Source organism: Puma concolor, chromosome E3, assembly GCF_028749965.1.
Source record: "Puma concolor isolate L17-30 chromosome E3, mPumCon1.1.hap2, whole genome shotgun sequence".
Classification (NCBI taxonomy): Eukaryota; Metazoa; Chordata; class Mammalia; order Carnivora; family Felidae; genus Puma; species Puma concolor.
In genome coordinates this window covers 23,208,545-23,280,633 of record NC_141682.1, presented here as the reverse complement: position 1 = coordinate 23,280,633, position 72,089 = coordinate 23,208,545, and the positions used below count along the sequence as shown (strand labels likewise).

The following is a 72,089-nucleotide window of genomic DNA, read 5'->3' as shown; positions in this document are numbered from 1 at the left end:
ACAGTTTGATCCATAACGGGAAGTAAGACCAGGGAGAAGGAAAGAAGCAAATGAGGCATGGTTAATGTTGTAGGCAGATGGGGCCCTGACCCCACTGAGGACACGAGGGAGATCGTGTCAAACACTCTCAGGATTATCCCATCCCGAGAGCAAGCCAACGGCTGCCCCGGAGCATTAACTCCCCAACACTCCCGGTCCAGGAGGAAGCCCTCAGGCTGAGATGCAGCTGCCCGCTGGAGGGGGAAGTCGCAAATGGGACGGTGAGTGCCAAGGGCACACGGGTGTCTGCTGCGTCAGCTGTGCCGCCACCACCACCCCGTCTACTCCTGAGTCCACTGGATTCTCACGTGACAGCACCTGGCTCCAACCCAACCCTGGTTGGTTGCAACAGGCCCATCTTAAAACGATTTTTCTACAAGTCCATTTGTTAACAAGTAACAAAGTCAAGTCAGAGGGCTTCCATCAGAGTCTGCTCGGTTTGCAGTTTTTGCTGCCCTTCCCATCGTACAGCAGGAGCAAAGTCACCGCCACGCCTTCTGGTGCAACTTTGTAAGAGGCAGGGCTCTGACTGCAAATGGCAGAACCGCACTTCAAATTGGCTTAAAAATACAGGGCAAGGGTGGGGGGGGAGGGGCAGTTCACAGGCTCACGCCACTGAATATGCCAGCGCTGCTGGAGCAGGAGTTCAAACATAACTTTGGGGACTGGTCTTTCTAAACCTCAGGGCTCAGTTTTTCTATGTTGACTTTTTTTTTTTTTTTTTTTTTTATGTTTATTTGTGTGTGTGAGAGAGAGAGAGCAAAAGGGGCAGAGATAGAGGGAGACAGGGAATCCCAAGCAGGCTTTGTATCATCAGCACAGAGCCCGATGCGGGGCTCAGATCCACAAACCGTGAGCTTGTGACTCAAGCCGAAACTAAGACTTAGACGCTTAACCGACTGAGCCACCCTGTGTTGGCTTCTTCTGAAAGCGGGCTGTCTCTATATAATGATACAGGTGAGCTCCAGATCTATGTCCTACCAGTAGCTCCAGCAGTTAGGATGCTTTTTTTTTGGGCTGCTAATAACAGAGAAACAGGCTCAACAATAAGGACAGAGCCTAGGCTCTAGAGGTGGGCTGGACGCCCTCTGTTTCACTCAGCCATTCGGTGAATATAGCCAAGCCTACTGGGCAACAAGTTCAAGTTTGAAGGACACAACAGATGAGCTTCTATGGAATCTCTTCTTGACCTCTCCTCCAATCTGTCCCCCACACAGAATGCCAAGTGACACTTTACAATGCAAATGTAAGTATATGACTCCCCTGACCAAAAGCCCTCAGGGACCGCCCCCTGCTTCACCAGCACAAACACACCCTCTGGCAGATGAGTTGTCTTCAATCCCCATCAGAAAGGAGGATCCGCTAGTCCAGAGCTATACCAACTCCCCTGCTCTTTGTCACACTGTGGTCTCAAGGGACCTTGATCTTCTGCACATCCCACAAAATATCACTCTGATCCACCATACCAGTGACACCATGCTGATCAGCCCTGGTGGGCAGGAAGTGCAAAATCTCTGCACATTCTGGGGTGCCACAGGATAGGAGACGCGGTCGACAAAGATTCGGGAGGCTGCTGCATTGGTGAGGTTTTCCTTCCAGCCTGGTGGTCCAGGGTATCCCCCCCAAGACAAAGGAAAGCACACTGCACTTGGCAGTTCATATCACTAAGAAGGATAGCACAAGGTAGGCCTCTTGAGGCTTTAGGGATAACTCACACACACGGAGATGCCCTTATTGTTAACTCAGAAAGCAACGCGTTTGGTTTTTGTTTTTCCTTTTGTTTTTTAAATGTTTTCTTTTGAGAGAAAGAGACAATGGGCGAGAGGGGGAGGGACAGAGAAAGAGAGAGGGAGAGATTGAGAGGGAGACAGAATCCGAAGCAGGCTCCAAGCTCTGAGCTGTCAGCACAGGGCCCGACGCGGGGCTCCAACCCACGAGCCGTGAGGTCATGACCTGAGCCAAAGTCGGCTGCTTAACCGACTGAGCCACCCAGGCGCCCCCTCAGCGCGTCTTGAATTATGCCCAGAGAAGAACAGAGCTTTGCAGGAGGGTTTGCACCATACAAGTGGATCTGCACTTGGAGCCACAGAACATGGCAGATCCCATGGCATAGAGGTGTCCATGAGAGAAAGTGATTCTGTGCAGAATCTCCAGAATCTCCAAAAGGAGAATTGCAGCATAGACCCCCCAGGGTTCTGGTGCAACGCCATGCCACGTGCAGCGGAGAACTCTTTAATATTTGAGAAAGCGGCTCCTCGCATGCTACTGGACTCTAGGAGACGGAAACCTCACCATGGAACACCGTCATGAGCTGACTGCTGTCAGACCCCTGAGTCATGAGAGTGGGCAAGTGAGGCAGAAATTCATAGTACAGTGGAAATGGCACCTTTGGGATCAGTCCTGAGCAGGTCCAGAGAGCGCAATTAAGCTACGCTACACAAACATGTGGCCCACACCTCCCTGTATCTACCTCTCTTGCTCCAACACCCTTCCTCGGCTCCTGCCTATGTCCTGATGAAGGGTTTTCTACAGACCCCCTGGAAAAAGAGAAAATCCAAGCCAAGCTCATGGATGGATTGGCTCAATATATTGGTGTGAGCTAAAAATGTACTACTCCTGCACTGTATCCCCACTCAGAGGCAGCTTTGAAAGAACGTTAGGCAGAGGACCTGGTCACCAACTTTGTGAGAAGAGAGAAGTAGCCCGAGTTAAGAACATACGCTAACTTCTTGGCAGCGGTGAATGGCTCAAATGATTGGTCAGGAGCCTTGAAGGAGCAAGATCAGAAGGTCAGAGATCTTGAGGCCGAATTATGTCACTGGATCTGTGGGAGAGACACGGTGTGTGTGGGCCCTGGTGCCTCCGGTCAATAACCATCACAGGGTATCCATTGAAAGGAAGCAATTGGGCCACGGGGTGGGCAGCGTGACTTTTCCGGTGGAGACCAGCCAGGCTCTTCATTCAGCTACAACTGTGCCATAACTCTAAGCCTTTGGATGGAGCAACTATGTGGCAGATTTGGAGGCTCAGCAGGGTCTCAACGACACGTGCTCCCTCCCACCAAGGCTGATCTAGCCACTGCCGGCATCATCTATCGACACTAAACCCTCAGTATGGTGCGGTCCCTGGCAGACCCAGCCAGCCAATGGGTGGCAAGTTGATTGCATTGGATTATTTCCACCCCGGAGCGGGCAGTGATGTCTCCCTACAAGGATTCACTTGGATTCCAAGTATGGGTTAATATGCCTTTCCTGCCCACGGCGGCCACCACTATCTGAAGCCTCACAGAGTGTCTGCTTTTCCATCATGGGATGTTGGGTAACAAAGTCTTGCACCAAGGGCCTCCTGTTTTATGATGAAGGAGAGGCCACCGTGGATATGATATTCCATGTCGCTCAGAAGCTGCCTAACGGCACCCAGAAATGGCTTCTTAAATGCAAAACTAGGGCGCTGAGGTGGCTCAGTCAGTTGAGTGTCCGACTCTTGGTTTTGGCTCAGGTCATGATCTCGCGGTTCTTGAGTTTAAGCCCCGCGTCAGACTCTATGCTGACAGTGTGGAGCCTGCTTGGAAGTCTCTCTCTCTCTCCCTTTCTCTGCCCCTCCCCTGCATTCTCTCTCTCTCTTTCTCTCAAAATAAATAAATAAATCTAAAAATAAAATAAAATAAAAAATAAAAGCACAGTTAAGACACCAGCTTGGGGATGACACCTTGCAGGGGGAGGTCAGGTGCTGTCCTTCAAGACATAGTATGTACTTTGCCCCAGTAGCCATTATATGGCAGCGTGTTCCTACCAACAAAGTTATAATGCATAGATCTGAGAACCAAGAGTAGCATCACTACCCCTCCACCCTCACACCCAGTGACCCACTTAGGGAACCTGTGTTTCCTCTCCCTGCAACTTTAAGCTCTGCTGAACTGGAGGTCCTGATTCCTAGGGGAAGGACACTCCTGGCAGGTGACATAATAACCATTCCACCGACCTAAAGCAAAGCTGCTACCTGGTCATTTTGGGCTCCTTAGCCAGTAGCCCAGCAGGCAGAAAAAGCAGTTACTGTATTAGCTGAGCTAATTGACTCTCATTATCACTAGGATATAGGATCACTGCTACGTAATGAGGACAGAGGAGAGGATTCTGAAGCTCTGAGGGTTTGCCGGGGTGCCCTTTGGTGCTCCCGTGCCCGATTTTAACTGTGAAAAGGCAACTACAACAACCCCAGCCTCCTCCAGGCCTGGAAACCAGGGGCTCAGAGCCCTTAGGGATGGAGATCTAGGCTAACCGTCCAGACAAGCAAAATCAGTGGCCAAAATAAGCACATGAAAAGATGCTCAGCATCATCAGTCTTCAGGGAAATGCAAATCAAAACCAAAATGAGATAGCACTTCCCACCCACCAGGATGGCCATAATCAAAAAAGAAGAACAGTGTTGGTGAGAAAGTGAAAAAATCGGAACCCTCGTACATCGCTGGTGGGAATGCAAAATAGCACAGCTGCTTTGGAAAACAGTTTGGCAGTTTCTCAAAAAGTTAAACTATGAGCTACCATTATGACTAAGCAATTCCACGCCTAGGTAGAGACCCAAGAGAGATGGAAACACCTGTCCGCACAAAAATCTGTGCATGAATATTCCCAGCAGCGTCGTCCGACATAGCCAAAAAGTGGAAACAACCCAAATGTCCATCTTACACGGGTGAACAAAATAGTATATTCATGCAATAGAATCATCCAGCCATGAAGGAACACAGTACTGATATCTGCTACCACTTGGATGAGCCTTCGAAATACGCTGATTGAAAGAAGCCGGACACAAACTGTAAAAAAAAAAAAAAAAAAAGCAGCGGGGTGGGGAGCGCCTAGGTGGCTCAGTTGGTTAAGCAGCCGACTTCAGCTCAGGTCATGATGTGGCGGTTTGTGGGTTCGAGCCCCGTGTCAGGCTCTGTGCTGACAGCTTGGACCCTGGAGCCTGCTTTGGATTCTGTGCGTCTCTCTCTGCCCTTCCCCTGCTTGCGCTCTGTCTCTTTCCCTCTCTCTCAAAAATAAATAAACATTAGGGGAAAAAAATTTTAAGTGGGGGGGCACCTGGGTGGCTCAGTCAGTTAAGCAGCAGACTCTTGGTTTTGGCTTAGGTCTTGATCTCCCAGTTTCGTGAGCTCAGGCCCCACATCAGGCTCTGTACTGGCAGCACAGAGCTTGTTTGGGATTCTCTCTATCTCTCTCTCTGCCCCTTCCCCACTCATGCCGTCTCTCTCTCAAAATAGAAAAAGAAAGAAGCCAGACACAAAAAACCATCTAGTGGCTCATTCCATGTACATGAAATTTCCAGAAAGGCAAGTCCACAGAGACAAGACAGAGGGCGGATAAGGGGCTGCCAGGGATTGGGTGGGGAGCAGAGGAATGAGGGGGGAGCGACCCCTAGTGGTGGTGTCTTCTGGGGGTGATGCAAGCATTCTGAAATTAGACAGCGGGAATGGTTGCACAACTTTGTGAGTACCCTAAAAACCATGATGCTGCACAAACTGTTCAAAGAGCGAATTTTATACTTTGTGAGTTATAACTCATACGAAGAAATCGATGAGACAAAAAAAAAAAATTGCTGGCCAAGAAGTGGAGGAGACTTGAGAATGGATAGTAAAGATAGTGTGGCCTCAGGACCAACTGAAATAGTGGACGTGGGGCTTATCCCACCAATGCTCCTGTTGGCGATCTTTTTTTTAAGAAATTGTGATAATGGGCTCCCACCCAGAGGGACAGAGGGACAAGACAGAGTGAGGAACCTAACAGGAAGTAGGAGGGAGTTAGCAGCCCCTGCGAGCAGCTGTGATTCTTCACCTGGGGCTCTGTCTGGCCACTGAGGCCACTTGGCCCACCTGCAAGAGAGTCTCGGCATGCCCTCAAATGCTGATGAAAATGGGGGGACCAACACCCCATCTCTGTGGTCAGGATAACTCTATGATGCGTGTTCTAAATTTTTTTTTAATGTTAATTTAGTTTTGAGAGACAGAGGGGAGGGGAGGTACAGAGATAGAGAGGGGGACAGAGGATCCTAGGCGGGCTCTGCACTGCCAGCAGAGAGCCTGATGCGGAACTTGAACTCACAAACCACGAGATCGTGACCTGAGCCGAAATTGGTCGCTCAACCAACTGAGCCACATAGACACTCCTATGTTGCGTGTTCTACACAATCTCCCAGAGTCCCCAGCGGGGTTCACACTCCAGTTGGCCACAGCAATAACCTGTTCCATTAAACACTTCTAACTGACTGTCTTCCTTCCCTGTCTCATGACTCTAATTCCCTACTGGTGCTTCCTGGGATCAATTACCAAATTAGCTAGTTGCACTCACAACCTTGTTTTGAGATCTGCTTCTAGAGGAACTCTCTTGGAGATAACTCCACTCCAGGCAGGGTCTCCCCAATGGCCATCAGTAAATTCAAGTTTATGACTTATCTTTTCAGCAACTGTGGGGAAGAGATAGATTATTTATGGTCCTGGGGGGGGTGGGTAAAATAAAGATCTCTGAGGCATTTACCAGTAGAAAGGGCAACTCTTTGAGATTTCCAAAATTTCCTTGGCCCCAGCACATTTCCAGCAGCTGTCAAAGTAAGAAGCCACTAGTGTCTTGAAAGAATCTTGGTGTCCCATTGGGGTGGAATCACGGCCTGTGAAATATTCCCCAAACTCTTCTTTTAAGGGGAACATTCCAAGATGTCTCTAGCATGCTGACAGATGTTTCTAGATACACCATATCTACCGTAAGCAGGACAACAGACATGATATAAAGCAGAGTATTTTAAGTGAAGGGGCAAACAAAGTAAGTTATTGCAAGCCACCCCAGAAGCCTAGGCTTTTTTTTTTTTTTAATTTCTTAACGTTTATTTGTTTACTTATTTTTGAGAGAGAGAGACAGAGAGAGACAGAGCATGAGCAGGGAAGGGGCAGAGAGAGAGGGAGACACGAAATCCGCAACAGGCTCCAAGGGGACTGGAACCCACAAACTGTGAGATCGTGACCTGGGCCAAAGTCGGATGCTGGAGCCACCCAGGTGCCCCTGAAGCCTAGATATTTTGATGGCCCCACAAAGTTCATCTGAAATGTGGGGATGGGGTGGGCGCTGAATGTGGGCTCGGAGGCTGCTCTGAGGCTGTGCAGGTCCTGGCTGACACAAAGGCCCTGTTCTCTTTCTGGTGGGGTTGGGGCTGGGGCGGGGCATGAACAGCATTTCTGCAGGGAGGAAAGTACTTAATAAACCAACTCTAATTGGCTGGGTATGGCTTTGTAGATAAGTAAAGTGTTAGTTAGCTTCAGGCCCCGCTAAGGGAGGCCGGCCAGGGGATGCCCTCAGGTCTGAGTTCTCCTGGGGCAGTTTCTTTTGGAAAACAAAGATTCAAGATACGCATGGAATGCTGTGACCATTTCTTCTGCTATGTGGGAGGGTACCTGCGGGAGGCTCTCTGAATCGCACACAAGACCTAGGCCAGCGTGACTAATATGTCATAAATATGGCCTCTCTGTATAAAGGTGATTCATGCACAGCTTGGCTGTTGTGGTTGCGGCCGTGTGGACGAGGAACAACAGAATCTACGTGCATGGGTACCGCTGGCCATCCTGATGAGATAAAGCTGTGCAATCTGAATCTCATCCTTCTCAACTGGGGGCTGTTTTGTCCCCCACGAGGTATTTGGCAACGTCTGGGGACGTTATTAGCTGTCACGGCTAGGGAAAGAATGCTACTGAAATCTAATGAGTAGAGGTCAAGCATGCTGTTAAATATCCTAGAATGTGCAGGGCAGCCCCCCACAACAAAAGATTATCCAGCCCAAAATGTCACTAGTGCTGAGGTTGGAGAAGCTGTATTGCGTTAAAGGCTGTTGTGCCTTTTCAATCTGATAGCCAACCCAAGCTTGTAACCAAAGCTATCATGCTGCACAGGCTGACCTTGATCAGTCCCCACGAGTGTACTTATACTGCCGAGGTAAGCATGTCGTGGCGCTACTGAGGATTATCAACTTGTTTATTCTCTGCTGGAAGCAGATGCTAATGCTGAGGCCTCGCCCTCCAGCAGGGGAAAGCTCAGCGCGGCTGAGGGGGTTTCTTACAATCCAGCGGGAGCAGTCTTGCAGGAGTCCACTAGGGGGCAGCCATCAGCAGCATCCTCTTGCGAAGGTGGCTTAAAATGAAATCAAAAAATAAAATAAACCAAGAAAAGCTCTGCTGCCTGTCACCGTGCTGTCCTTAAGAGAAGCGAAAGAGCCTGGAGAAAGAGAGACACATGGGCGAAAATTCCAGTTCTGCCACGCGCCCGTATTTGCCAAGAAAATAATACACGCAGACAGACGGCACAACGTATATTTCCGAGGAAATTTTTGTCAGTGAAAATATATGTAAGCACTGTCAACATATCGGTATGGAAAGTTATTTTAAAGTGGCTTTATAAAGACACATTTTTCTTTTTAAAAACATATAGTGTAAGTTTCATAAGTGCACATGCACATGAAACAAAATTCCAAACACACAAAACAATACACAGGGATCTATATAGTAGATCTCTATCATACAGCTGCAAAGTCGGCAAGAAAAAAAAATTAAAAGTGTTGTCGTTCTACATGTTGGTATAAATGTAGAGCTGGAAGGGCACAAGTGGGTCCAAGCACTTTGGAAAACAGTAGGACATTCTTCAAGTTCAAGATGTGCAATTCCTCTCCTCATGCAGATGGGCACAAGGAGACATGTTCAAGGTTATTCATAGGAACATTGTTCCTTTTTTATTCTTTTTTAAGTTTATTTATTTTGAGAGAGAGAGAGAGAGAGAGACAGAGTACACAAGAGGGGGAGGGGCAGAGAGGGGGAGGGAGAGAGAGAATCCCAAGTAGACTCCACGTTGGCACACAGCCCAATGTGGGGCTCGAACCCACGAACTGTGGAACCATGACCCAAGCCGAAGTCAAGAGCCAGACGCTTAACCGACTGAGCCACCAGGCACCCCAGGAGCATTGTTCTTAATGCAGTCGGAAACATCCCATATGTCCATCTGCAGTAGAGTGCGTAGATAAATTGTGGCATATTCATATAATGAATATGATTCTACAGTGATTGTCAATCTTTTTCGTCCCAGGACTTCTTTACTTCTTAAAATCTACCAACTGCCCTCAGAGAGCTTTTTTTTACATGGTTACAGCTCTATGTACTTGCCAGATAAGACATTTGAACTGAGAAACTTTTGATATATGTATTAATTCATCCTTAAAATAATAAACATACAACATAACAATTATATTGTTATGAACAATAACTTGGTTTAAAAAAAACTAGCAAGAATGGCAGAATTACTTTACATTTTTGCAAATCTCTTTAATGTCTTCCTTTATAGAAGATAAATGAGTGGGGTGCCTGGGTGGCCCAGTCCATTAAGCATCTTACTTCGGCTTGGGTCATGATCTCATGGTTTGTGAGTTTGAGCCCCGTGTCAGGCTCTGTGCTGACAGCTCGGAGCCTGGAGCCTGCTTCGGACTCTGTCTCCCTCTCTCTCTCTGCCCCTCCCCTGCTGGTATTCTGTTTCTCTCTCTCAAAAATAAATAAACGTTAAAAAAAAAAAGAAGAAGAAGATAAATGAGTTCTTGAATCTGCTTCTGCATCCAGTCTGTTGCAATACTGAACACCGTGTAGCTTCTGGAAAGCTCCACAGTACCCTCGTGAGAGAATGGAGATTAAAAAAGGCAAATAACTTCTCAGGCAAACTTATATACTATGGATGTGTAGTTGGTAGTATGAAAACAGTTTTGACTTCTTGGATGGCCTGATTTTGAGAAGCACCACAATGTAGCGATGAAAGTGTGCTACATCAGTATGTGGGATGTCATAGACAGCTCTCACAAATACCATATTGAACAAAAGAATACATTTGGGGGGAGGGGGGTAGAGAGGGAATGGGGAGTTATTACTTCCTGGGTACAGAGTTTTAGTTTTGCAAGATGAAAAGAGTTCTGGAGATGGATGGCGGTGAAGTTTGCACGACCCTGGGAAGCACTCAATACCAGTGAAATGTATACTCACAAGTTGTTAATATGGTGAATTGTATGTCATGTGTATTTTACTACAATTTAAGTTTTTAAAAGAGTATGCTTGGTTAGATTCCATTCATATAATAACGTTTCAAAACAGCCCAAACTAAACGAAATTATTTAAGTACACATACATGCATAGTAAATCTTTAAGAGCAAGGGGAATTATTATTGCAAAATCAAGATGGTCAGTACTCTTGGGAGAGAAGAATGGGGCTGTAATTGGAGATTGATGTGAATAGTACTGTACATACTCTTTTAAAGATTTTACTTATTTTATTTATTTAAAAAAATTTTTTTATGTTTATTTAATTTTGAGAGTGAGAGAGACAGAGCACGAGAGGGGAAGAGGCAGAGAGAGAAGGAGACACAGAATCTGAAGCAGGCTCCAGGCTCCAAGCTGCCAGCACAGAGCCTGACATGGGGCTGGAACCCACGGACCATGAGATCATGACCTGAGCCAAAGTCAGACACTTAACCGACTTAGCCACCCAGGCGCCCCTTAATTTTTTTTTTAATGTTTACTTATTCTTGAGAGAGACAGAGACAGAGCATGAGCAGGGGAGGGGCAGAGAGAGAGGGAGACACGGAATCTGAAGCAGGCTCCAGGCTCTGAGCTGTCAGTACAAGAGTCTCACATGGGGATCGAATTCACAAACCGCTAGATCATGATCTGAGCTGAAGTCAGACGCTTAACCGACTAAGCCACCCAGGTGCCCCAGATTTTTTTTTTTAAGTAATCTTTAAACCCAGTGTGGGGCTCAATCCCAAAACCCCGAGATCAAGAGTCACATGCTCCACCAACTGAGAGCCAGCCAGGCACCTGTATGTAATTACTCTTTAAGCTGAACATATTTTACGCATTTTCTACATGTATATGTATATATAATGGATTACTCTCATTAAAAGTCAAAAGGCATTCAGAGAAGAAAGGACAGACTATTGAGCAAACAGTACCATAACAATTGCAAACCTATATGCAAACAAAAATAATCCTTGACCCATAGTCAAAAATTAACCCAAAATGGAGGATAGGCCTAAATGTAAAACCTTAAACTATAAAACGTCCAGAAGAGGGGTGCCTGGGTGGCTCCACTGGTTAAGCATCCAACTTCGGCTCAGGTCATGATCTCACAGTTCTGTGTGAGTTTGAGCCCTTCATCAGGCTCTGTGGTGACAGCTCAGACCCTGGAGCCTGCTTCAGATTCTGTGTCTCCCTCTCTCTCTGCCCCTCCCCCATTCATGTTCTTGTCTCTCTGTCTCAAAAATACATAAAACATTAAAAAAAAATTTTTTTAAACGTCCAGAAGGAAACATAAGGGATTTGTTATCTCGAGTTATGCAAAAAATTCTTAGATAAGACAGAAAAAGCACAATCCACAAAAGAAAATTTTGATGTGTTGAACTTCATCAAAATTTTAAAACTTCTGCTCTTTAAAAGACATGAAGGAAATGAAAAGACAAACCTAAGAGAAAATATTTGCAAAACACATTCTGTATATACAAGAAAAATACAAAGAACACATGAAACTCCATAATAAGAAAATGAACAACACAGTTTTTAAAAAAGTTAACATATTTGAATGGATTATTCACCAAAGAAGATACATAGACTGTCAGTGAACAATCTGAAAATGAAATTAAGGAAATGAAAAGACAAGCCACAGACTAGGAGAGAATACTTGCAAAACACATTCTATATATATACGAAAAATACAGTGAAACTCCATAATAAGAAAATGAACAACCCAGTTTAAAAATGGGCAAAATATTTGAAAAGACAATTCACTAAAGGAGATACAGACTATCAATGAACAATGTGAGAATGAAATTAAGAAAACGATTGCATTTACAATAGCATGAAAAAGAATAAAACACTTAGGAATAATTCAACAACAGAAGAGGAAGATTTGTACAATGACTATTACAAAACATTGTTGGAAATAAAGAAGACCTAAGTAAATAAAAAGCCACTCTGTCTTCACAGATCAGAAATCGTAATAACGTTAAGATGGCAATACTTCTGGTTGACAAATTCAGTGCAATTTGTATCAAAATTCCAGCAGGAATTTTTTTTGCAGAAATTGATAAGCTAATCATAAAATTCATATCCTTGAATATCCAAAACAATCTTGAAAAAGAACAAAGTTGAAGGACTCTCATTTACTTCCTTCAAAATTTGCCATAAAGCTGCAGTAATAAGAAAGTGTAGTACTGGGTTTAAGGATACACTTATAGGGGCGCCTGGGTGGCGCAGTCGGTTAAGCGTCCGACTTCAGCCAGGTCACGATCTCGCGGTCCGTGAGTTCGAGCCCCGCGTCGGGCTCTGGGCTGATGGCTCAGAGCCTGGAGCCTGTTTCCGATTCTGTGTCTCCCTCTCTCTCTGCCCCTCCCCTGTTCATGCTCTGTCTCTCTCTGTCCCAAAAATAAATAAACGTTGAAAAAAAAATTAAAAAAAAAAAAAAAAAAAAAAAGGATACACTTATATAGATCAATAGAATAGATTTGAAGAGTTCAGAAATAAACTCTTATATTTATGGCTAATTGATTTTCAACGTTGGGTGCCAAGACTACCCAGTGAAGAAAGAATAGTCTTTTCAACAAAGAGTCCTGGGACAGTCGCTCTCACACATAAAAAGGAGTGGAGTTGGACCCCTACCTCACACCATGTGCAATACTTAACTGAAGGTGAATCATAGAACTAAATATAAAAGCCAAAACTATAAAACTCATAGAAGAAAACATAGGAATAATTCTTTGTGACTATAGATTGGGCAATGATTTCTTAGATATGACACCAAAATATATATATACATAGAAAATTTTTTATCAAAATTAAAGCTTTTGTGCTTCAAAGGACATCATCAAGAAAATGAAAAGATAAATCACATAATGGGAGAGAAAATATTTGCAAATTATATGTCTGATAAGTAACCTGTATCCAGACTATATAAAGAACTCTTATAATTCAATAACAAAAAGACAACCCAATTTAAAAATATTCAAAGGATTTGAATACATATGTGTCTAAAGAAAATATACCAATGGCCAATAAGCACATAAGATGCTCAACATCATTGTGTCATCAAGAAAATGAAAATCAAAACCACAATAAGATAGAATTTTATATCAACCCACCAGATGGCTGTAATCAAAAAGGAGGACCATCATGAGTGTTGGTGAGGATGCGGAGAAACAGGAACCCCCATACATTGCTGATGAAAATGTAAAACAGCATAGTTGCTGTGGAAAATAGCCTGGTGGTTCCTCAAGAAGCTAAGCATAGAGAGACACCTGGGTGGCTCAGTCGGTCATGACTGACCAACTTTGGCTCAGGTCATGATCTCATGATTCACGGGTTCGAGCCCTGCATCAGGCTCTGTGCTGACAGCTCAGAGCCTGGAACCTGCTTCAGATTCTGTGTCTCCCTCTTTCTCTGCCCTTCCCTGTCTTTCGTTCACTCACTCTCAAAATAAATAAACATTTAAAAAACTTTTTTTTAAGAAGTTAAGCATAGGGGCGCCTGGGTGGCTCAGTTGGTTAAACATTTGTCTTCACCTCAGGTCATGATCTCATAGTTCATGAGTTCGAGCCCTGCATCGGGCTCTGTGCTGACAGCTCAGAGCCTGGAGCCTACTTCAGTTTCTGTGTCTCCTTCTGTCTCTCTGCCCTTCCCCTGTTTGTACTTTGTCTCTCTCTCAAAAATAAATAAACATTAAAAAATAAAAAAAAAAAAAAGTTAAGCATAGAATTACCACATGACCATGCAATTCCACTCCTGTACCCAAGAGAATTAAAAGATATGTCCCTGCAAACATTTGTTTGTTTTTTTTTTTAATTTTTTTTTTCAACGTTTATTTATTTTTGGGACAGAGAGAGACAGAGCATGAACGGGGGAGGGGCAGAGAGAGGGAGACACAGAATCGGAAACAGGCTCCAGGTTCTGAGCCATCAGCCCAGAGCCTGACGCGGGGCTCGAACTCACGGACCGCGAGATCGTGACCTGGCTGAAGTCGGACGCTTAACCGACTGCGCCACCCAGGCACCCCTGTCCCTGCAAACATTTGTACATGAACGGTCATACAGCGTTATTCATAATAGCCCCAGAGTAGAAACAATCCAAATATTCATTACTTGATGGATGGAAAAACAAAAACTCTATACAACGGTTTATTACACTGCCATTAAAAAGCTGGATAATTTTTTGGGGTAAGGTACCAATACATTTGAAAACATAAATGAACTTTGAAAACATTATGCTCAGTGAGGCACCAAAGACCACATATTGTCTGATATCATCTGTATGAAAGGTCTAGAACAGAAAAATCAACAGAGTAAATTACTGGTTGGGGTGGGGCTGGGCAGAAAGGGTAAAGGTCAGGCGAGTATGAATGGGAAAAGACAGCTAATGGCTTCAGGGTTTCTTTTGGGGATAATAAAAAATGTTCTGGGGGCGCCTGGGTGGCGCAGTCGGTTAAGCGTCCGACTTCAACCAGGTCACCATCTCGCAGTCCGTGAGTTCGAGCCCCGCGTCAGGCTCTGGGCTGATGGCTCAGAGCCTGGAGCCTGTTTCCGATTCTGTGTCTCCCTCTTTCTCTGCCCCTCCCCCGTTCATGCTCTGTCTCTCTCTGTCCCAAAAATAAACAAACGTTGAAAAAAAAATTTTAAAAAATGTTCTGGAATTGATAATGGTGATAACTGCATAACTGTGGATATATTTAAGACACCACATTGCATATGTTTAGAAGGTAACTTTATGGTATAGGAATTACATCTCAATAATGCTGTAAAGAAAAAAAGATATATGGGTGGCAAATAAGCAAGTGAAAAGTCGCTCCACACTTTTAACTATTAGGGAAGATGTATATTATATTAAAGTCACAGTGAGCGAGGCTCCTGGGTGGCTCCGTCGGTTAAGCATCCCACTTCAGCTCAGGTCATGATCTCACGGTTCATGAGTTCGAGCCCCACGTTGGTCTCCGTGCTGACAGCTCAGAGTCTGGAGCCTGCTTCGGATTCTGTGTCCTCCTCTCTCTCTGCCCCTCCCCTGCTGTGCTCTGTCTGTCTGTCTCTCTCTCTCAAAAATAAGTAAACATTAAAAAATTAAAACAAAGAAAAGAAAAAAGACTGACGATGCCATGTGCTAACAAAACTGCGGACTCACTGGACATCTCCTCCATTGCTGGTGGGAATGCAAAACGAAGCTTTGGAAAACAGTTCGGCATGTTTTCTTTTTTGTAAAGTCAAACATCCTCTTACCAGATGGCCTGATAACCCATTCTTAGGTATTAACCAAAGAGAAATGAAAACTCATGTTCATGGGAAAACCTACACGTTAATTGTATAGCAGTGTTATTCATAAACGCCAGAACAAGAGGTAACCCAGAGTCAACTGATGAGCATGCCAACAGCGGGGCATGCACCCAGCAGAAGATTAGTCAGCAACAGGAGGGAATGGACTGCTGCTATTACAGCAAGAAGGATGCATTTCAAGAAGCCGGCCTCAAAAGGCAACAATCTGTATAGCTCCATTTACATGATAAGCTGGAAAAGGCCCATTTATAGGAACAGAAAACAGGTCAGTGGGTGCTAGGGGCTGGGAGTAGAGAGGGGCTGACTGCAAAGGAGCACACAGCAATTTTGGAAGTGGATGGAAATACTCTGTATCTTGGCTGCAGTGCCTGCTACGTGATTGTATGTCTTTGCCAAAAATCAGACAAGTGCAGGGGCGCCTGGGTGTCTCTGTCGGTTGAGCATCTGACTTCAGCTCAGGTCATGGTCTCACAGTTTGTGAGTTCGAGCCCCACATCGGGCTCTGTGCTGACCGCCTAGAGCCTGCTTCAGATTCTGTGTCCCCTCTCTCTGCCTGCCCCTCCCCTGCTCATGCCCTGTCTCTCTCTCTCTCTCTCTCTCTCTCGAAAATAAATAAACATTAAAATTTTTTAAGAAGTCAGACAAGTGTAAACTAAAAAGGAGTGAGTTTTTCTGTATGTTAATTATACTTCAATGAATCTTCCTTAAAAACAACAACAACAAAACGAGAGGCACAAGGGTGGCCTGATCCATTGAGCATCCAACTCGGTTTTGGTTCAGGTCACAATCTCCCAGTTTGGGGGTTCGAGCCCCACATCGGGTTCTATGTGGAGCCTGCTTGGGATTCTCTCTCCCTCTCTCTCTGCCCCTCCTCCACTCACTCTCTCTCTCTTTCTCTCTCTCTCTCTCAAATAAATAAATAAATAGGAAGGGGAAAAAGAAGTGGTCCTTCCTCTACATCGCTGGACCAACCATTCAATTCTATTTTCCCTTCCCAGAAGATAGTCACTGTTACCAGTTTGTAGATCCTTTCAGGCTTCTCAGAAATAGTCTAGATATATACAAGTGCACATGAATACTGGTATGTGTATATACATTTACATGTGTATACATTTACATATGTACTATGTGTATATATATGTATATGTATAAATAACTTTGGGAACATATTATACACTGGTCTTTGCACCTAACTATATGTTTTAAACATCCTTCCACATCATTTTATAGCAGCTGGTCTCATCCTTTTTTCTTTTCTTTTTTTTCTTTAATTTTTAAAAAATGTCTATTTATTTATTTTTGAGAGAGAGATGGTGAGCAGGGGAGGGGCAGAGAAGGAGGGAGACAGAATCCCAAGCAGGCTAGTGCTGCCAGCACAGAGCCTGAACTTGAACCCACCAACCGTGAGATCATAACCTGAGCCAAAACCAAGAGTTGCACGCCCAACTGACTGAGCCACCCAGCCGCCCCCTTTTCTTCTTCTTTTTTAAAGCAGGCGGGCAGTTTGGCTAACCTCGAATTGCAGACTGCCTCCACGAGGGTGAGGGACAACTGGAACATCGGCTCACTCTGCTTAGCTTTAGCCCCGAATACAAGCGTTCTGCTCGAGATGCGAGCAGAGCTCATACAGAGAATTTGGGGCTCCCCTCCTCTGGATGTTCCTCTTCCAGGATTCCCGACTCAACACCCCGGGGCTGTGTTTGCACACCCCCCTGTTCTCTGGCTCTTCCGGCAGGTAAAATCAGGTGTTCTGGCAGAGTTTGGGCCACCGTCTCTCGGCACAGATTTGCCACACCTTTGAAAACGGGACACTCACCCTGGACGACGTGTCCCTTTCTTCCAAGTGACGACATCCCTCTGGCACCTCCCTGTGTTGGGTTGTTCCCCTGTGTCTTCAGACAGTTTGAGTTTGTATGGGGGGTGGGGTTTGCGTTTTGTCCAGTTGAATGTTATTGTCTGCACAGGATCCGCCTGGGAGGAGATCCTCAGCCATGACTGGGAGCGGAATTTTGCCTCACTCTTTAACTGCCACATTTCACCTTCCAGACACCCCTGCAAGAAAGGTGTCATTCTGCCTCCTGTCTGCAGAGCAGTAGGTGATACGGGCCCATCGGACCCCAGATCATTTGAGCATTTGGGAATGGCCTCTGTTTTGGCTTTGTTTGTTTGTTTTCCTGTTTGTTTTGAAATAAAACACTTTCACTATGACCTTGGAAACGTCATTTAACCTCAGTTCTCATTTGTAAATCTGAATTATCATGAGACTTTCCTCACAAGGCAGTCCCGAAGGGCAATGAAATGGGCAACCGTGGCCGATGTTTTTGCGGTACTTAGTCCGTGCAGGGACCGCCCTCAGGGGCTTTATTCCTTGCAACGGCCTATGAATGAGGTATTATTATCATCAGCTCCATTTGACGGTGAGGAGACTGGGGCAGGGTGAGCTTACGCGACTCGCTCCGTGCCCTCCTGCAGGCAGTGGCGGAGCCCGGCTTCGGCCAGAGGCTGTGGCGTCTGCATCCGGGAGCTCAGCCACGTGCACCTGGAAGGGGGTCTTAATCCTGCGTGCGTCAGACTCACGTGCCAGTCCTGCAAATACCTGCTGAGTCAGACTCCCCAGCCTCCGCGTTTGCAATCAACCTCCGTGCCTCGGCACGGTCGGTGCTGGAACACAGGCATTCCCCACTCTGGCTTCCTTCTCCTGACTCACTGGCTCTTCACCAAGTTCTAGGACTGGACTATTAGGGTTGCCTCTGACCCATTCCTGACACATCTGTGTCACCAGCCCGCATGTCAGGAGGAACAGGTTCTAGTTGCCTCAGGGGGAAACAGCCGTCCTGGGATCATCCTTCTCCACCTGTCTGAAGCTATACCCGGTCATGTGACCAGTGCGAGAGATACTGTGAGCCACGGTGGATGTGTCACCCAACGTCTCGGTCTTTTAAGTAAACTACACCTGACAACACCGTGTTATCCCGAGCTCCTTCAGTTTCCTGGAAACTCCCAGGATGTTTCAGAAGGCAGAGTTCAGCTGTAACTTGGATGGTAGGAACCCATTGGAACCAGCCATAGTCAGATGGCCCTGAATGTTAAAATAGGCTGGCCCTGAGTTCTCATACCCCTTTAGGACATTCCTCTCTCAAATCAAAATTTGTTACTATGGGTGGGGGTGGAGGGGGTGGGGGGGGGCGCTGGGCACCTGGGTGGCTCAGTAGGTGAAGCGTCTGACTCTTGATTTCAGTTCAGGTCATGATCTCACAGTTTATGGGTTTGAGCCCCGGAGCCTGCTTGGGATTCTTTCTCTCCCGCTCTCTGCCCCACCCCCACTCATTTTCTCTCTCTGGCGCTCTCTCTCTCTCTCTCTCTGTCTCTCTGTCTCAATATAAATAAATAAACACTTTAAACAATTATTTGTTTAAAGAGCTTTTATGGTCCACCATGGCCCCTGCTTATCTCTCTGACCTGAGCCCAGTCACTCCCCATCACGAACCACGCTTGAGCCACACCAGCCTTTTGACTGTCATGAATGTCACCTCAAGACTCTTACACTTGCCATTCATCCTACTAGAGACTTCTTCCCCTGGCACCTCACATGGCTAGTTCTTTCTTGTCATTCAAATGCCAGCTTCAAGGTCACCTCCTCACAGAGGCCATCCGTCTGGTGTAAAGTCTCCCTTCTTCTCCCTGCCCCCTCACTCTCCATCTGGCTAACCCTGTCTTACTTTCTTCATGATACTTACGGCTTTCCATAACTGTCTCCCCTTTGCTCCTCTAGGTGTTTACTTTATCTCTCTAACACTAGGAGAGCGAACGCTCTGCCGGTCACTGTCCCTGCTGTGTCCTGAGTGCTAGAAGCCAGCCAGGAACCACACCTAGAACACTCCGTAAGTATCTATGAGATGAATGAGAGCCTCTGCCATCAGCGCTTTCTCTCTCCCCACCCTCACCCCCCCATCCCCGTCCTCCAGACCAGTGTCCTCCAGCAGTAAAGCCAGCAAACTGAAGGCACATTGTGTCCCTAAGACAGGCACAAGTGTAACACACGCCACCAGGACCACCTGGCCGGGAGAGTAAGCTCACCAACTGGATTTGAATCCTGGCTCTGTCACTCCTAGCTGTGACCCTGGCCTCACCTCTGCAGTGTGTGACCTTGGGCTCCTCTCTGAGGGGCCTGTTGTCTTCCTGCGTGAAGTCAGGAAAAGAATCAGACCTACCTCACAGGGGCACGGAAGGTGAAATGGGGTAGGACACGTGAAGCACGTAGCACAGTGCCAGGCCCATCAGATCGGGCGTCCCGAAAGCAGGGTCGGGGAGGGGCACGCACAAAGCCTGACAAGCGTCCCCATTTGCACTTCCTCAAGGGAGGTTCAGGAGTCTGAGGGGACTTTCGAGGCCACTGCCCTGCTTTAATCTGCCAAGCTTGTTACTGCCGGAGAAGCCACGCAGAACCACTTATCAAGAGTCCTTTTGGGGCTTCCCAAATAATTACCCAGCACCTGCCAGGTGCCTTACAAAAGACACAGATGAGGCAGATGAGGAGGTCTGGGAACTTCATCTAGGAGCAGAGACAAGATAAAAGCGCACGACCAAAGAGGATAAGTGGAAGACAGACAGAGGGGGGCCAACAGCAGTCCACCGTCTTTGCTCCTCGTACCTGAAGACAGGGCACCCTTCCATGGGCCCCTCTCTAGGATGTCTTGGCAATAAAACAGAGTCAGTGGTTTAGAGAATGCCCTTCCCATGCAGGCACACCCCTTTTTAAATCGCGGCTCCTGTGTGACCTCAAGCACATGACCTCACCTCTCTGAACCTCACTGCTGCATTTATAAAATAGAGATACCAACTGGGACCCATTCACAGGGTTCTTGAGAAGATGTAAGGAAGTCTGTATTAAAAGTACTTGGCACAGGGTGGTGAATAGGAAACGCGAGTGGCAAATGCTAGCTGTTTTGTTTTTATGTTTATCCCAGTTGGAAGCGTTTCAACTTCAAAGAAACCTCTCTAGCATTTGCCACTTGTGTTTATTATCCCAACAACACGTCCACGGCGCTTCTGTGCCAGGCTCTGTCATGGAATTGTCTTAACAACCTCATAAGGAAGGTGCTATTTTTTTTTTTGTCTTTTTTTTTTTTAACACATAACATAAAATTTACCATCTTAACCATTTTTAAGTGTACAGTTCAGCGGTGTTAAGCATATTCACGCGGTTATGCGATAGATCTCTAGAATTTTTTGTGTTCCTTTTTGTTTTTGCAAAAATGAAACTTTATAACCATTGAACATCATCCCCTCACTTCCCCGTCCTGTAACCCCTGGTTTCTGTTTCTAGAAAGGTACTATTTTAACGCTGTTTCACAAGTCAAGAAACCAAGATCAGCTACAGAGCTTGAGGGACTCAGAGCAAAATGAAGACGACAAATGGAAATTATGAGGAATATCAAGATGATGACGGCAGATCATTGCACCAGGCGCAATCACATAGGACCCATGAAACGGGCCCTGGAGGAAACCAAGGGCCAGAGAAGTTAAGTTACTTTCCCAAGGTCACACAGCAAGTTTTGGAGCCTCTAAAAATCCTTTATTTATTGTAAACTCCCTGCAGGCAGGGGCTTTGAGGTCACTGGTGGCATGTTCTGGTCCCGGGTCCTCAGGTCTCCATGAGTTTGATGGCCAAGTCCCCTCTCTGATTGTTTCTGAACGCAAGAAAACGAGAACCAAATTATAAATGGATAAGCTAAACACGAGTTTTATTTACAGCTATGGCATTCAGTGCTGCAAAAGAGTTTAAGGAGCTAACCTACTTTTTGTTTCTATGAAAGAGACTTCATTTTTTCTGTGAGATTCTTTGCTGGTGATGGGAAGAAAGGAGAGATAAAATCTCAGGGGCACATCAATGCATTAATCATGGTCCTAATCTCATGACCTGTTATTATTATTATTATGCCCTTTTAGTTTAACTATTCTTTGTTTATTTTCAGTGCAGTAACGATTACCTCTGAACTCACCCAAGAACTAGCTTATTGCTGATAATTCATATCTCCTCTGGGCTCCTTACCCGTATCATTTTCCCATCTCAGATGTGATCAGTGTCCCGAATGTCACATGTCCTGGTTGCTAGTTTTCAGATGTGTTACATTTGCATGCCTGGCTAAATAATGTATTGTTTGCTTAAAAGCAAATTCATAGAAAGGGTATTTTGAAATTCATAGAAAGGGTATTTTATGCCGTCTTCTGAGACTTGCTTTTTTGACTCAAGAATAGCTGAAAAGAGTCCATTGCCGTGTCGTTACATAGACTGGTATTTTATTTATTTTCACTAGTATAGAACATTCCATTATCTGGACAGACTATAATGTAGTTATCCATTGCCCTCTCATGGGCATTCAGGTTGTTTCAGATTTTTGCTATTAAAAAGAGAGCTTCCGGGGCGCCTGGGTGGCTCAGTCGGTTGAGTGTCTGACTTTGGCTCAGGTCATGATCTCACAGCTTGTGAGTTCAGGTCCTGCGTCGGGCTCTGTGCTGACAGCTTGGAGCATTCTGTCTCTGTCTCTCTCAAAAATAAATAAACATTAAAAAAAAAAAAAAAGAGAGAGAGAGAGCTTCCATGAAATTCTCATGTAAGTACATGAGTCAAATTTTGCCTTGGGTATATACCCAGGAGTGCAATTGCTGATTCATAGGGTATAGTAATGTATAGTAATGCTAAAATTTGCAAGAGAATGCCAAATCACTTCCCAAAATTACTGCTCGGAAGTATACCCCCCGGTGATCATAGGGGATCCCACTGATCTCCATCTCCCACATATGGTATTGTCAACTTTTATAATTTTTCCAGTTGAATGAGTGTTGAATGAATAAATGATCGACTAATGGGGATACTATAGATTGTTCAGAAAAAATAAGTTCCTATAGTCAATCAATAACCTTTAACTTTAGGTCAATCAATAAACTAAGCAAATTAAGTGTGCTTTAAAATGTTGCCAAGAAGACAAAATGAAAAATTTCAAGTAAACTGTTGCAAAAATCTTACAAAAACTACAATCATTCCATCTGTTAGGAAATGCCATAAAATATAAATAGTTAAAAAAACAAAAGATAGGGGCGCCTGGGTGGCCCAGTCAGTTAAGCCTCTGACTTCGGCTCAGGTCATGGTCTCTCAGTTAGTGGGTTCCAGCCCTGCATTGGGGCTCTGTGCTGACAGCTCAGAGCCTGGGGCCTGCTTCGGATTCTGTGTCTCCCACTTGCTCGCTGCCCCTGGCCTGCTTGCGCTCTGTCTCCGAATCTCTCTCTCAAAATAAATAAACATTTTTTTTAATGTTTATTTATTTTTGAGACAGAGAGAGACAGAGCATGAACAGGGGAGGGTCAGAGAGAGAGGGAGACACAGAATCTGAAACAGGCTCCAGGCTCTGAGCAGTCAGCACAGAGCCCGACGTGGGGCTCGAACTCACATACCGCAAGATCGTGACCTGAGCCGAAGTCGGACGCTCAACCGACTGAGCCACCCAGGCGCCCCTAAATAAACATTTTTAAAAAATTATAAAAAACAAAAGATAAAAACTCCCTTTATAAAACACATGTATAATTTGCATCAAACCATAATACATGTTTTGTGCTTTTCTCCCTTTAACAACAATATATTTCACAATTTTAAAAGGGATAAAATGGTCTTTGCTTTATGTTATACCCTATACACAAATAATTCAAGGAGATTACGGAGTTTAATTTAAAATCATGATGTCCAGGGGTGCCTCGGTGGCTCACTCGGTTAAACGTCTGACTCCGTGATCTCACACTTTGCGGGTTTAAGCCCTACATTGTGCTCTGTGTTGACAGCTCAGAGCCTGGAGCCTGCTTCAGATTCTGTGTGTGTGTCTCTCTCTCTCTCTCTGCCCCTCCCCTGGTTGCACTCTCTCTCTCTCTCTCTTTCAAAAATAAACATTAAAAAAAAGATTCCCTCTCTCTCTCTTCCTCTCTCTCTCTCAAATGCAAAGCTTTTTGTAGGCTTCAATATTAAAGAAAAGATAAAGGTAATCAACCATCTGGGGAAGATGCATTGGTGATATAAAGGATCTATCTTTTGTGAATTTGGGCTGACAACCTGGAGGCCAGACTCAGAATCTGGTAACATGACCACTGTTGGGGCACTTAGTGGGATTAGATTATAAACATATACAGCAGCCTGGGCAGGACAGATCCCATTCTAACTTCCAGAGCCTGGATCGTAGCACAAGTGTCCTGCAGGTGACTGCCAGAGTTTCTTGGGTCTCCCAGTTCTGTTCACTGAAACTGAAATTTTGGCATACTAAAATAAGGTAGGAGATCTACTAAGTGTATATGTTCGGTGGAGATGTGACAGTACAGTGGGTTTGGGGATGACAAAAGTTTAAAACCCTAGGAGGTGGGAGGTCCGGAGCTGCTACATACAAGAAGCTTGGAAAGGTAGGTACAGTACAAAAGGCTTTTCCGGGGCTTATAAGAATATTGCGGGGGGGGGGGGGGGTAAGAAGTGGCAGGGAAATCAGCTCCATATTACCAATGGAAATTTACAAAGTTGTGATTCGTTGAGGGATTTAATGAAATGAACCAAATGTAACATTTTGTCAGTTAGGCCACCAACTGAGTGAAATCCCATCACAAGCGCCATTTAATGTGGCTGTGGGTGAATTTTGACCTGTTTGATGTGATACAGAATGAGGGCTCCAAAATCTTTGTGAAGGGCTGTTGGCTGAAGAGAACCATTGGAACAAATCATAACCCGGACTATGGTTTTTCCAAGGACACATACTCATCTTCTGGCAGGATGCTAATACACTCTACCCTAAGGATGTGGTTCCCTTTGAGTTCTATCAGGCCGATTTAAATTAGCATTGAATTAAGTGTGAAGGGTTAGCCAAGGAGCAGTGAAAGAACATAGATTACCACTTTAGAGTGGTGAATACAGATAACAATACATCATTTCCTGTGCACCTTTTCTTTCATCAGATGTAATGTTCCCCCTTTCATTCAACAGATTTTTCCAGAAAAGCAGCCATTCTGAAATGGACCCTAGAGCATGAAAATTTTGGTTACCAAAGAAGATAAAGGTGGGAGCAATTTGTTATTTGCGAAAAGCACTGATGCTAATGATGTGGTTGAATTAAATTGTATTTGTCTCCAGGGCTGCCCTTGACTGGCCAAAATCTTACTGCCATGATCTTTCTATGGATCACATAAAAATGTATTTATTTAACACATGTATTGAGTGCTCACTATATCCAGGCTGGGGTTCTTTTTCTATTTATTTATTTTAGAAAGAGAGACAGAGAGATTTGGAGCCTGAGCAGGGGAGGGGCAGAGAGAGAGAGGGAGAGAGAGAGAATCCCAAGCAAGCTCTGCTCAAAGCCTAACTCCAGGCTCAATCTCACGACTCTGGGATCATGACCTGAGCCAAAATCTAGAGTCAGATGCTCAACTAACTGAGCCACCGGGCCCCCCAAGGCTGGGGTTCTAAGAATTGGGTATATCGCACAACCAAAAGAGATAAAATCCCTATTCTCTGCTGTGGTGGGGAACAGAAAATTAAAAAATAAATATATACCATATCAAGTAGTAATGAATGCTTGGGAAAAAATTAAAACAGTAAAGAGATAGAGAATTGTGGCCATCCTATTTGGATAAAGTGGTCTCAGGAAGATTTTCCTGACAAGACGATGACTGATTTAAACCAAGTTCAGGAATGGGCTCCTGGGTGGCTCAGTCAGTTAAGCTTCTGACCGGCTCCGGTAATGATCTCACCAATCATGACTCGTAGCCCCTTGTGGGGGTCTGTGCTAACAGCTCAGGGCCTGGAGCCTGCTTTGGATTCTGTGTCTTTCTCTCTCTGCCCCTCCCCTGCTTGGCTCTGTCTCTCAAAAATAAATAAATGTAAAAAAATAATAAATAGGGGCGCCTGGGTGGCTCAGTCAGTTAAGCATCCGACTTCGGCTCAGGTCATGAGCTCACACTTCGTGGGTTCGAGCCCCCGCATCGGGCTCTGTGCTGACAGCTGAGAGCCTGGAGTCTGCTTCAGATTCTGTGTCTCCCTTTCTCTCTGCCCCTCCCCTGTTTACACTGTCTCTATCTCTCAAAATAAATAAACATTAAAATAAATAAATAAACCAAGTTCAGTAAGGACCATGTGTATGTATTTAGGAAATCCCTGGCAAACTTTGTCCCATCATGGCTGTGTGATGTTGTTCTCAGTGACTTAACTTCTCTGACCCCAACCCTGTAAAAATCCAGAGAGGATAAGAAAAATGCATTGTAAATTGCAGTGGTTACTGCAGTTTATGAATGCAATTTTGTTACAGTATGAGTTTTATGGGTGTAATAATAACTTCCCCATGCCCCCAAGGAAAAATATAATCCAATCCACTGAGGGGGTCCCCGGCATAGCTCCCTTCATTTACAATTAGGAATGGGATTTCGGACCTTGCTACAGAGCAGGCATTATTCCCCCGATTCTGCGAAATCAGAAAGTTTTTGATTGCCAGCTTCAGTTCCCTCATCTATAAATCGGAGATAATGGTAGTGCTGAGCACTTAGGGGTTTTTATGATGTTGCTAAAATGACATTTATTGAGCTACATGTGAGACACAATGAACCATATGCCAGGCGTCCTAAACAATGGAAACATATTCATTCATTTAATTCATAACAAGCCGGTAGACCGAGTACCATTTACACTGCACTACAACCAAGGAAACTGAGGGACGGAGGAGTTAAATCTAGAGTCCCACAGCTAGGATTCCAACCAAGACAACTGGGTTCCGGGGCCGGCAGTTACACAGCGCTAACCACCACCCACTCCCCCCCCCCCCCCCCCCGGCCCCTCGTGCCTAATACATAGCAAGAGCTCAATAAATCTTTCTAGTGGTGGTCAGTTCCAGTTAGGGGGCTGCTCCAGAATTTCCACTTAGGAAAAGCGTAAGGTGGCTGGTTTGTTGGAAGGGGAGGCTAGGGGGCGCTTGCATAGCAACCATAGTTCATTGCATAGCAACCATAATGTTTACTTGAACTGGTGGACTTGGGGGAGTTGGTGGGGACTGCGGAGAAAGGGAGTTAACCCGCCACCCCAAGGCACTCCACTTTGCGGTGGAGACTAACCAGCACGGTAGCAGGAGAAATCCGCGCCCCACCCCCCACCCCCCCCCGGAGCCGCCCCGTGAGCCGGCCCTCCACGCATCGCCCCCTCCCTCTCGGGGCGGATGGTTTCTTCCGTTCTCTCGGCTGTTTCAGGTTCCGCGCTCCAGAGTCACAAAGCGCGGGGTCACGTGGGCGGGCCGGTGCGCTTTGTGACGCCACGGGCCCCGCCTCCCGGCCCGCCTATCCGCGCACGCCAGCCCCGCCTCGCGCGCGTCGCCCGTGCAATCCCTGCTTAAGAGACCCCGGAGTGGGGCGCTCGCCCGAAGCCAGGCCGCGTCCGCCATAGTGGCTGGCTTGGAGGTGTCGCCGGCGCTGGGTGAGGGCCCGAGAGCGGCAGGGGGGCAGAACAAAAAGAGAGCCCCGAAGCCCTTGCCGTTGCCCGGCCGTTTCCGGGCCTACTCTTGCGGTTCGCGGCCGAAAGGCGACGGGAGCGAAAGGCGAGAGAAGCGCGGAGCACACGGCGAGAGGAAGCGTCGGGGAGCCTCGGCGGCGTCCCCAGGGTCCGCCAAAGCCACCCGGCCGCTGGCTGGGGCCCGGGGTGGTGAGGAAGTGCTTCGAGGCCTAGTTGAGGCCTAGTACCGGCTTTGTGTCTGAGGCGGCGGCGGCGGCGGGGGGGAGGCGGAGCCGGGGGCGGCCTGCGAGAAGGCCTCTCCTCCGCCGACCGCGCGTTTTGGGCCTAGGCCGCGGGCCGCTCGTGGCCTCCGGGGAGCAGGCGACAGGGGTTTGTGTGTGGGGGGGCCTGGGCCTGGGGAAGCTGACGCCGGTCGTCCGGAAGCCAGGAGGAGGCGAGAGGCCGCTCGTGGACTCCGGGCCTAGGCCCTCTCCCCCAACCTTCTCCCGGGGCCTGGGTCACCCCAATCCACGGAAAGAGAGAACAACCGGCAGGTGCGGCCGCGCTATGGACCCCTGACCCCGCGGGGTCATTCGGACTCTAACGTGTGGACTGACCGCTACTGACTGCACCGCCTGCCCCCCGTCTCCTGCCGGCCCTTAGCATGAGCGAGGGGGACCCAGCCGGGTGACATTGTGCCCGTTGGCGGATTCTCGATTTCCCCTTTCCCCGTCCTCGTCCGCTTCCTCCCGTATGAAGTGCTTCTGAGTACCGGGGTCGGGAGGGGCGGTTCTGGATTATTGTTTTTACGAACCCCTGCTTGTGGTTGGGGGGTATTTAATCTCAGGCCTTAGGGTCCTTCGGTGTCTTTTGAGTGTTTCTGTGTGTACATATTTTGCTCTTAAGTTTATAAATATACATATATTGAGAGTGTCCACGTCTCCTCGCTGAACCTTAGGAATCCTTTGGCACCATGTCCTGTGTGCATTATAAATTTTCCTCTAAACTCAACTATGATACCGTCACCTTTGATGGGCTCCACATCTCCCTCTGCGATTTAAAGAAGCAGATTATGGGGAGAGAGAAGTTGAAAGCTGCCGACTGCGACCTGCAGATCACCAACGCGCAGACGAAAGAAGGTAAGGGCCACATGGGCTCCAGATATTTGCTGGTTGAAGATAGATACCGGTTGTGCGAGGGCCTGGCAGGAGACTAACCGCCATTACGTCTCCTGTGGGACTGTTCATTCTAGTACTTTTGGAACAACTTTCATGGAGACCCGAGGGTTGCTGCAGTCGGCCTGGGAGTTGAACTGGGTTGTTTGATTTCTGCGTTCTTGGGAGCATCGGTAACTGGCTAATCCAAAAACGTGGAAGTCTGATTATCCTTCTCAAATGTTATTTAAAATGAAGATTGGGGTGGAGAGGCCGAGGGGTGTTACATCCACGTTCTTGGGGTGCTTGTGCCTTGTGGCGTTTTCCAACTTGCTTTTTCCTCGGAAGGAGGGGAGGAGAGCATATTGCAGGCTTCTTTTTTGTTAAAGCAGCGTAGAGATACTTCTCTAACTTTGTAATCTGACAGCGGTTTGGGGTTCAGTGGCAAGTTTTCTGCACTCCTTTTCTTCCTGTTTTTGTGTACTTAATTTATTTTTATTTTGGAGTTGCCTGTGTCGTGGAGAAGGGACCTTCACTTAAATATTTTTTGAGGAATTAATCCAGCCTGTGTTGAATGTTTTTGGAATTGCTTTTGGAACTTGATATGTTCTGATGTCACCACTTTTGTGGGTAAATTGCAGAATTAGTAATTAAGTGGTTGAACTCTTAATTCATCACGGTAATCTTAAAATTCAGCAGTTTAGTAAGGATTAAAAGTAAAGGGTTTTTTTTTTTAAAGGAGTAATTGCTAGACTTTACATGATTTTATTGTTACTAGGGTACAGAAAGTAGTAGGCTGCTACCGCATGAGTTTCAAACAAGCCACTGATTGGAATCTTTAAGTTCTTTATCCTTTTTAAAAGCATTTTATAATGTTGAGAATTTAACATTGGATATGACAATGTGATAAACTGGCTTTTCAGATTATGGCTCTGCATTTGTTTTGGCTTCTTTTTCTCGGTACTGTAATGCTGATGTGTAGTTTTCAGTAGGTCAGTCTTTTGAGTTTTATTAATGGGATGAGAGGAAATAATGTGAAGTTCTAATTAGGTTTAGGGTCTTTTATTGATCACTGAGTTTTTTTTAATCACCAACTTTGGCTTAAGGTGTGACTTGTGTTCTTTTAGTTGAAATCGGGGGGGGGGGTCCCTCACTGCTAGCCCATAGGAGTTTGGGGTTTTTGAGATTTTATTTTTAATCTCTGTGCGCAACATGGGGCTCAAACTCAAAACTTCCAGATCCAGAGTCCTGCAGGCTCCACCAACTGAGCCAGCCAGGCGTCTCTAGCCTATTGTTTTTAATAGAGCACATCTTGTCATGTATAAGAGCTGTTTTCCATTTATATCCAGGCATAAGTATAATTGTGTTGTGTTAAGGAATGGCACTACTGGCATGACTCAAAAATATTTATTAAGGAAGAACTTTATTTACTCACATGGTAACATCTAAAAAAATATTCTCCGCTCCCCTCCCCCTTTTAAAGCGTCCTAAGGGATTCTTCACATGAAACTTTGGTAATTGTAATTATGTGTAGAATCCTCTACTTAAGGAAAGGAAAAATTGCTGATCATCATGAACGGTTGAGAAACATCTGTTTTAAACTAGTATTCAAGAAAATACCTTAAAAATACTTTTTAAGGCCACCAAAAGTGTCCTTTAAGTATTGTCACACTTCACAGAACAGATGGATTTATGGGACTTTCAGGACATATTGATATGTTAATAATACTTGTAAGTAGGAGGAAAGAATATAAATGAAGGTAAAGAATACAAAGACAATTTTAATCATATGCTAGGCAAGTTTTGTCTTTTACTGGAGTATTAAATGATTTCATCATTTGGAACTTGACTTTGTCCATCTTCTCCACCTACTAATTGAATACAACTTTGTTAGATTGGAGTAAGAGTTGATGGAATTCTTGTCAAAAATCTAAGGGTTTTGTGGCATTGTTATATTTTTTCCTAAGCCAGGACATTATATGATGTATTATTTTTACAAACCCTGAAAACCAGGGAAGTGTTCTGCCTAGCAGCTTATTTTCTTTTATATATTTATGTGAACTGTCCTTACTGGAGAAAGCTTTGATGTTACATTGGTTAAGAGAGGGAGCGTCTGGGGTGAGAGCATGTGCATTTTGTTCAATCCTCAGATTAGGGGTGGAAAAGATATCATTGATAGTAGTGCGGAGGGTAGTCACTTAATGAGTTTTATGGGGAATAACATCCAGTGTCACAGGCAGTTGAGTAAGAATGGGTTGGGTTTTAGCACCATCCAGTGAATTAAGAGAGTACAGAATTAATGTTTATAGCCTCATAGTTAGGAGATTGCCCAGGAGAGGATGCTGAACTGGATCACTTTAATTTGTTTGAATTAATGTTTAAATTACCCAGTGTATCACATTTCTGTAAAACACTCCTTAGAGGTTTGGAAATCTGGCCATGTTTAGGACCCTTAAATCCGATGAGACCAAAATGCTTGGATCAGAATTTCATAATATAGATTTAAGAGTCTTGCACCTTTATCTCTAGACTATATTTCAAAACAAATTCTGAATGATCCTTCCTATATATTTTTTATAGCTTTCCCATTGTTTTTCTGTGTTTCAGTTTCCCCCCTCCAAAACAAAACAAAACAAACCTTCATTCTGAACTGAGTGTGAAAGATTTGAAAGCTGAGAATGAAGTATTTTTAAAAGACTCTTATTATCTTTATCATTTCTCAGATTCATCTTGTTTTTCATTCCGAAATCCATGGTCTTTATATTTTTGGGTCAGAAATTACTTTGGCACCTGGAAAAGGTCTTTTGAACCTAACAGGCTACTTAGCAAGGTATTTTAAGGGTAGGAAGTCACCAGTGTAATTCAGGTACTTAAAAGGTCAAATCTGGTGTAGGGGCACCTGACTTTTAGTCTGACACAGTATTGTGCCGATCAGATTAATAAGTTGTGGTGGAAAGCTACAGTGAATGCTTTTGTTATGTGTTTAGAAACTTGTTGTCAAGTGTTTTTTGTTTCTAGAATTTACTTTTTGAACATCCCCCATCTTCCAATTTTTCTTACTCAGAGCTTGCTGGACATTTGGGACTATCATGAACTATCAAAGCAATGATGATAGTCCTCTCATGGTATGCCTGAATCTGGGAAATTGCATCACATACAGTTTGCTACTTGAAATATACTAAAAAGAACCCTTTCTTGAACAATTTAGTTTGTAACAGGAAATAACTAATAGTGTTATGATTAAAATTAATTATATGTGTGTGTACACACACACACACACACACACACACCCATAAATATATATAAGCTTAAAATGCTTGTATGTGTGATAAATTGAAATAACTGGAAGAACAGAGGTAGTCGGCCACTGCAAGTCAACTCTGTAATCTTAAGAATGAACCCTAATGCCTGAATGTGTGATTTAGGGAGATGGGTACATTCTTGCATCTGTCTCCCTGTGGTGGGTTATTTTTCTTTTTGGTAATTTTACAAATCCCTTCCTCAGGAAATCTTTTTACCCATAGTTAAATTAATTGGTCCAGTTTCTCTTTTAATTTCATTCTTCCAGAAGTATTGCAAGTAATAGAGAATTAAAAGAGTAGAAAATAGGATCCATTCATCCTCCGTGTTTTCTTCTCAGAAAGTGACATCACTGTTCTTCCAGTTGCTTAAGCCAGGAACTCAGTTACTTATGCCTTATTGCTCTTTTTCCTTCATCTTCTCCCCTCCCCCCCAATTAAATCCATTGATTGCCTTATCAGTTCTACCTCAGAACATTCTGATTTCCATGTCTTCACCTGTCACAACCCAGCACAGACCATCATCTCTTACCGGGACTTCGCAGCAGCCTCCTCATTAGTCACCCTGTTTCTACTCTTGTTCCCTTATGGGTTCATTTTCCACATAGATACCAGAGTTATCTTTTTTGTTTGTTTGTTATTAGTGTAAATCATTGTCATTTTTGTTTAGAATCCTTCAATGACTTCCTGTTGTACTTAGAAACAAAATATAAATGAATATGTGACCTGTACTTTCTAACTGTAGGTCAAGTCATTCTTTTCCTTTCATTATCTTCCAGCTATGCTGGCCTTTTAATGATTTTTTTTTCACCTGCTTTTCTTTCTGTCTTTAAACACTCTGTCCATCTTTTTTGCACATCTGTCTGGCTTCTCAGTCTTTAAGTCTCAAGCATCAGTTCCTAGAGAGGCCTTGAATCAACATTTTATGCAAAGTTGCATCCCACTACTAATTCTTTTTATAAAACCCTTTTCCTCTATTCAAAACATGGCATAATTTCTTTTGTAATACTCATGTTGAGGGGCTAGGAGAGACAGAATGTCTTCATTTAAATTACATATTTTTTCTCATAGATCAGATGTTTAGCATTATTGGTTAAAGTGGAGAATGACTTAGTCTTACTGAGATTTGGGGTTCCATAGAAGTAGAGGCACCAGAGCCAAGAACCTGCTGGCAGTATTTGGTGTCCTTTGAAGAGAACCTCCTTATGGATGCGGACATTTGTTCTGACATTATCAGTATTCTAGAGGCAAGGAACATGCTCTCTTAAATTTAAATTCCTTTTCCGTAAAATTTGTCTTTGGTTGAAGTTTTCTAATTCTTGAGGACTGACTTACCCAAATCGCCAAATAGAAATTCAACTCTTTATCTTTTTTACAGAATATACTGATGATAATGCTCTAATTCCTAAGAATTCATCTGTAATTGTTAGAAGAATTCCTATTGGAGGTGTTAAATCTACAAGCAAGACATATGTTATGTGAGTGTTTATCAAATCTCATGTATTTAAGTCCTCAAAATACTTTTTTATTTTGTGAGGAAGAACAAGTATTTTAGAACTGAACTCATTACTTTACCCTAATAAGTATATCTTCTTAATCCTTAAAATGGTGAGGATGGGTTTGTTATTTCCTATCTCTTCCCCCAGTTAACCTGTAGTTAGTGGTAAGAGCTATCAAGAATTTTTTTGCTTTGTAATATTTACAGAGACAAAATGATGCTCAAATCGGTGAATAAGTATTTGCATACATACCCTTTTGTTTTTTATTGGCACACTTTTATTTCTGACTGTCCTTTCACTACACAAATATATATACATATGTATACATATATGTATATATAGGTGTGTTGAGAGATTTGTCCTAAATATTTTGACAGCATCAGTAATACATTTGCTTCTCAACAAGGGGCTTTTGTGGGGAGGCTGTTGAGTATAGGATTTATTAGCACAGACTGGAATCAGGCTTAGGTTTGACTCCAGTTGCTGCTTCACACCAGTTGTGTGACTTTGGGTAAGTTCCCTAAAGCCTCAAAATAGATTCCTCAAAATAATATAGGGATATGAGTACTTCCCTCCAGAGGAAAGCTGTAAGAATTAAACAGCGCCTGGCGTGTGGTAGATGCCCATTATTGGAGTAAGAACACTGCAGTATCTTAGCACTAGGCTAGAGTTTAAGAAATTCGGGAAAGGAGCAGGATTCACACTTAGTCCCTGCTTTCTTGTAATTTTAATGGTGATAGAATTATGCTAATGTGAAAAGGGTAGTGATGTGAAATTCTGGCAAATTCTACTTTTGGCCAGTGAAAAATTCTGGAATTTCCCAGTCCTCGGAAATGGAATGTGTTCTTGGAATTGAGGTAAAACAGTTATTTCTTGGAGCTTTACCTTGTAGGGGCAAACACTCATTCTAAGACAGTCATTAGTTTGCTATAAAGTTATATACTCCATATCCCAGCATTGAGATCTTTTGTGTAATACCTTCTGTGTAGTAACAGTTTTAAAACCTGAATACTTTGTTTTTCTTGTAATTACCAAGTGAACTGTGTGCTTTTAGCTGTGTAATTTTAAGAAATTATAAGGAAGTAATTCCTAGAATTTGTTGTGAAATTACATTTTAATTTACTAAGTGCTTTTTAAAAACAGTAAACGCGTAGTTTTCAGTTGATTTTTTTTTTTTTTTGGATACTAAGAAACTTAGAGAATTATTTGAAGTACATGGGAAAATAAGTTGCCTCTTACAGAATTGCTTGTTAATTCACTGTGTGTGAGGTTGCCTTTGTAATATATTTGCCTTGTAAAATGGCTCTAAGTTTGTTGAGAAAAGGAAAGCTTCATTTTTATATCAGGACTTCCAAATTACATGCAAACTTAGAAACTCCTTTCAGATGTTCCCTCACATTTCTCTGTAGTCAGGACAGCATAAACTTCAACGAAGCATTTGAGCATTGTATTTAGAAGCTCAACCCCCATCCCCTTTCCTGTGTGGACTTTTAAGAATTTCTTCTTGGGCTTTATTTATTATGTACTTGAAAAAATCAATCTGTTCATTTCTTTTTTTTTTTTTTTAATTTTTTTTTTTCAACGTTTATTTATTTTTGGGACAGAGAGAGACAGAGCATGAACGGGGGAGGGGCAGAGAGAGAGGGAGACACAGAATCGGAAACAGGCTCCAGGCTCTGAGCCATCAGCCCAGAGCCTGACGCGGGGCTCGAACTCACGGACCGCGAGATCGTGACCTGGCTGAAGTCGGACGCTTAACCGACTGCGCCACCCAGGCGCCCCAATCTGTTCATTTCTTCATAACCATCAGACTCATTCTTTGAACTAAAATAGTGTCAGAGTATGTTGCGTTTTTCTGAAACTTAGAATTCTTGTTTAACTTTGGTCATTGTTTTGAGACTTTTTAAAAAATTAAAGTAACTATCAACTTGTTTTTCTGGATTTGACATTTAGTTTTTGGAGCACAGCAATTTCTTAGGGATCCAAAGTATAAATGTTACCAGTGGTCTTCTTTCAAGAAGATCTGATGTGTGAAAGTTTACATTTGTTACCTATTAAAAAAAAACTGGGGAATGATATAATGTGGTTGTTCAGTCTATTAAATAACTACAAAGTTTCTTAACAAGATCTTCATGCTACCTTTGAGAAAACGTTTATTGTTTTCACGTATTCTAGAATTCCTTGGTATGGAATTTTTTTTTTCCTGCAGATCTGTCTTAAATTGTTTAAAGGTGGTAAAGATTAACCTAAGTAATGTATTTATTACTCTTGATACGCCTATTCTAGAATTCCTCTGTACCAAGTTGTTTTGTTTTTTGTTTTGTTTTGTTTTTGTCGCAGGTATGTCTTAAGCTGTTTAAAGGTACTAAAGATTAATCAAAGTAGTGTATTTATTACTTTGGAAATTGGCTGTTTTTAAATGTTTGTACAAAGGAAAATTGTGTTCATAAAGACATGTAATTAGACATATGTGTTAAGATGTTTTAGCACAATTCATAAATAACAACTCATAATTAATGTTGTTTTTGTTTTTGTTTATTTTTTAGAAGTCGAACTGAACCAGTGATGGGAACTTCAAAAGCAGTATGTAAAAACACAATCTCACACTTTTTCTACACATTGCTTTTACCTTTATAATGTAGCAGTGAAGTGAATCATTTAGAACTTAATATCCAACTGATCATAGTACATATTGTAAATAAAATGTATTTTGATGACAGCTCAGTTGAATATGGATATATGTGGCATAATTTGCAGACTTATTTTGTAGAAATGGGTAATTTGTGCCCCCCAAAAAACGCTGTTTCATATTAAATATGATAGCATTCTCCCTGTATGACACTGTGTTGTACAGTTAATGTATGATTCTTTTTAGATCATGTAGGTTTTACACTAATGAACATGATAACATGTTCTACATCTGTCTGTCTATAGTTAGTATTTTGTATGTATGTACAGGCTGTTGTGTGCTTTTTGTTTCTTGCAATAAAAAAAAATGTTTGGAGTGTATATTTTGCCATTTTTCACGTTGTATCACTTAGTTTTTGTTAGTTTTTTTTTTTCTGCCTAATTGATGGCTTTAAAAAATGCATTAGCAACATGCAAAACTAATATGAAAGTTTGATGCTTTCTCCAAGTTCAGACACCAATAGAAAAAAGCTTTCCAAAGACTTTTGATGCAGCTTTATTATTCAGTTTTGCTTTATTTGGCAATTTCAAGCTTTTATTCTTTGTTGATATCTGTACTATAAAAGTGAGACCTGAAATTTGGGCCCCCTGAGTACATAAACATCTCAATGATGATTTCTACAATTCAGTACATTGTTTTCAAATTTTAATACAAGGTCTTCCAGTTCTAGCCTGTTTAGTTCTCCAAAATAAAATATTTCCCTCTTATAAGATATTAAAATGCTGCATTAATTACAAGCTAATTGAAAGCTGTAGCTTATCAAAGATAACTCCCCTTAAGTGGAATAACATCTTAATTTTTATTATCATAGCTAAAGTACGACACCATGTTGACTTGAAGGTCTTAAGTAAAAGGTAGTGGAAATACCTAAGTTGTGAGGTGAAATGTGTTTCAGAAAGTAGGTCTGTAGTAACGGAGTTCTGTAAACTTGATGGTTCTCTAAACATTTTACTGCTCAGGCTTGATTTGTACACAATACGAGATGTCTGAAATCTTCATTTTAGAATTCAAGGATACTGCTTGCTGTTTCACTTTATCCTTTTTAAATACTACTGATCTTTAATTGTGTATCAGGCATTTCACTAACCTTGGATCATTGCATCTTAAACATGATAATATAGAATATCTGAACTTTGGACTTGTTCTCTAAAATATATGGCCTTTAGTTCTCATGGAACTAAATACAGTGATTCGAAGATCAAAATTTAGAGATTTGGGTTTTTTTCCCCACCCTCTGGGGTATATGGGCTTTTTTTTGTTTTGGGGTTTTTTTGTTGTTGTTGTTTTGTTTTATTTTTTTGTTTTTTGGGTTTGTTTTGTTTTTTGGTGGTTTTTGTTTTGTTTTTGGTTTTTTGGTTTTTTTGGTTTTTAAAGCATAATGCTGTAAAAAAAAAAACAAAAAAAAAAAAACAACAAACTGTCCAAGTTTCTGTTTTGCTGGTGATTGGTTTAAAACTGATTTTATGTATCCAAATGCTAGCACAAATCAGAGTGACTATCCTGGTGACTGTAGTGGTTAATGTAACACGTTTTGTATAAAGTATTTTTATATAGTATTTAAACTAATTCAGATGAAGTTTTATTTCTTGAAAACAGTTATTTCCTTTTTGTTTATTAGCATGTGTATAAACACAAATCACATGTTCATAAATAAAGTTAACATTCTTTTAGCCTTGTGTGTTCCCTGGCATGTCTGTATTACACTTATAAGAAGCAGTTTATTTTATGCTTATTTAGGTTTCTCTTTTCTTTTCTTTTCTTTTCTTTTTTTTTTTTTTAATACTTTAAAAGTGGCTTTAATTTTTAGGTAGAATTGTCTGAAATGGAGACATTAGATAACTTAATATCCCCACCACTTATTTGCTTGGGGTACATATGCTGGTGTTTAGGATGAGAGAATATATTCATTAAGCATAATTAATGCCCATCTTATGAATCACGTATTCTTGTACACATTCACAAAAGCCAAGTAAGATAGGGCCACTAAACCAGATTTCTAAATGCTGATTAATAAAAGTAAATGTGTGTACATTTTTGGTAACTTAAGCCGACTGTAATCAAGGATGGCTGTTTCTGTCTGTATTCCTTAGCTTATTTTATTTAGCCATCCTTCATGTTGGTATTCCAAAGCTGGATGTTCTTCCTGTTTACTAAATATCAGGATTGTATTTTGTAGGATCCTTTAATTGCAAGCGAGTGTAAGTGGCATAAAATATTTCAGATTCTTTCTCCCAGAAGCAAGACCACAAATTAGATGTGGGGAAGTGGGTTAATTTTAATGATGTCCACAGTATGCATTGATCAGTTTTTATGAAGACGACTTTTTTAAATGTGGTGCATTTTTTAAATCATTAGTATCTGAGAATTAATACATTTATTGCTGCCTAGTACATGTAAATTCCTAGTCGTTTTTAAACCATTCCTTGTTAGCAATTTTCACTGATTTCTAGTACCTTGCTTTTTGTAGAAAACTATTGGACACCTTTCACAATTTATGGTAAATTTGACTTTCTCATGGACTTTAAGGTATTTAAGGTGTTAGAATCATTGGTGGGGAAAAAAAGTGATATAGATGTTGTTGAGTATCTGAAACCACTTTACCCAGTACTAATGACAAATCAACAGAAAACTAAAAGGACCAGATGGCCCGACATAAGAACAAAAAAACAGATATATCATAGTGGGAAGAACAAAAAATGTTAGTATTTTAGTTCTAGCTGTAAGAAAGTTAATATAACTGCTTTCTCTTAAGGAAGTGATGAGTGTTCATATTCTAGATAGTAATGGGCTATTTTGAAGGGTTATTAGTTTCATTGGTTAGAAACAGTATAGATGATGCTTGACAGCATTTGGTTCTTGTTATTTAAATTCACATAGTTCCTAACTAATGCAAAAAGTAGCCCTTTTCAAAATAGATTGAGATGATCAGAATTTATTCTGGATAAAAATAGGATGTTTATGGTTTGTTTGTTTTTTTTTAAGCTTCCTTTGAGATTAGTTCTGTAATGAAAACACTTAAGAGCCAGATGAGAATAAGAACACATTGGTGAATTATATGATTGCATATTAGGAATATGGAATAGTGCATTACAAATTCTGGGGCAGCCCCTCAGTGGGCAGCTAAGAACCTTTTGTTGAAGTAAGCGTCCCAGTAATACTATCCATTAAACTGACTTTTAAAACCCTAAGATATTTATAAGATATATTTTAAATTTAGCAAACATGATTTTTATTGACTGAACTCCTGCTGTGGTAGGCATTGTGCTAAGAGCTTCATATTGAAACTGGTAACATTTCTATTTGGGGCTGTAAGTCATGCTGCTTTTATTTTAATTCTCTTAGTTCTCTGGAATATTTGAAAAATACCTGATGAAGACTCCCTTCATTGTTGTTATTTTTCTTTGATCCAGACATCTTGTTACATTCTCTCCATTTTAAACAAGAGTTCTGACCAATAATGCATGAGAAGCTTACAACATGTTGAATAAGCAACCCAATTACTATATAGGAAGCAAATCATGTTTTCTTTTTGGTACACTTAACAGGGAAATCATATCTTTAGAGTTAGATGGGAAAGGGGTGTGTGTGTGTGTGTGTGTGTATACAGATACACACTTTTTAAAAACTGATATTAAAATCATTTCAGGGGGTCAAATAGTGAAAAATCTTAAAATACCACATTTGAAAATACATTTTTAAAATCTTTCTTATTCAATATATAATACTTTCTCCATTTGATTAAATTAACTTTCTTCACGCATTATTAAAGTCCATCCTCCCAATAGCCCTATTTGCCTTTGCTCCACACTACCACTGGTTTTCCTTTTTTTGATTTAACATCTTTGCTCTGATAAAATTGTGGTTTCTTTGGCAAGAAGCCATTCTTACTCTTTGTATGGGAGAATAAACAAACTTATTCAGACCGAACAGTACATGCTTAAAAAAAGAGAAAAAAGTAGCAATTATGTGGGAGCTGTTTTATTAAAGCAATTATCTGAGCCTTTAAAGAGCTCCTTGTTTTTACCATGTTCTATAATGGCACTCCAGGAAAGTTAGATTTCTTATTCTCTCTAGTGTATATTCTCTTGAGCGTTATCAGATTTAGAAACCATTGATAGACACGGACTCTTATTTAATATTCAGTCACTGCTCTGAACATATTTTCTGTGATATATTTTTCTTTACCCTGTTTTTTGTTGTTTTTTTTTTAATATTGTAATTGAATCCCCCTCAACTTAAGCCTTTATTATATGTGTGAAATATGTAGAGAAGGGTAAAGTGGGGTGAGCTACAATTTCAGCTTTAAAACAGGGAATAACATTCTTTAGAAAACTTCTAAGAAAATGCCCAATATTTGAACATTAATTGGCAATAGGGACTAAATGATCACTTTCAGATGTTTTCAGTGTGGAACTTGAATGTGTGTTTAATTTTTTGTGAACAGATTGATGACTCTTCTGCATCTATTTCTCTGGCCCAGCTTACAAAGGTATATATATATATATATATCTATTCTTGCAAATATAAATCTTTTTCTAACATCGTATTTTTTTAAATGTGGAACAATTGTTTAAAGAGGGGTTGGGGAGGATATGTCTTACAAAAATATTGTACACATTGTTACTATCCTGTAAAGAGTAGTTGCTGCTTTGAGAAGATAGGGGGAGTGTTTTGTCAGCCTCACCATAATGTTGGAGTATTGGTCATCTTCAAGACAGAAGAAACACATGAAGCTACACTTATTTGGTGGGTTTTTCCCCCCTTACACATTTTGTTTAATTATACATTGGAAACTAACAAAGTTCTGGAGGAATTCCCTGGTTTTGGCTGTAAATTATGTGGACTTTCTTTATGCAGCCAAAATAGAAGCTTTCCTTTACATGGACAATTGCACGGCTATTTCTTGAATATTTGAATTGATCCCATGAAGGTCAACATTTTAAATGTGTTACGATTGTTTCTTTATGCTCTAGACTTGTAGTCTGTCTGCATTAGAAAAAGTTTTAGACAACCTAATTTGTTTGAACACAGACTACAGTGAATTGTGTAAATGTGTAAAGCTGTTTGCAGGAATATACCAATGTGTATGTTTGGCAGAAGGGCAAATTGTTACCTCCTGAAATAATTGTATATGCCATGTTTTGCGATAAAATTGCTTGCATTTTCTGCTCAACAATGTGTACCTTTTGTTTGGGAAAGCACTAGTGATGGATTACTTTTTAAAGCAATAGACGTAGCTTGCAAATCATGCCTTCAAAAAAAAAAAAAAAAAAAGACATTACAGATTAGGCAGATTTTTGAGGACCAAGAAGGAAGTCTTCCAGTTTTCCAAAAATCCTTTTTTCCCTACTATCAAAGTAAAACCAGACTTAGCAACCAAGATTAATGAGTTAGATGGATTTTCCATTAGTGCTGTCCCTATCTTATCCTTGACTTTGTTATAGGTTGTATCCTCTTCCCCTAGAATGTATCCCAAAAGAAATGTCCTAGTAACAAATACAGCTTTTTAAGCTTTTGTTCTGGGGAAACTAAACATTAAAATCGATGATTCTAAAACATGAAGTGGGCTGAAACCATCGTCTCTTAACAATTTTCTAATGCAAAAGTGGTCTAGCATAGAGTTTACATCTTAAGCAGTTTATAGTTCATGGTTTTAATTCTTATGTGCTGTAAGGACCCTATTTGAGTTTTGGTCTGTTCCTACCATTGTTTCTTTGTGGGAAGCAGTTGGGGAATTTTGGAGGTTTGGGAGATTTTTTTTTAACTACTTGTAAATTAATGTTTGGGTTCAAACAAATTAGTTGTTCAACATCTGTAATCCAGTTTTCTGTAAATGTTGCTGTTGTTCTAAGCTCTGTTAATGTTAAGCATTCTTTGTATATAAAATTACAATAAAATGTTAAAACTGGTTGCTTGTTTTGTGGATGAATGTAAAGATAAAACCCAATGAATGGCTGATGTGAGTGCTAGATGCTTGAAGCTTCAAGTTATCAGGACTCACTCCCTTAGACCCTGGTTATATCTAGACTATTCTATATAATACCTTAAAGATGAAGTTCATAAAACTTCGGAGAATCGGATTTAAAATGATGAGTGCTCCGTTGCATGTGCTTTGCACTTAATTTGAAACTGATTCTACTTCTTAAAGAGCCTTTTGCCTTAATATCATCTGCATAATGTTCAATTGTTTTACCCATAACCCTACCTCCAAGTTGTAAATACAAAGTCTTTATGCTACGACACTTGAATTATTTTTAAGGCTTAAAATGTCAAGTGTTTCCTTAATCTGTTTTAACTCTTAGACGAGTCATATGTAAATCTTAATGTAAGGTACAAACAGGGTCTAAGGTTTGAGTGCCCCCAGCAAGACCTTCAGCCCTGCAGACACCCAAACGTCATGTAATGAATGAGCTAAGGAACTCCTGATGCCTCTTCTAGGTTATACGTGTAAATAGCTTTCAGTTTTAGGTTTTATGCAAGATTAGATACTGCTCTTTACAGGATGAGTGGTGTTGTCTTTGGCTGTGTGGTCTTAAATGTGTTTCTAATGTGTGTGTCAAATAATTACCTGTTAAACAGACTGCCAATCTGGCTGAAGCCAATGCTTCTGAAGAAGATAAAATTAAAGCAATGATGTCGCAATCTGGCCATGAATACGACCCAATCAAGTAAGTCCATAAATGCTTCATACTAATAGGTACATTGGGGTGGATTTTCCCCCCCAATCAGAAGCTTTATTCTTTCAAGGTTTTGTGTACATGTAATTCTGTTTCCCTTTCAGTTACATGAAGAAACCTCTAGGCCCACCACCTCCATCTTATACCTGTTTTCGTTGTGGTAAACCTGGCCATTACATTAAGAATTGCCCAACAAACGGGGTAAGTCCAAAGTAGAAACCATGGTACACCTTATTTTTCTTACAATGATTTCTTAGCTATCGGATTTTTCTTGGTAAATACTGCCTTCTCTATTACAATGGCAAATGAGCTCAGGCTGTGGAGCCAGATTGCCAGGCTTCAGATCCTGGCTCTGCTGCTCAACGGTTGACTGGGCTTGGGCAGGCCACTTGACTTCTTCAAGCCTGTTCGGTCTTCTCTGTGAAACGGACATGGTAATAACAGTATTTACCTCGCATGGCTGTTGCGAGGTTTAAATGAGATCATATATGTAGAGCACTACAGATACTATAAGCAGTTAATAAGCACTGCGTGTTAGCTAATATTAAACAAAGGGTAACTGCTTTCTTTCTTCCTCCTTTCTCCTTTCCCCTCCAAATAGGATAAAAACTTTGAATCTGGTCCGAGGATTAAAAAGAGCACTGGTATTCCCAGAAGTTTTATGATGGAAGTGAAAGATCCTAACATGAAAGGTGCAATGCTTACCAACACTGGAAAGTATGCGATACCGACTATAGACGCGTAAGTATTCTAGTTACGTATGACCTGTGAGGCCACAGCCCGTCCGGGCGCTGGTGTTTTATGTAGGCTTGGGGTCGCCACTTGGCTACTTGGATTTCTTGTGAGCATTGTATAGCAAGACTGTTGGTCTCCACATGTTGCATTTCTGTGTGAAGAATGAGAGGCTGCAGTCTGCTCCATTAAATGCAAATTTAGAATGGATTTGGGGTTTTTGTTACCACTGAGTGCCACTTCCCTTGTGGGCTTCTAATTTTTTCTTTTTCTGTCATACCCTGCTTTCTTCTTCATTCACATACATACTCCCACATGATCTTCTATGCTGTCTACATGTGTTAAGTGAAAAAGACCAATGTCTTAATCATTCTGAGAAACAGAAGGCTTAAGCACAAAAGTTGTATAAGATGTCAGGGCAAATTTAAGTGCCAAGAATAAATGAAGAACTGAGTCCTCTTGAATAAGTTTGGATGTACCGTGTGAGTCTTAAACTTCTAAAATAACGATTTATTTTACAAACCCATTAGTTCAGATGAGCTACAGCTCTGTACCCTACAGCTTAGTGCTTATTTGCAATGTGTTTTCAGATCGTATTTTAGGAGCCAATTCTTAATGAAGTGGATAGACCTGAAAACCTACTAGTGGTATAATTCAACTGACAACTTCTCATTTTATCTGCTTTTATTAATCCCGCTAATTACCTTTGTGGTTACCCTCACCAGTTATGAACTCACATGATACAGAGCACAGTATTAACTGTCCCTTTGGACTGGGTGCTCCAACAAGTCCTCCAGTGGGTTATGAAGTGAGGGCGTCCTCAGGACATACCTTGAGAAACATCCATTTAGAGAATAACAGTGCCCTTGTTCATCGTGACATGAAGAGAATGAGTAAAAGAACGGTTGTCCTCAGCCTCATGCTGTAGCGTTGAAACGCAGCATAGTGCGCAGATGAAGGTGATGAAAACGGCAGTGCCGTGGAATGATCTTGAAAAGATTTTATGGTTTTGAGTATACACTTTAGTAAATAGATTGTTTTCATTCACAGATAAGGATTAGTGTTTTCCTGAACTCCCAGCCCTGCTCACTTTCTCCGTTTCACCCCCATCAATTTTTGATCAGTCACCATCCTTTGTCTTGTGGTTCATCTTAGAGCAGTCTGTTTTTACGCTGTTTCTGATTCAGACATTTCATACGTGCTTCCAAACAACCTAGGTTGAAATGGATGGTTTTTACGGACACAATTTAAGAGCAGACCGCTTCATCTTAATATAATATATACAAGTAAAAGTAATGGAAGTTTGTGTCGGAAAAATTAACATCACCCTTGTGAACCCTAACTAATAATTAACTTCATTGTTTTTGAATGCTGAAATGCAAAAGCCCATTTGTGCCAGACACACAGCAAATACTGGGGAAATGGGAGCCCAAATATTTTAAATGAAACTTTCACCCTCTCCACTAACACCACTGATAAGCAACTCAGACTCTTCTTCTGTTTCTTTTTCTATCCTCTGTTCTTCTTTTTTTTTTTTTTTTTCTTTCTTTTCTCTCTTTTGGGCAGTGGGAGACTCCTCTTTCACAAATTGGGAACAATGGGGCATAAGCAAATTGATACTTATTTCTGGAGTCGTGGTGATGTCTATGGAGCAGCTGCAACACAAATAACACACCTCAGGTACCCTCCTCTGTACAGCTGAGATGCTTTCATTTTCAGCAGTGAGATCGACACACTCTGTTCCTAAATGAGATAGAATTTACCTAGGAATTCCTATGTTATACAAATCTGCCTGATTAGGGAAGATGTGGGTGTTGGAAGCAGTGGTGACAAGTCTGAGAATAGTGTACTTTGGTTTTTTATTTTATTAAAACATTTTTTTTTAATGTTTATTTTTGAGAAAGAAAGCGAGTGAGCAGGCGAGGGGCAGAGAGAGAGGGAGACACAGAATCTGAAGCAGGCTCCAGGCTCTGAGCTGTCAGCACAGAGCCCGACATGGGGCTCGAACTCAACAAGCTGTGAGATCATGACCTGAGCCAAAGTCGGACGTTCAATTGACTGATCCATGCAAGCACCCCTAGTGTTTTATTTTCAATATGTTTAATATGCAGCATTTCTGCAAAATGTATTTCTACCAGAAAATGGACCCAAAATGACTAAAGTGTTACTTTATATTCTTGTAACACATATTCTAATCATTGAAGTCATTAGTATTTCTTAGTTGGTTATAAATAGATTAATCTCTCTTTTAAAATACTAATTAGAAGTAAACCACTGGTTTTGAAGTCTGATGATTCTAGCTACTAGCTACTGGTGTGGTTGGTTGCATAATATTTCCCTTGAACTGTCCCCCTCGATTGTATGATGTCAGCACCAGTTTCCATTTCCTGTATTATAGCATGCTCTCTGATACCTTCACAGGTTTTGGGGACTGTTGGTCTATGGAAGGGAATTCCCTCCATACCCCCCACCCCCTCAAGAAACATGGTAGGATAGAGAAAATTGTGGTTAGGGTGTTGTCATGTCCAAGTTCAAATCCTGTCTCTGCCACTTAAGCATAAACTTGTGGCATTGAATGTGTCCCTTTAATCTCTGGCCCTGAGTTCTAGAGTTGTGGATTCTTAAGATCCTTTTAGCCACTTTTATAGCATTTGTTTCTTTTTGTTATACTTGTTTAGGATTTTGTTTTGTCTTTTTGTTGCTTAGGGGGAGGATGTTCATAACTACTCCCTTATTTTGGAAGGTATTATACTTGTGTAAACGAATTTGGCATCGTACTGAATTATAAGCTCCCATTATGGTATAGTAGAACATGTACTATCTTAGTAATACTTTGTTTTCTTAACAATGTTAAAACAGTAAAACCTTCTTTTACAGAGAAGCATATGCAATTGGGAAGAAAGAAAAACCACCTTTCTTACCAGAGGAACCATCTTCTTCTTCAGAAGAAGATGATCCTATCCCAGATGAATTATTGTGTCTCATCTGCAAAGATATTATGACTGATGCCGTTGTCATTCCCTGCTGTGGAAACAGTTATTGTGATGAATGTAAGAAATGTTGAACCTTCAGAGATACATGTCTTAGAATATGTGTGTGTATTTGGAAGGGCTCTTTAGCAACATTGTATGTTTTAATAATGCAGTATGAAATGTTGATAATTGATCATTTAGTTCATCATTGCACCTTTAATAGCAAGAACTGTTTTTGTCACTACATTTTTTTCTTTAAACAACAGCCTCTTTGTCCTTTTAAATATTAGAATTGACCATTTCTTCTACCTTCATTAGGGTGACTGTACTAAGGTTTTATAAAATGTAGGACTTTTGTTTCCTACACATTTTATTTTAGTTTTTAAAGTTTATTTATTTTTGAGGGGGGGACGCACAGAGAGAGGATCCAAAGTGGGCTCTGTGCTGACAGCAGAGAGGCCCATGGGGGGCTAGAACTCACGAACTGTGAGATCATGACCTGAGCAGAAGTCGTACACTTAACCGACTGAGCCACAGACGTACCCCTGTTTCCTACACATTTTAAATGGTATGCAGAATTTTGAAAGCCTTTTGGGCATTAGATATTCTAGAAATATTTTTAAATGGTACCTAAATCCCTTTCCTGGATGGTGGAAAAATAGTTTATTCTAAAATTCCTAAGTGTAATTGAGAACTGTTCTCTGCAAACATACTACCCAACATTTGCCTTGTGGTTACTTGTGATTTTTTTCTGATCTTTTATATTGGGTTGGGTTTTTCCCACTTGGGTTTTTCTGCCACTTATTTCTTACCAAGATGAAAATGGCATCATCTGAAAATTTCACTGCTTAGTCCTGTTTTGGCCTTTTTCATTTCATAGCTTTGGAATATAAATCTTTATTTTGGGGCCTCTCCAGTGAAGACCAAAGTCAAGAAGAGGTCACTTAAGATTTGTTTCCAAGTGTCTTAGATTTAACAAACCACTTGCATTACTGAATTTTTTACTACACTGAAGCATAATCAGTGAATCTGTAATTTAGTGTTACTCCTCTGTACTGTGCTGTAGGTGTTGCTGATTTCCTTGCCTGAACAATGTTTCTGTTTTTTATAATTCCCCTTTCTCTTAAGTTATTTATGTAATCTCTATACCACATGTGGGACTCCAACTCACGACCCTGAGATCAAGAGCCGCATGCTTTTCTGATGGAGCCAGCCAGGCACTCCTCCTCCTGATGCTCTTTTAAAACCCTGTTAGCCCTGTAAATTTTTTACCTTTCTAGACTATATATTATTTCTATTTTTGTCCTCTATACTATTCCAATTTTTAGCTAAACAAAGAGAATAGTATTTAGGAAAGAGTGCTTTTTCTCTCAATTTAAATCTTTGTTTAAATTCTATTTATGACTTCTGTTTTGTTTTGTTTTGTTTTGTTTTTAATGTTTATTTATTTTTGAGAGAGACAGAGACAGAATGTGAGTGGGTTGGGACAGAGGGAGAGGGAGACACAGAATCTGAAACAGGCTCCAGGCTCTGAGCTGTCAGCACAGAGCCCGACGCAGGGCTCGAACTCACGAGCCGCGAGATCATGACCTGAGCTGAAGTCGGACGCTTAACCGACTGAGCCACCCAGGCACCCCAATGACTTCTGTTTTTAAGGTTGAAGTTACAGCAGAGGAGTGCTATCAGGCGAGAGTCTGTACTTTTAAGTTTTTCAATCTTAGAAATGATAAGTAATGTGTGCTTGGAAAGAGTAATGTAATATTTAAAATATATCACATAGGTATAAGAACAGCACTCTTGGAATCAGATGATCATACATGTCCAACATGCCATCAGAATGATGTCTCTCCTGATGCTTTAATTGCCAATAAGTTCTTACGACAGGTAACTGACTTTGTATCCCTTTTGGAAAATTTTTAAAAATTTTTGGTGGTTTAAACTGTGCTTGAGGAAATACCACCTTACATTTTCCTGCATCTTTCTGTTTGGTATCTATAGGCTGTTAATAACTTCAAAAATGAAACCGGTTATACAAAAAGACTACGAAAACAGTTACCCCCACCACCGCCCCCAATACCACCTCCGAGACCACTCATTCAGCGGAACCTACAACCTCTGATGAGATCTCCAATATCAAGACAACAGGATCCCCTGATGATTCCAGTGACCTCTTCAGCTCACCCAGCTCCTTCCATATCTTCATTAACTTCTAATCAGTCTTCCTTGGCCCCTCCTGTGCCTGGAAATTCATCTTCTACCCCGGCTCCTGTACCTGATATAACTGCCACAGTGTCCATCTCAGTCCACTCTGAAAAACCAGATGGACCTTTCCGGTAAGTCTGTGTATCTCTCTGGTTTTTCATTGTTGTTTATTGCTTTAGTAGTTGTTATAGTGACTGGTAAGTATCATCCTTGTGAACCACTGTGCTCAATAAGGTGGGTGACTCCATAAAGTAACCCATTGCTAAACGGGTACTTTTAAGAGATGACTCAGTCTTATTGGAGGAACAGGCAAATGAAGGAGTTTCACTTGGCAAATGATTAAGCATCCCAGGATAAAGAACTATACGAGTTGCCAACCACCCCTGTTAAGTGTTGAATTAAAACTCACTTAAATCCTACTGGTTCAGACATGAAAAGGATCTTTGGACATGTAGTCCAGTAGTTCATAAATTCCTTTTTTTTTTTTTTTTTTTTTAATGTTTGTTTATTTTTGAATGAGAAGAGTGTGAGCACACATGACCACAAGTGGGGGAGTGGCAGAGAGGGAGAGAGAATCCTGAGCAAGCTCCGCTATGTCAGCGCAGAGCCCAACTGGGGGCCTGAACTCACCTTGAGATCATGACTAGAGCCAAAACCAAGAGTCGGACATTAACCAACTGAGCCACCCAGGTGCCCCAGTGGCTCATAAATTCTTGAGGAATCAGCCACTTAAAAAAAAAAAATAGATGCCAGGGGTCTGTGCAGACATACTAAAGCAAAATCTTGAGGACGGGGACCTTTACATTTATATTTAAGACCTCAGTCAGAATTCATTGGCTTTTCAGTGGTGGAGCTGGAAGTAGAATTTACTCTTAATCCTGTATTCTTTTGGTCCCACAATTTGATTTTCTTCCTTTTAAAAAAAAAAAAATTTTTTTTAACGTTTATTCATTTTTGAGAGCATGAGCAAGGAAGGGGCAGAGGGAGAGAGACACAGAATCCGAAGCAGGCTCCAGGCTCTGAGCTGTCAGCACAGAGCCCGACATGGGGCTTGAACTCACGAACTGCGAGATCACGACCTGAGCTGAAGTCGGACACTCAACCGACTGAGCCACCCAGGCGCCCCTCTTTTTTTTTTAAGCTTTATTATTCTTTTTTTTTTTTTAATTTTTTTTTTCAACGTTTATTTATTTTTGGGACAGAGAGAGACAGAGCATGAATGGGGGAGGGGCAGAGAGAGAGGGAGACACAGAATCGGAAACAGGCTCCAGGCTCTGAGCCATCAGCCCAGAGCCTGACGCGAGGCTCGAACTCACGGACCGCGAGATCGTGACCTGGCTGAAGTCGGACGCTTAACCGACTGCGCCACCCAGGCGCCCCTAAGCTTTATTATTCTTACAACTGATTTCTCTCCCATCTGTATAGATGGGACTTCTTAAAGAGATTTCCTTTTATTTTTTTTCCTTATCACTTTTGTATCCAAAGAGCTCTCCACTTGACCCAAAAGTTTTCATCAACGCATCTTCATGCAGGTGGTGGGTGAACAGACTTACTAAATTATGTACTGTAATTTGCTTACTCTTACTCCTCCATTTCTGATGACTTTTTCACATATTGCAAATTCTCTTGTCTTCTAGGGATTCTGATAATAAAATTTTACCAGCTGCAGCCCTTGCATCAGAACATTCAAAGGGAACCTCTTCAATTGCAATTACTGCTCTTATGGAAGAGAAGGTAAGTTTTATTGGCTTTTAAATGTGAGATTTATCTTACAGTTTTCTGATGGGTTTAATTTTTTTTTTAACTCTCCCTCTTTTTTTTTTTTTTTTTAAACTGTTTCTTTTTATGTATGTTTTTTTCCTAAAGGGTTACCAGGTGCCTGTACTTGGAACCCCATCTTTGCTTGGACAGTCACTACTGCATGGACAGTTGATCCCCACAACTGGTGAGTAAAATCATTTTGGGTTGAACATTTTCTCCTTTAAAAAATAATTTTAACTTTATTTAACATGCAATTTCATATTTACCTACTGTTCTTGTTTCCAAGGTCCAGTAAGAATAAATACTGCTCGTCCGGGTGGTGGTCGACCAGGTTGGGAACAGTAAGTATATGTTTAAAATAATCTCCAGATGATTGCTTTCAAACTAGATAATGGGAATTATAATCTAGTGTGTTGCTGAATGTTTCTTATTGTAACCCCCCCTTTTTTTATGACATGTTAAGACTGAGCTGAAGTTGGATGCTTAACCAACTAAGCCACCCAGGCTCCGCTTTTTACTTTCATGTCTTAACAAAGTGATCTTGACAGGATCTCAGTTAATGAATAGATAAGATTAATTGAAATACTATTTTCTTTGAAAGAGTATTTGAAATACTGAATCATTCATTGTGCTAATAGATGGGGGGGTGGGGAGCACGAGAGCATGGGGGAGGGACAGAGAGGGAGACACAGGCTCCAAAGCAGGCTCCAGGCTCCGAGCTGTCAGCACAGAGCCCCATGTGGGGCTCAAACTCACAAACCGTGAGATCCTGAGCTCAGCCAAAGTCGGATGCTTAACTGACTGAGCCACCCAGGTGCCCCTTGTTTTTCCTATCCTTAAATGGATTTTCAAATTTTGATTTAACACATAGTAAGATTAAAGGCTACCAAACATAGAATTTCTCATTTTGAATAATCTGTGTTAATGAGATTTTATTGCATATCAGAATATATAGGATATTATTTTTTGCCCTGTGAAATACAAGGAATTATGATCTTTATAAGATGTTCTGTGGTATTAAAAATTAGTATGTTTACTTACTGTCTACGTATGCAATCATTTGTGTCTTAGTCTATATCAACAGGCTTACATATTTGCATAAACTGGCTTCTATTCTAAAACTATGATTTTTCTTTTATTTTTTTTTTTTAATTTTTTTTTTTCAACGTTTATTTTATTTTTGGGACAGAGAGAGACAGAGCATGAACGGGGGAGGGGCAGAGAGAAAGGGAGATACAGAATCGGAAACAGGCTCCAGGCTCTGAGCCATCAGCCCATAGCCTGACGCGGGGCTCGAACCCACGGACCGCGAGATCGTGACCTGGCTGAAGTCGGACGCTTAACCGACTGCGCCACCCAGGCGCCCCTGATTTTTCTTTTAAAGATAAATCAAATATTTTATTTAAACATATAGACTAAATGAGAGACTTAGTGGATTCTTTCAGTAGAAGGAGCAAGGGATTTGGAGACAGGTAGGCCTGAGTTGGAATTCCAGCCCCTGCACTTGGCAGTGCCATGACATTGAGCATGCAATTTTACTCCTCAGCCCCATTGCCTCATCTGCAGAATTGGAACAGTGCTAGTTCCCCACCGGCATGGTGCCTAGCAGATGAAAGGCTCTTCTTCTCTTCTGTAACAAGTTCACAGTCACTTGTAGGATGCTAAATGAAATACCATATTGCGGAAAATATTGTACATTGAGGTTTAGTTATTGTCACAGTAAATTAATGAGGAAAATTAACTCAAGTAAGTGTAATGCTTGCTCATATCTCCTCTATCTGGAACAAGTTTCCGAATGGGGATCAGGGAGAGGAAAAATCTTCTAGAGTAGTTAAAATAGGTATCTTTTAAAGTCTACACGCTAGGAGATTGTATATTGTACTCCATCCCATTTTATCTTTCTTTCTACACAGTTCCAATAAGCTTGGATATCTGGTTTCTCCGCCACAGCAAATTAGAAGGGGGGAGAGGAGCTGCTACAGGTATGCTTTTTAAAAATTTTGAAAAATTAATCCGATGACACTGCTGAAAAATAGAACACAAAGAAACGAAAGCATGGCAGTGGCAAGAGAGGGAGATTACTTGCTTTATGCTTATCTCACTTCAGTCCTCAGTAGTTGATCTTGAGGCCTAGAGAAGAACAGGTTACATTTAGTGTTTTAAATGATGCTTTTAGGCTGCATCTTTAATACTCCTTCCCAATGACTACTTTCCTCCAGCACACAGCAGAATATTAGGTTACATTTACTCTTTTGAGGGTAGAAGGAAGTCACTAAGGCCCAGACAGTATTTAAGGTGTGTCAGTTTAATTTAAGGCAAAAGTTAACTAGCTTACCTCTCAAGCGTGAGAAAGAATTGCATTTATTTCTCTTCTGGACTCAATTGTCCCAGTCTTCTCCCACCTTCTCTTTTCCAAAAGAAGAGACAAAGAGATTGTTCGGGGCTCCTGCCCTGGACAGGCAAAAACCATGTTATTCTGCAAAGTAAGCCGTAGGTCTTATCGAGGTCGTTCTCGCCACCAGCGTAAAGGGCCTCCAAATGAACTTTATAATAAGAATATTAAGGGTGTCTTCTAGTGCTCTACTGAGAATTGCTAAGTAACTCTGTTACTAGATCACATGTTAATAGAAGATAATAGTTACCAATTCAGATTCTGAAGAGGCTTAAAATTTAAACCCTGGCTGCTGCTGTTCTTTGTACCAGTTACTTAGAATTTAAAGAACCGTTAGCTTAACAGAAATGAACCCATGTTTTAAAAAAGCCACTGTTTCTTTTAAGAGCGACAGTTCAGAAACTTTGGCCAGCACTGTAATTTTCACCTAATCCTTTGAGAGAAAATAATTGAGATTTTTAGCTGTTGATTACAGATGTTAAAAGTGGAACTTACTTTCTTGAGGATGAAAGAGCATAGGGAATGTAATCTGTGGTACTGTGATGGTATGGTGTGGGGACAGATGGCAGTCACACTGTGAACATGATGTAACATGCAGACCTAACTGAATTGCTGTGTTGCACACCTGGAACTAATAATGTAACCGTGACTATACCTCAGTGTTTAAAAATGTAATAAATAAAAAGTACTTTAAGTACAAAACACCCCACAAAACCATGAAGCCATTTAACAACTAGGTTTCCAAAGACATTTTAACGACCTAGAGACATGCTCATGATATAATGTCAGGTGAGAAATAAAATTATGTAAAACTATAAAAATAAAAAATACCTAATACTTATTCTACATTGAAGGATCTTTCTACACTTCCTACCTCAAAAGATTACAGGAGGTGGTTTTTCTTCATTTAAAGTTGTGATCTTGGAAGGCTTTTTGGGGAGGCCTAGGTCAGAGAGGCATTAGCCTTGTCAGTTCCTTTAAATGACAGATTGGGAAGTCACCAAATATCATTGTGGAGGGGTAATGAATCTGAACTTCACAAAAGAGAACTTCTAAATATAGCAGCACCTCATGGAGAAGGCGCTGTAAACTTGGATCATCTCAATCCCCAGGTGGCCTTAAAAATTTTATTTACATATAAATATCAGTGTTATTTGAATAGTTGATTCTATTCCATTGTTTGTAAGTTTGAAGATAATTATGGATAGAAAAGACAAGCTTACTTGTCTCGGGTGATGTTAGTTTGAAGGAATAATATCTTGGAATTTATTTCTCCAGAAGTATAAACCGCGGACGACACCACAGCGAAAGATCACAGAGAACTCAAGGCCCATCACTACCAGCAACTCCAGTTTTTGTGCCTGTCCCACCCCCTCCTTTGTATCCACCTCCTCCCCATACACTTCCTCTCCCTCCAGGTGTTCCTCCACCACAATTTTCTCCTCAGTTTCCTCCTGGCCAGCCACCACCTGCTGGATATAGTGTCCCTCCTCCAGGGTTTCCGCCAGCTCCGGCCAATTTATCGACACCTTGGGTATCATCAGGAGTGCAGACAGCTCATTCAAATACCATCCCAACAACGCAAGCCCCACCGTTGTCCAGGGAAGAATTCTATAGAGAGCAACGACGGCTGAAGGAAGAGTGAGTGTTTCAGTGTGAAATTATCATACACTTTCATTTTCTGATGTAACATTAAACAGGTTATCTTTGGAAACATTTTCTACTGTTTCCAGTTAGTACAAAAAAAATCACCTAAAAATTAAACCAAAGCCATACAAGCAACTTCCTCAGGGACTCCTAGTTATTTATAGTTTTAAAGTGGAAAACTAATGGCAATTTCATTCATTTCATTCATGATCTAATTACATTTGTCTTGTTAGTTTTCTTAAATGGTTTTTGTTAACTTTCACTCTTTAACTTTATTTTACTAGGGAAAAGAAAAAGTCCAAGCTAGATGAGTTTACAAATGATTTTGCTAAGGAATTGATGGAATACAAAAAGATTCAAAAGGAGCGTAGGCGCTCATTTTCCAGGTTAGTGTTTTGCAAGCCTTCACAACAGAATTACAAATGGGACTTTGAATATCCAGGGATTAGCTATGGATATAAATAACATTGCACTTACGGAATTTTTCTGATTCGATCCAGGCTTATAGAAATGGAGATGTAGCTTCTTTCCCAATATTTGTTTATTGAAATATTGTCTCAATGTAAATTCTATTGTGTAGAACTAGCAGTTTTGGGGATTAAATTGCCCTTGTCCCCTGAAGTTACTTATAGTGTGAAATAATTGGGAAAATGTTTGTGGAAGGAAAGAAATAGAGGACTAGCCAAAGAACATTTCTGAGGACGCTTTTACCTAAGGCTACAGCTTCTTGCTGGAACATTAACCTGTGTAATTATGAAGCAGTGGTAGAATACAAATTGTTTTATCGACAGAAAAAGTGAATTATAAAAATTCCCTGGAAGTTTGTTTAAAAGACTTACTTTTTAAGCTTACATTTGTGGTTCCTTTCAAAGTGCTAGACTGTTGGCCAACAACGTAGGACAAAGAAATTACTCCTATTTAAATGACCAGATAGGAAATAAAATTTAAATTTAATTGGAATTTTGTTTAATGTTAATTAGCTCATATAACTCACGGTACATGAATGCGCTTCACTCTAATGTCAAGATTTCACTTTTGTTTTGTAACAAGTGATTGCTCTGATCTTTGTGTACTTTATTCCATTCCAGTAGAGGTCACTGTGCCTCTCTAATCATCTAAGATGAAATTTGATATAAAGAAAGATGGAACCGTGAGGAGAGCATGCTATAGAATCTGAATTTTATTTTGCAAATATTTCTCAACTATCAACTATTGTTTTGTTTTTTGTTTTTAGGTCTAAATCTCCTTATAGTGGTTCATCATATTCAAGAAGTTCGTATACTTATTCTAAGTCAAGATCTGGTTCAACACGTTCACGTTCTTACTCTCGATCATTTAGCCGCTCACACTCTCGTTCCTATTCCCGATCACCTCCATACCCCCGAAGAGGCAGAGGCAAGAGCCGAAATTACCGTTCACGGTCTAGATCTCATGGATATCATCGATCTAGGTCAAGGTCACCCCCCTATAGACGATACCATTCACGGTCAAGATCTCCTCAAGCATTTAGGGGACAGTCTCCCAATAAACGTAATGTGCCTCAAGGGGAAACAGAACGTGAATATTTTAATAGATACAGAGAAGTTCCGCCACCTTACGACATGAAAGCTTATTACGGGAGGAGTGTTGACTTTAGAGACCCATTTGAAAAAGAGCGTTACCGAGAATGGGAAAGAAAATATAGAGAGTGGTATGAAAAATATTATAAAGGTTATGCTGCCGGAGCACAGCCTAGACCATCAGCAAATAGAGAGAACTTTTCTCCTGAGAGATTTTTGCCTCTTAATATCAGAAATTCTCCCTTCACGAGAGGCCGCAGAGAAGATTATGCTGGTGGACAAAGTCATAGAAGTCGAAACTTAGGTGGCAACTATCCAGAAAAGCTTTCAACAAGAGATAGTCACAATCAGAAGGACAACACAAAGTCAAAAGAGAAGGAGAGCGAAAATAATCCCGGAGATGGTAAAGGAAACAAACATAAGAAACATAGGAAAAGAAGAAAGGGGGAAGAGAGTGAAGGCTTTCTAAACCCCGAGTTATTAGAAACTTCTAGGAAATCAAGAGAACCTACAAGCAGTGAAGAAAATAAAACAGACTCATTGTTTGTTCTCCCAAGTAGAGATGATGCTACACCTGTTAGAGATGAACCAATGGATGCAGAATCCATCACTTTCAAGTCGGTGTCTGAAAAAGACAAGAGAGAGAAAGATAAACCAAAAGCAAAAGGTGACAAGACCAAACGGAAAAATGATGGGTCTACTGTGTCCAAAAAAGAAAATGTTGCAAAACCTGCTAAGGGACCCCAAGAAAAACTAGACGGAGAGCGTGAAAAATCTCCTCGATCTGAACCTCCACTTAAAAAAGCCAAAGAGGAGACTCCAAAGACTGATAATGCTAAATCATCATCTTCCTCCCAAAAAGATGAAAAGACCATTGGTACCCCCAGAAAAGCTCACTCTAAATCAGCAAAAGAACACCAAGAGACAAAACCAGTCAAAGAGGAAAAAGTGAAGAAGGATTACCCCAAAGACGTCAAATCAGAAAAGCTAACTAATAAGGAAGAAAAGGCCAAGAAGCCTAGTGAGAAAAGTAAGCCACCTGATAGCAAGGGAGAAAAAAGAAAAAGAAAAACTGAAGAGAAAAGTGTAGAGAAAGATTTTGAGTCCTCTTCAACGAAAGTCTCTAAACTGGAAATGACTGAAATAGTGAAACCATCACCAAAGCGCAAAATGGAACCTGATATTGAAAAAATGGATAGGACCCCTGAGAAAGACAAAATTTCATCATCAACTGCCCCAGCCAAAAAAATTAAGCTCAACAGAGAAACTGGTAAAAAAATTGGGAGTACAGAAAATGTATCTAATACGAAAGAACCCTCTGAAAAATTGGAGTCAGCATCTAGCAAAGTTAAACAAGAAAAAGTCAAAGGAAAGGTCAGACGAAAAGTAGCTGGAGCTGAGGGATCCAGCTCAACTCTTGTGGATTATACAAGGTATCTGATTATGGGTGGTTGGGTATGGATGTTCGTTTCGGAAAGAGTTTCCTTTAATTTTATCCATGTTTATGCTTTTAAAATGTAACCTATAAATTAAGAAGGGGTTAGGTTTGGGACACCTAGGTGGCTCAGTCATTTGAGCGTCCAGCTCTTGGTTTCAGCTCAGGTCGTGATCCCAGGGTGGTGGGATTGAGTCCCATGTTGGGAAAGAGAAGGCCTGGAGCCTGCTTAAGATTCTCTCTCTCTCTCCCCTTCTGCCCCTCCCTCCCGCGCTCGCTCTCTCTAAAAAAAAAAAAAGAAGGGTTTAGTCTGGTTTACTCCTGTCTTTAAAGAAAGGAGTTGAAGTATGTAGATTTTGTGAGCCAGCATTTATTTTTATGTAATCCTGTCTTTAAATCATTTCATCTCTATTAGAGTAGGGTAATTGGGTTTTGAGAATTAAAAGGACACTTATGTTTAAGTGATTAGCCTTTACCTATTTATCAGTGTTTAGGGGAACCTGAGTGGCTCAGTCAGCTAAGTGTCTGACTCGAGGTCTGCTCAGGTCATGATCTCTTGGTTCATGAGGTCAAGCCCTATGTCGGGCTCTGCAATGATAGCTCAGAGCCTGCTTGGGATTCTCTTGCTCTGCCCCTTCCCTGCACATGCCGTGCACACAAGCTCTCTCAAAATAAATATTTTTAAAACTCTTATTTATCAGTGTTTAGTAATAGCAAATTTTTTATTAACAACATTTTAATTCTTTTTAGCACGAGCTCAACTGGAGGCAGTCCTGTGCGGAAATCTGAAGAAAAAACAGATACAAAACGGACTGTCATTAAAACTATGGAAGAGTATAATAATGACAATACAGCTCCTGCTGAAGACGTTATTATTATGATTCAGGTTCCTCAGTCCAAATGGGATAAAGATGACTTTGAATCTGAGGAAGAAGATGTTAAGGCCACACAGCCTATGTCAAGTGTAGGAAAACCCGCCAGTGTTATAAAAAATGTTAGCACTAAACCGTTAAATACAGTCAAGTATACTGAAAAAGAAAGTGAGTCGTCAGAGAAAATTCAGAAACTCACCAAGGAAGTTAGCCATGAAATTATACAGCATGAGATCAAGAGTTCAAAAAACTCTGCATCCAGTGAAAAGGGGAAAGCCAAAGATCGAGATCATTCGGTGTTGGAGAAGGAAAACCCCGAAAAGAGGAAAAACAGCACTCAGCCAGAGAAAGAGAGTAACTTGGACCGTCTGAGTGAACCAGGAAATTTTAAAAGTCTGTCTCAATCTTCCAAAGAGACAAGAACTTCAGAAAAGCATGATTCCGTTCGAGGTTCCTCGACTAAAGACTTCACTCCCAACAGAGACAAAAAAACAGACTATGACAACAGAGAGTACTCAAGTTCCAAACGTAGAGACGAAAGGAATGAATTAACAAGAAGGAAAGACTCCCCTTCTCGAAGTAAAGATTCTGCATCTGGACAGAAAACTAAGCCAAGGGAGGAGAGAGATTTGCCTAAAAAGGGAACAGGAGATTCCAAAAAGAGCAATTCTAGTCCCTCCAGAGACAAAAAACCTCATGATCACAAAGCCACTTATGATACGAAACGCTCGACTGAAGAGACAAAATCTGTAGATAAAAATCCTTGTAAAGATCGTGAGAAGCACACGTTAGAAGCAAGGAACAATAAAGAATCGGGTGGCAACAAATTACTGTATGTGCTTAACCCACCAGACCCGCAGATTGAAAAGGAGCAAGTTACTGGGCAGACTGACAAGAGCGCGGTCAAGCCTAAGCCACAGTTAAGCCACTCCTCCCGACTTTCCTCCGACTTAACTAGGGAAACTGATGAAGCTGCTTTTGAACCAGACTATAATGAAAGTGACAGTGAAAGCAACATATCTGTAAAAGAGGAGGAAACTTCGGGAAAGATTGCTAAGGAACTGAAAGATAAAGTCGTGGAGAAAGCAAAAGACAGCCTGGACACGGCAGCAGCCAGCCAGGTAGGCACCGCCAGGAGCCAGAGTCCAAGCAGCCCTAGTGTTAGTCCAAGCAGAAGTCATAGCCCTTCTGGCAGCCGGACCCGGAGCCACAGCAGTAGTGCCAGCTCCGCAGAGAGTCAGGACAGCAAGAAGAAGAAGAAGAAGAAGGAAAAGAAGAAGCACAAGAAACACAAAAAACACAAGAAGCATAAGAAGCATGCAGGCACTGAAGGAGAGTTAGAAAAAAGCCAAAAACACAAACACAAGAAAAAGAAGTCAAAGAAGAGCAAAGATAAAGAAAAGGAGAAGGAGAAAGATGACCAAAAAGCGAAATCTGTCCCTGTATAAAGGGACAGATTTTAAAAATTGACTTAATTACTAAGTCATCTGTATTAAATTTTGTTATAATGTAAAGAGATTCAAGCCTTGTAAATAATGATATGGAAGACCCTGTGCTGCACTTAAAATATTGCTGCTTGATTATTTGATTTTTACATCAGAGCTTTATAACACGAACTTTTGTACAGAATTGTGAGTTGTGACCATGTAACATGAGAGGTTTTGCTAGGGCCTATTATTTTTAACCACCATTAATTAGTTGGGGTGGAGTTTACTGTACTGTGAAATTTTCACATTTGAATTTTTTTAATTGCCTGGCAAAAGCTGATATCAGTTCTAAAATATCAGCAGAATGATTTGCTGAATTCATTACAACCCCGTTATGTCACTTTTTGATTACAATAAAAGTTTTCAGTAAACTTTTCAAATGTCGAATAATTGCATTACTTGAAGAAAGTGTGTCCTGTCTCTGCTCCTCTCCCATTTCCTCATTGAAAATATCCTTGAGCCTGTAGCATAAGCTGAACTGAGTGTACAAAATTAGGAAGCAAACATGGTGGATAGACTTCATCAGTGGGCTGGTAGTGGATGGCCAGAAATAAGAAATCAGGATTAACTGGAGTTCTGGGTGGGAAAAAAATCTAAAAGGGCCTTAAACATATAAAGTAATTACAAGTTTGAACTTGCATTTTAGCCATGAGGAATTGTGATTTGTTTACATGGTCATGTATTTTTCTGGAAACCCTGATAAAGGAGTATGAAACTCATTGATGAGTTGTCCGCTAGAGAGCACACACCGGTGAGCCTCTAAGGCCTACTTGGTTTGCCTGGTTGACAAAAGCAAGCTGCAGTAGGTCCGGGAGCACTAGGTTAGACTCTGATGGGCTCTTCCTTTGTGTCTGCCGATCAGGAAGTATTGTAGGCAATGAAAAGCTATCGAAAGGTTTTGGGGGTGTTGGGGTAAGAATAGAAACAAGGCAGCACAAACAGGGATCAAGACGACAGCTGCTAGGAGGAGGAGAAAAAAGATCAGCTCCGGTCTGAGGGTGGACCTGGAGTACCACTGGACTGTGATCATGGAACAGGAAAGGATTTACATTAGCAGCAACTTGCTTCTGTTAACCTCTGTGTCTCTCTGCCATGTGGATAGTAATGCAGACATACATGCTTCATTGAATGTGTTTTTTAATGCAGCATTTAATATTCAAAGAAAAATTAATGTGGGTGACACATGTTAAACAGCGTTATTCAGAACTGAGTTAAGTTTACTGAATGTTTCTCAAAAGTAAGTTTGTTAAAATAAGTTAAACCCAACTTTCCTTTAAAGGGCTCCATCACTGGGGATGAGGATGTCTGTTCTGCCCGCTCCCAACCCCACCCCCACAACACATACTGCTGTTTCTACTTTCAGATACTCCAACTAGGCTACCCTCTTAACTCTTACTGTAAATCAGGACCCCAGATCTAGATCATATCTCCCCCATTCATTGAGGATTTTAGAACCCAGAATTCTTCAGCATAAATTTCATCATGTGAGGTCAGTTTCTTTACCAAGCCTCTGGTCTTTTTTTTTTTTTTTTAATTTTTTTTTTTCAACATTTATTCATTTTTGGGACAGAAAGACACAGAGCATGAACGGGGGAGGGGCAGAGAGAGAGGGAGACACAGAATCCGAAACAGGCTCCAGGCTCTGAGCTGTCAGCCCAGAGCCCGACGCGGGGCTCGAACTCACGGACCGCGAGATCGTGACCTGGCTGAAGTCGGACGCTTAACCGACTGCGCCACCCAGGCGCCCCTGGTCTTTGATTTTAATCTCAGCTGACTTTTTTTTAACTGCGGTGCACTCGTATGACAGTTTTCCAGAATTCCTCATCTGTGATGATTCTGCTCATAAGTTGAAACCAGTATTTCATAGATAGCCTGGTCTTCCAGCTCCATCCTCAACTTAGGCCCGAGGTTTTAACTCTTCTCTTACTCTTTCTACTGTCTGTGGTTGCCTAAGCCCTGCCATTTCCACATGACATTCCCCAAACCTGTCCCCTCTTCCCCATCTTCCTGTTCTAAAGCAGTGGAACTCCCAAACCTAAACAAGGGTGCTGAATGGGGTGTTTAGCGAAATTAAAGGCTTGAGAGAAATGTTAAGGAATGACTGCCAGGCAAATGTAAGGTGCTTGTGCCTATTTGATCCTTAAAAATTCTAGTGGCTTTTGATGTCTGATACCCCTTTGAGGAGGAAATTCCACTGCCTATGAAGCTGCAAGCCAACCTTGGGTGCTCAAACCTCAGTGCCTAATTAGTCCAGCTACCCCTGCCATGGGGCAGAGTTGGGCAACATGGAAGGCCCAGCTAGAAAGTTGGGCAACATGGAAGGCCCAACCAGAAACCCCTAGTTTTGCTGGTCCCCAGAAAGTCCACATTCTGTCTCCTTACCTAATGCACTCAGCTGTTTTAATCTGGCTGGAATTTTCTTCCGCCTCTGCCCATCTCTCAATTTCCTACCCGTTGTTCAAGAGTTAGCTTTTGCCCTTTTTGAACTACTCCTTTGCAGTACCTGCCCCCCCACCCCGGTGCACACCTGGGATCCAGTGGCATCGCTGAATATGCTGTGGTGACACACCAGTTGTTTTCTATGGGCTTTGATCGTCTTCCTCACGGGACTGAGAGCCTCAAAAGGAATGTGTGGTTTATATTCCAGAAGCCAAACCACGCCTTGCACATAATGTTTGATAAGACAAAGTAACTTTTTTTTTTTAGATTGAAGTTAAATTTTGCAATCTTCCTGGAAACCAGCGATGTGTCAACATTTGTAAGGGAGGAAAATAATTTTTGAGCTACTACAGATTTGGAAGATAGTAGCCTTCCAATAACCAGCTGCCTCACTGTGCCAAAGATATTGCAAAGCCTTACAATCAGAGGCCTAAGAATAACTCCTTTGCTAGTCTCAGCATGCCAAATGAAGAGTGCTAAGTCCCCTCCAAAATGTTTAAGCCTAGGATTTCAGAGAAAGCCAGTTAATGGTTTATTCATTCCGATTTGTGCAAGTGTCCCCATCTGTCTTGTCCACTTTTTCCTGTCTTTAACTCCTTCAATGAATGCTGTTCTTATTGTACAAAACTACACAGAACAAAACCGCTGATTTGGAGCATGCTCGCTCTTAAGTCCTTTTATATTACTGCTATTTACGTAAGCCAGCTTCAGCTGGTCTCTTACTTTAACAAAGCCTTGCTAATACATAGGTATGTATAGATAGTGTGCCCTACTTTTTCTATTTATGTATCCTAAATACATCCTTTGGCACTAACATTTTTCATCAACATTTTTAAGAATTGTAATCATGAAATAAAGTAAGCCACTTAAATCCTTGATAAAGGGTAGTGTGGCACTGGTATATGTGGATAACAGTACACAACTAGTAAAAATGGGGTTACCAGGAGTGTTCAGAGATTTCATGAGAATTCTTTTCAGCAATGTAGTCTCAACACTTCATCAAGGCTTCTCTTTGTTACAGGCTTTTGAGATTATTTTTAAGATCATGTTAAAAGGACTTGTAAAGAATAGCTATTGCTAATTTGAAGGGGGGAAAAAAAGCCATTGCTAATTTATGCATTTCTAAAAAACTAATGGTGGGTGAACAGTGATCCCGTATTAGAACCAACACCAGAATGAATCTTGCCTTCCCACACAGAAATGTAGCTACGTAGTCATTTGCTATGAAGTTGGCTTGGCCAGTGTGGATCTTTTTCAATTTAGTTTTTCATTTTTAAAGTCTTCAGTACTAAGAGATACTAGTAAAAGAGTGGATATTCACTGGAAATTCAAAATAGTTTCTTTTTGTAGAAACATTGACACTGTAAATTTTTTGATATTTATAAATACGTTTTAACCTAGGCTTAATAACACACAAGGAAATATGGTAGACTGATTCCTTTTCATGTCCTAAAACTTAAAACTAATAAATTGGATGAAGGATGCCTGGCTGGCTCAATTGGTGGAGCATGCAACTTGATCTCTGGGTTGTGAGTTAGAGCCCCACGTTGGGTGGAGGGATTACTTTAAGTAAAACTTAAAAACAAATTGGATGAAAAGTGAACATAGGAGAAAATTGTATCAGTGCTAGAACCCAGGGAAAGGATGGGAGGAGCAGACAGAAATGGGGGAACTTTGCCACGATGCCACATTTTAAAAGTTGTGTTTTTGTTTGTTTTTTGTTTTTGTTTTCAAACTAAAGACAGATGCCCAGAATTCTCTTCCTTGACAAAGCAGATGGCCTTTTGGGAAGTGCAAATAGAAGATCTTGAGCATTATGAATGCTTCATAATCGGGAGGGACAATGGTAGGTTTTGGAGCATATGAGGACTACTCCCTCTGTGGTCATTTTAATATGGGAATTGCACAAAGGAACCCTGAAACCTAGGCTGCAACGTTGATGGGGATAGGAGAAGATTCCACCCGAAACCAGATTGGCTGTATGTGGACTCATTGCCAGGAAGGGGGTTAGACCACAGAGGCCTCATTCCCCCGGCTATTACAAGTTGGAGTTAAAAACCAAAGACACACAATTTTCACCTCATGATAATATTGGTACTAGAATAGGTAGATCAGAGGAATTGAGTAAAACTCCAGAAATTGACCCACATAAGTAAGTAATAACAGTTGCAGCATAAATAAATGTGAAAAAGATCAATTTTTCAGTAAGTAGCTTTGAGAGAGCTGGATTACCATTTTGAGAAAAAAATTTTCACATCTTAAAATTCTAGATGAATTAAATAAATATCCAAAATTTTATTTTACTACCCAACCTGAGTATTGGTCAGTTTTCCTTTTTTGAGGATCTTTGATAGTTTACGTCTTGATTTTTCAAACTGACTGGTCACCTGGAAACACAAGATCTTCCCCAATATTTCTGATAATACTTGTGAGATGTGGTTTATCGTAGTTGGCTCCTTTCTGACTCCCTGATGTCTATTCCTGGTGCTGATTCTTCTCTTCAGATCTTCTCACTACAGTAGAGTCTCAAGTCTTCATAAGTTTTATGACATTTCCCTCAGAATACATCACACCCTGTCATATCCCTGTGTCCAGTGTCATTACTTCTTTTCTCTCCTACACCATCAGCTCTTCCTCTTTCAAGGTATTTTTCTGAGGCAAGAAACCATCGCCCTGTGATGAATTATGCCATTAGAGAGCAGAGGACACTGCTGGCATTTCTTTAGAATAGCAATGCCTTTCTTCCCTGTACAATTTTTAAAAATTACAAACTCAACTATTGTACAGAAATACAAATGGCCAATTGACATTTGAAAAGGTTAAATGTCACTGGCAATAAAAACACCAGTGAGATGAAGTTCCTCTGCCTTCAGGTATTTAGAGTTGCCTGCAAGTCCCAAACCAACCCAATTCTCCCTTGTCTCATCCCCTTGGCATTTCCACAAGCATTTGTTCCGTGGTTAATGTTTCAGTAAGTTTGCTTAGATCGTAATACACATCCTCAGTTTACAGGCTTTTAAATTCTGTGTTTATTTCTGACAAAGTCCTTGCATAGTTTCTAAAAGTCTTCAAGTTCTTCAAGACCTAAAACACCAGAGTCTCCTGCCCCCACCCACTGCACCCTGACTCCAGACTCCAGCTCTTCAGATGCAATCAGTTCCAACTCTTCTTTCTTTGAAAACAAAACAGAAACACTTGAACATAAAAAGTCTTGATTTTTCAGTTTCAAGTATTAGCTACTACTGACTCTAGCCCCTCCCCATCCCCCCACAAGTCTCTTCTCCCATCCTCTAAATAAAAGTTCTCATCTGGACTGAATTGAAATGCTATGGACATTCTTAGGCCTTTACATCTGTACTTCAAAATCAAATCATTTGGTATGTTAGGATTCTTTTTCCTGTAAAATTTTGGTTTCCCCAGAATTAATAACTGGCTTATTTTAAAAAGTGTTTCATTTCCTAAAGATTACTCAAAAAATGTAAACCTCTTCCTCAGTATATTCAAATAAATCAAGTGGTCTTTTAGTTCATCTTTTTTCGTGTGATACGTCTCCTGTGAAAATTGGTTGTCCTCTAGGCCAGCCACACAGCTATGACCCTGCAAGCTTCTTTACCACCATCCTGGGAATTTTCCTCACCCTCTCCCTGCAATGGATCTTTGTGTCTTCCATTCTGTGTCTTTCTCTTTCTAGGTTTTCTGCCTTATTTGCGGTGAAGGGCACATTCTCTGGTAGATTCTTGAGAAAGGCTGCGTGAAAAGGTAAGTTTTTTGAGGGCCTGTAACATCACGAATGTTCTGACTCCACCCCCACACCTGATTTATGGTTTGAGTCAAGAATTGTAGGTTGCAAGTTATTTTCACTCATACTTGCAAGCATTTCTCATAATCTAGCTTCTATCATTGCTGAGAAGGAGTTCAAAGCCATTGTGATCCCCGATCCGTTTTTGTGATATCCTTTGAAGCAAAGGGCTGGAACTCACAAACCTTGAGATCGTGACCTGAGCTGAAACCAGGAGTCAGGTGCTCAACCAACTGAGCCACCCAAGCAACCCCACTTTGGCGGTATTTCTAATCTTTGTCTAACCCAAATTCAAAAAGCTCCTCCCAGATTTTCTTCTAAAAACTTTATAACTTTGGGTTTGCACTTAGATTGATGATCCAGTTTTTAATACCAACTTTATTGAGATCTATTTCACATACCATAAAGTTTACCCCTTTGTCGTATAATCATATACAGTTCAGTGGTTTTGAGGGTATTCACGGAGTTGTGCGACTATTACCACCATCTAATTAGAACACTCTCATAACCCTAAAAAGGAACCCCTTACCCATCGGTCATTCCCCATTCCCTCCTCACCTCAACTCCTGGCAACTACTGATCTACCTTCTGCCTCCATGGATTTGCCTTTATGGACATTTCGTATAAATTGAATCATACAGTATGTGGTCTTTTGTCTCTGGCTTCTTTCGCTGAGCATAACGTTTTCAGGGTTCATCCGTGTTGTAGTATGTGTCAGTATCCCATTCTTTTCTGTGACGGAAAAATAATCCACTGTGGCTCTACCATCACTTGATGTGCGTTTGACTTGTTTCCCCTTTTCGGCTATTATGAACAATGTGGCTAGGAACATTCATGTACAAGTTTTCTTGTGGTTGTGTATTTTCAGTTTTTTTTTCAACGTTTATTTATTTTTGGGACAGAGAGAGACAGAGCATGAACAGGGGAGGGGCAGAGAGAGAGGGAGACACAGAATCGGAAACAGGCTCCAGGCTCCGAGCCATCAGCCCGGAGCCCGACGCGGGGCTCGAACTCACGGACCGTGAGATCGTGACCTGGCTGAAGTCGGACGCTCAACCGACTGCGCCACCCAGGCGCCCCAGTTTTTAATCCTATAAATGGAATTGATGGATCATATGCCAAATGGTTCCCAAAACAGCTCTATCTTTTTATTTTTTAATGTTTATTTATTTTTGAGAGGGTGGAGGGAGGGACAGAGAGGCAGGGAGACAGAGAATCCGCAGCAGGCTCCAGGCTCCAAGCGGTCAGCACAGAGCCTGATGCAGGGCTCAAACCTACCAACCATGAGATCATGACCTGAGCTGAAGTTGGATACTTAACCAACTGATCCACCCAGGTGCCACACCTACCCTTTTTTTTTTTTTTTTTTTTTAAGTAGAGGCTTCATGCCCAATGTAGGGCTTGAACTCACAAACCCCAAGATCAAGAGTCACATGCTCTACTGACTGAGCCAGCCAGGCATTCCAGCTCTACCATTTTATATTCTCACCAATAGTGTACAAAGAGTTTCAATTTCTCCACATTCTCCCCAACACTTGTTCATCTTGTTGTTTATAGCTATGCTGGTGGGTATAAAGTGATATTTCATTGTGGTTTGGATTTTTGTTTCTCAGATGACTGATGATGGTAAGCAAGTATTCATGTGCTTAATGGCCATTTGCCTATCTTTTTTTTTTTTTTTTTTTTTGGCAGAAATGTCAATTCAAATTCAAATCCTCTGCCCATTTTTCATTTGGGCTGTCTTTTTATTCTTGACTTGCCAGGGTTTTTATATAGTCTCGATACAAGTCACTTATCAGATATATGATTTGCAAATATCTTCTCCCATTCTATGGACTTTTTACTTCCTGTATGATCTCCTTTGAAGCAAAGTTTTAAAATGATGATATCTAATTTACCTTATTATTTTCTTTTGTCACTTGTGCTCTGGTGTCACATCTAAGAAAACATTGCCTAGTCCAAAGTCATGAAGATCTACTTCTGCATTCCAAGAATTTTATTATTTTAGCCCTTATTTTGGGTCTTTAATACATTTTGAGTACATGTTTACATATGATAGGAGGTAGTTGTCCATTTTTATTCTTTTGTGTATGGATGTTCCCTTGTCCTGGCACCATTTGTTGAAAAACTTGTTTCCCCACTGAATCGTGCTGAATTGTGGTACCTTCTCCAAAATCAACTGGCCATAATGGTAAGGCTTTATATCTGGATCCTTAATTCTGTTCTGTTGACATACATGCTCATCCTGTACCAGTGCCACAGTGTATCTTTATATGTAAATTTTAAAATTGAGAAGTATGAATCTTCCAACTTCTTTTAAAATCTACATGTATAGGATATTCTGGGTGCCTTGCATTCCCATATGAATTTTAGGGTTAGATTGTCCATTTCTGGGGGAAAAAAGACAACTGGGATTTTGATAGGGATTACAGTGATCTCTTTTGGTGGTATTACCATCTTAATATGAATATTAAGTCTTCTAGTCCATAAACACAAGATACCTTTCCCTTTATTTAAATCTTCTTTAACTTCTTCCAGCATGGTTCTGTTGTTTTCAGTGTACAAGTTTTGTGCATTCTTGGACAAGTTTATTCCTAGGTATTTTATTCTTTTTAATGTTATTGTAAATTGATTTGCTTTCTTAATTTGATTTTTTATTGTTCATCACTAGTGTATAGAACTACAGTTGATTTGTATGTATTGATTTCATATTCTGCAAACTTGCTGAACCTTTCATTAGTTCTAACAGTTTTTGGTGGAGTTCTTTGGGATTTTCTGTATATAAGGTCATGTCATCTGGAAAGAGTGGTACTTGTAGTTCTTCCTTTCCAATTTGGATCCCTTATTTTTGGTTTGTTTTTTATGCCTGACTTTTCTGGTAATGTTAAATAGAAGCGGCAAGAGGAAACATTCTTGTCATGTTCTGTCGTTAGGGGAAAAGCAGTCAGGCTTTCATGATCAAGTAGCACTGAGTTCTTCATAAATAACTTTTACCAGGTTGAGGGTGCTTCCTTCTCTTGCTAGTTTATTGAATGTCCCTGATTCACTGAGTCCAAGGGTGTTGGACTTGGTCAAATGCTTTTTCTGTGTCTATCGAGGTGATCTTGTGGTTTTTGTTTTTTATTTAATATAGTGTATTACGTTGATTTATGTTCATAGAGTAGACCAACTTTGCATTCCTGAGATCCCCAACTGGTCATGGTATATAATTACTTCTTTATGATACTGAATTTTTACTTAGGAATTTTTCATCTATAAGGGATATTGGGTGTAATGTTTTTTGTTTGTTTATTTATTTATTTTGAGGGAGAGAGAGACACACAGAGAGCAGGGGAGGGGCAGAGATAGAAGGGAAGAGAGAATCCCAAGCAGGCTTCATACCGTCAGTGCAGGCAGAGCCTGATGTGCGGCTCAAACTCACGAATGGTGAGATTATGACCTGAGCTGAAACCAAGAGTTAGATGCTTAACCGAGTCACCTAGGTGCCCTGGGTATAATGTTTTTTCTTGTGATGTCTGTCTGGTTTTAAGATCAGGATAAAGCTGGCCTCATAAAATGATTTGGGAGGTGTCCCTATGAGTCCCGTTGAGAGTTAGTTTTTGTATAGTGCAAGAAGATATGGACTGAAGTGGGCTTTGTTTTTGTTTTGTTTTGTTTTTTAGCATCTGTGCATACATTTTGTTAGTGCCATTTGGTGTAAAGACCAACTTTCTCTACCAAGTTGCCTTTGCAAGTTTGTTGAAAATCAATCGATCGTATTTGTGTGGGCCTATCTCTGTAATTCCTATTCTGTTCCATTGTTTCTGCATCTGTCTTTACCCCAGTACTGTACTGTTTCGGTTACTGTAGTTCTGTCCTCCAATTATAGTCTGACTCAAAGTTTCCCCCTACTCTTCTGTGCCTTCCATATTACCGTGAATTTTAGAATCAACAGCATTTCATTGCGGTAAAATAAACATAACACAACCTAGCATTTTAGCTGATTTTATATGTATTGTTCAGTGGCATTAAGGACATTCATACCATTGTACGGCCATCACCACCTTCCATCTTCTTCATCATCCCAAACTGAACGTCTGTACGCATTAAACAATAACTCCCCATTTCTTCTTCCCCCCAGTCTCTGGCCACAACCATTCCATTCTGTTTTCTGTCTTTATGAATTTACCACTCTAGATACCTCACATCAGTGGAATTAATGACATTTGTCCTTTTGTGTCTGACTTATTTAATGTAATCCTCAAGGTTCATCCATGTTATAGCACATGTCAGAATTTCCTTTCTTTTTAAGGCTGAACAATATTCCATGGCATGTATATACCACATTTTTGTTTATCCATTCTAATGTTGGGAAATTTGGAATATTTTCACCTTCTGGCTATTGTGAATAGTGCTACTATGAACATTAGTAATATGGACTCAACTTCTCAATTTTTATTAAAAAGAAAGCCTTTGGGGGTACCTGGGTGGCTCAGTCAGGTAAGCGTATGACTTGTTTTCAGCTCAGGTCTTGTTCTTGGGGTCGTGAGCTCGAGTTCTACACTGGTTATGAAGACTATTTTTATTTATTTATTTAAAAAAAAATTTTTAACGTTTTTTATTTATTTTTGAGACAGAGGGAGACAGAGCATGAACGGGGGAGGGGCAGAGAGAGAGGGAGACACAGAATCGGAAGCAGGCTCCAGGCTCTGAGCCACCAGCCCAGAGCCCGACGCGGGGCTCGAACTCACGGACCGCGAGATCGTGACCTGAGCTGAAGTCGGTCGCCCAACCGACTTCGCCACCCAGGTGCCCCAAGACTATTTTTAAAAAATGTCTTCTGGGGGCGCCGGGGTGGCTCAGTCGGTTGAGCGTCTGACTTCGGCCCAGGTCATGATCTCACGGTCTGTGGGTTTGAGCCCTGCATCGGGCTCTGTGCTGACAGCTCGGAGCCTGGGGCCTGTTTCAGGTTCTGTGTCTCCCTCTCTCTCTGACCCTCCTCTGTTCATCCTCTGTCTCTCTCTGTCTCAAAAATAAATAAACATTTTTTAAAAATTTTTAAAAAATGTCTTCTGGGATTTTTATTTTTATTTTATTTTATTTTTTTAGCGTTTATTTATTTTTGAGAGACAGAGACAGAGCATGAGCAGGGGAGGGGCAGAGAGAGAAGGAGACACAGAATCTGAAGCAGGCTCCAGGCTCTGAGCTGTCAGCACAGAGCCTGACGTGGGGCTCGTGAGACCATGACCTGAGCTGCAGTCGGATGCTTAACTGACTAAGCGACCCAGGCGCCCGTCTTCTGAGATTTTTAAAAAATATTTTATTTAAAAACATTTTTTAATGTTTATTTTTGATAGAGACAGAGCATGAGTGGAAGAGGGGTAGAGAGAGAGGGAGACACAGAATCCAAAGCAGGCTCCAGGCTCTGAGCTGTCTGCACAGAGCCCAACGTGGGGCTTGAACTCATGAACCGTGACGTGAGATCATGATCTGAGTTGAAGTCGGATGCTTAAACGACTGAGCCACCCAGGCGCCCCAAGATTTTATTTTTAACTAATCTCTACGCCCAGCATGGACCTCAAACTCACAATCCTGAGATCAAGAGTTGCACACTCCACCAGCTGAGCCAGCCAGGCACCCCTCCTTCTGGGATTTTTGTTAAGATTGCATTGAGTCAACAGATTAATTTGGGGAGAATTGATGTATTAACAATACTGAGTCTTCCAATCCATAAACCCATGGATGTTTCCATTTATTTAGATGTTCTTTCATTTCTCTCAAGGTTTTGGAATTTTCAGTGTATAGGACTTACATATTTTTTTAAAAAATTTTAATGTTTATTTATTTTTGGAGAGAGAGAGAGAGAGAGAGAGAGAGAGAGAGATGGAGAGTGAGCAGGGGAAGGGGCAGAGAGAGAGGGAGACACAGAATCTGAAGCAGGCTCCAGGCTCCGAGCTGTCAGCACAGAGACTGACACGGGGCTTGAACTCACGAGTCTTGAGATTATGACCTGAGACGAAGTCAGGTGCCATCCAGGCACCCCAAGACATACATATTTTTGGTCAGATTTGTCCTCAAGCTTTTCATATTTTCATGCTTTCATACACAGTATTTCATAAAATTTCCATTCTGTTTGTTGCTAGTGTCTGGCAACAATTTTGGAAATTGGGCTTGTATCCTGAAATCTCACTAAACTTACATATTAATTCGAGTAGTTTTTTTCATACATTTTCTAGATAATGATCCTGTTGCCTACGAATAAAAACAGGTTTACTACTTTCTTTCCAATCTAAGGTGCCTTTGATTTATTTATTTATTTTCTTGCTTGGGCACCCTGGCCAAGACTTGTAATACAGTGTTGGATACTAGTAATGAGAACAGACATTCTTGTCTTGTTCCTCATCTTACGGGGAAAGCTTTTAGTCTTTCACTACTACGTGTGATGTTAGCTATAGATTGTTTTCATAGATGCCCTTTATTAGGTTGGGAAAGTTCCCATCTATTCCTAGTTTGCTGAGAGTTATTTGTAATGGCTGTTGTGTTTTGTCAAAAAAAATATTTTGGCATCTATTGAAATAATTGTGTGGGTTTTC

General features: G+C 41.3%; 1 protein-coding gene and 1 long non-coding RNA gene across 6 annotated transcripts; both read left to right on the top strand.

The window, feature by feature from the left end:
- The first annotated feature begins 18,311 nt into the window (after nt 1-18,311).
- Nucleotides 18,312-21,836, top strand: LOC147573061 (uncharacterized). The gene is made up of 3 exons (XR_015245450.1): nt 18,312-18,450; nt 19,181-19,289; nt 20,735-21,836. It is a non-coding gene; the product is annotated as an uncharacterized LOC147573061 (long non-coding RNA).
- A 4,946-nt stretch (nt 21,837-26,782) lies between these two features.
- RBBP6 (RB binding protein 6, ubiquitin ligase) lies at nt 26,783-59,659 on the top strand. Of its 5 annotated transcripts, XM_086692698.1 has the most exons (19): nt 26,783-28,041; nt 32,734-32,833; nt 35,401-35,437; nt 39,988-40,032; nt 42,123-42,211; nt 42,325-42,421; nt 42,822-42,961; nt 44,519-44,632; nt 45,830-46,002; nt 47,705-47,808; nt 47,923-48,257; nt 49,764-49,860; nt 49,993-50,071; nt 50,174-50,228; nt 51,801-51,869; nt 53,558-53,920; nt 54,211-54,312; nt 55,161-56,918; nt 57,671-59,659. In XM_086692698.1, exons 1-19 carry the CDS (start codon nt 27,876-27,878, stop codon nt 59,238-59,240), a joined length of 5,493 nt encoding a protein of 1,830 aa, XP_086548824.1. In that variant the 5' UTR covers nt 26,783-27,875; the 3' UTR covers nt 59,241-59,659. The 5 variants fall into 5 exon arrangements, with proteins under 5 accessions (XP_086548824.1, XP_025772626.1, XP_025772627.1 ...); XM_025916841.2 differs by lacking the exon at nt 44,519-44,632; XM_025916842.2 differs by lacking the exons at nt 44,519-44,632; nt 54,211-54,312.
- The last annotated feature ends 12,430 nt before the right edge of the window (nt 59,660-72,089 follow it).

Excerpts from the sequence above, each read along its gene's own strand:
- RBBP6 (XM_086692698.1), top strand. The coding sequence starts at position 27,876 with ATGTCCTGTGTGCATTATAAATTTTCCTCTAAACTCAACTATGATACC. Across the intron at positions 47,809-47,922 it reads CCAATAAGTTCTTACGACAG|GCTGTTAATAACTTCAAAAA; the intron begins GTAACTGACTTT and ends TGGTATCTATAG. Across the intron at positions 51,870-53,557 it reads GGGGAGAGGAGCTGCTACAG|AAGTATAAACCGCGGACGAC; the intron begins GTATGCTTTTTA and ends TTATTTCTCCAG.